Raw genomic sequence first — 72089 nt, 5'->3', positions numbered from 1 at the left:
CATCTGGTTCAGCCCAGGCAGTGGGCACAGAACCATCAGACGGAGGCCGGCGATGAACACTGGTCACCCACAGCAGCTGGGCTGTCCGAGTGTCAGCGTGGGTCTGACAGATCAGTGAGTGAAGGAAGGAGTGAAAACTGGAAACCCTCCTTCCTGGGCTTATTCCCTTTATATCTCCCATGGACAAACAGAGCGGAGCAAGGGGCAACGCTCCCCTCTGCCCAGCAACCTCACAGTGGCTGTCCTGGAAAGCTCCCGCCAGCCCGGCAGTCAGCACCAGGCTGGAAACAGCCCCCCTGGCCTGTCCGTTTCAGCTGTAATCACAGCCCTGCTGCCATTTGTCTTGAGAGGGTTTCCCCTGAAACGCACTCACGCCCCACGTGGACTTAACACAGTTCAGCCGCAGAGTAATTTATTGTTCAGGGAGTAATTATCAGAACTTCTTGTCAACTCCACTCTAGTTTGCTGAGGAGGGAAAAAGATGTATTTTGAACAAAACAAGACAGGGACAGAGCACCTGAGGGAATTAGCTGATGCAGGAGAGAGAGAAGGCACTATGCTGGCCCTAGTGGGGGACGTAATCCTCACCAGATGAGCTCAAACCAACCTGACTCTGAGCAAATACGGCTCCCCACGGTTGGCGCAGTGCACTCTGGGCTGTATCAGCAGTTTTGGATGCTTCCCTTCCCCTGTGTGGGCATAATGTAAGCTGGGGTCTGCATAGCATGCCACTTTTTCTTCATTTTGCTCAGCTCAGCCAATGGTCCTGCTGCAAACATGGATATCCACCACCGTCTCCAGAAAAAGACAGCTCTGATCTCCAGCTCTGACTCCATTCTCCACCTCAGCCCCTCAAATCCCTAAAATAAATAGTTTCCACTCCAGAGCAGGGAGGAGAGGTGTATTACCACCCACCAATAAATAGCAAGTAACCGCACATTGTGTCAGAGGATGACAAGTAACGTATTTGATGTTTGATAATATGTCACATCAGAGACACCACGTGGAACCACGTCAGCTTAGAATGAGATTCTGTAATAAACTCGCGAGATTTCTAATAACCCAGAAGATGCTAGGCCCAGTGAGCTGGATGGAAGTGCAGTTCAATGAGTAAACATCTCAGGGTTCGACCTTCTGCAGTCCAGCTTGATGCTGGAATTGGATTTGATCCACTCAGCAGGAAGAAAAGAAAGATGACTCAGAGACTGAGAGTAGAAAAATTATAACACGTTGGAGCTGCTAAGAACCACGGACATTTTGCATCTAATGTTATCTTCACAGAAATCCACACATAAGCCAGGCATCATCACCCCCAGCTTACGGATCAACATGGGACCCAGAAGGCTGGGGGACGTGCCTCCACTTTAACAGAATATAACAGAATATCTGGGTGGAGTGGATGCTGGGCTGCAGATCCCCAGGGTCTTGCCCCACTGAATCATGTCGGTTCTCAATAAAATGGGGTGCAGGGTCTCTAAAATGGTCAACATAACATTAGCAACTGATCGTTATGACATCTCTGTGCTCAGCTCAGAGTCTCATCTCAGACTTTCTGTGCATTAACTCCCTTAAGCCTCCCAATGAATGCATACGGTGGATTCTACCTGACCCCCATTCTACAGGTGAGCAAACTGAGGTGTTAGGTAGTTAGATAAGTGGAAGCACCGGGCAGACAAGCTGGAGAAGAGGCAGGATGGTCCAGAAGATGGCGATGTGTCCACCGTCAGCATAAAGGGGTTTTACTTCCTTTAAATGAGTGCCAACAAGAAACATGTTAGAACCTGTCAGCCACAGCTGCGCGGTAGCGACAAGGATCTAACTGGACGTGACCCCATGCTCATTGTACTATAGTTAGCATTGTGGTTTAGGCGCCCCTTCACCGTGGGTTTTTTCTGTGTGCATCACAGGTGAGGACGTGCACAAAAGGGGACAAGCATGACTAAGCCCTCCAGGGGCAAGAGCCGTCAACCAAAAGACCACCTCTACGCAAGGGTGTGAGAGAAGGCGGCAAGCAAAGAGCACTGCTCCCTGCCCTGGGATCAGCCCGCCTCCATTCTTGGAGCCGTACTTTCCCTTTGCCGAATAAAACCTTTAACATCTTTCGCTGCACAGCGCTCTGTCTCCTGTCTGAATTCTTTTATTTCGGGTATGACAAGAACTGGGGTCTTTTCCCCTCCGCTTTTGGAGTAGCAGAGGTACCAAGAGGTTGTAAGTGGCAGTAAGTGGCAGGGCTGGACCTTGAAACTAGGCAGGGCCAGGCTCTACCTGTGACGTCCTAGGACCCCAAGCGCAAATCGCGCTCGACCTCCCCTCTGGACGTGCAATTACCCGAGCTTGCTCAATAACTCCCCAGCACCACCCCCCAAAAAGCCCTAGAACCGACCCTCCTGACTGAGCCCTGACGGCCTGAGGACAAATACCCGGGCTGCTGTACTTGTCCACCAGGGCCCGAGGGACAGGACCTCAGACCCACCCCACCTCGGCTCCGAACACATGAGAGCGGGACCTTTGGGGAGGACTCTGCAATCAGGTGGACGGAGAGAGGCCATTCTTTGGAGACAGATCATTCGAGCTTAAGGCTAATATGTTCCATTTACTTGGCTTCTGCCTAGCTGGGGAATCACAGGAGATCCAGCCTAATTTTATTTTTAATGTCTGTGTGATGGGTTAGCTGAGCTGCCCCACCTCGAACCTGCCCAGCATGATATTTTGGCTTCCACCCCTCTATTTTCCCGAGGGAGCCCTGGGTTGAGCTGTGTGCTTGTTATCCAGAATGTATTAACAGCCACCTCTGTCCTCGAGCGTGCCGCCGTTCCTCCGGCGTGGCTGTGAGGAGAGCCGGGAACACAGTATTCCTTCGAGTTAAAAAATAAAAATAAGAAGACAGTGTGTGGGGGTGTGTGGAGAATCAGTTAAGGAAGGGAGAGTGTCACGTGTGTCGTATGAAACAAAACACACTGGCCTCCTGCGAGAGTAAATAAGATGCCTGCAGCGCACAGATCCCACACTGCCTGGCCGAGACGCAGCCATGGAAACCTTCTTCAGCCGCTCACTTTGTGAAAGGAGGTGACGTCTAGGAATACAGATTCTGTTTTGTATCATTTTGTGGTTATCACAGACTCCAAAATAGAATCAAGACCTGCGGTTTCGGGCTATTTCCAGGTGCCGGGGTAGTCTGAGCGCTGGAACTGGAATTTCACGTACTAGGATGCCTGGACGTTCCTGCCGCTTATGGAGATGAGGAAACCGGTTTGCAGGAGCCAGTTCACCAGCATGGGGGTCCTGCTGCCCTAAATCACACAAGGGGTTTATTTAAGTGGATAAAGAGACACTGTCAATGACAGTAGAGTATTTAGTATTGGGATTTCTAGGATGATACCAGGCTAGGTGGAGAGCTATTTGGGAGCTGGGGAGGCTGCCAGGATCATCAAAATCATGCTCCACTGTCTCCTTATTGCCTTTTACTGCTCAGTACAGAAAGTAAAGTAGAAAACACTAAGCTGTTTATTATTATTATTATTATTATTATTATTATTATTATTATTAATAATAATAATTATTGTTGTTACTATGAATGAGAATTTCCCAGCTTACTCTTAAAGGAATTTCTCTTAACTCTCATTTCCATCCAAAATGAATGGATGGAGGGTTACCAGTCCTTCATCCTTCATCTTATCCCTACATTTTCCTGGGTTTCTACTTCCTAGTGCCCTGGGCCACTGGGAGTAGGGGGTGGGGTGGATGCACAAACACAGAATGACACCCAAGAATGATCATGCATGTCCCTGTGACGTGACCATCTCTACCCCACAGATTAACCCCTTAATCCACAGAGCTTAAGAAAGAGCCACGTTTTTCTGGCTTGTCTATGAATCCCTCCCACACTGCCCAGAACACAGTGGCCGAGACCTCCAGCTTAACCTACTCCCAATCCTTGAACTGTTTTCATTGGTGCAAGATTGTGTTTTCTAGGAAGGTTGATGATCACCCACTGGGTCTTTGGAAACAGGCCCTCTTGGGGTAGAGCTCAGGTAGGGACACTTTAAATGAGTCCTCCAAGCAACTTGTGTCTTTGGGATTGGGGACCATTGACAAGAGGGGAGCATTGCACCAAGGGATTAAGACAAGGAAAAGAGAGTAAGACAGTGCCACTGGCAGGAATTGGACCCTATATAGGTTCCAATAAGTGACAGGACAAGCATCAAAGGAATTTGGGGACACCAAGGAGGACATTTAGGCTCTTGCCCACCAAAGTGAGGAATAAAGAAGATTCAAAACCAGAAAATACTGCTTTGTCATCTGGCCACAACCAACAGTCTTGCCTTGTTGGCCAACATGAACAGGAATGTTCTTCCCCCAGCACCCCTGTCCCTGCTGTGGGCCATCATAAACCAGTGCCAGTCCACGAGCCAGGCACCCTAACCCGTCCTCCCCTGGGCCCACCTCAGAAGGGCCCCGTCCCAACCATCCTGTCTTCATTTCTTGAGCTGATGAAGTCAGAGCGGAGCCAAAGCCATCGGCAATGACCACAGGCTCAAGGCAAGAGCTGCCTTAGCGCACATCTTTGTGCGAGCTCGCCTCCGTGTCAACCCTGCTTTCACTTAGTTGTAGGAGCAGCTGAGGGTTCCTGGCCTCTGGTTTCCCCCACAAACCAACTTATAGCACAAGTAATAGCCCCGACCAGCAGCACCAAGACAAGCCCAGAGTCACCAGAGGCGGCTTCAGCCAAGCTCCGTTCTGCTTCTCTGGCTGCGCGACAAAGCCCGCAGGGAAAGCGGCCCAGGCCTGGGACTGCCCAGCCCGGGCAGCTCCCCTGCATCCCAGGTCTTGCAAAATCTTCCTTTTCATCCTGTCTCAAGGCAACGGCAGTAGCCAGCTACACCACAGCTCCCCTGAGCTCTTTGCCAACATTTTACACACATTATTGTTCACCTCAGTCACAACCCTGCAATATACCTATTATTTGATAGCTCAGAAAAGTGGGTTTCAGAGAAATTCAGAATGCTTGATCCCAATTCATACAGCCAATAAGTGTGTTTTTGGTGTTCCAGTCTTTCAACCGGCCATGGTGTTTTTAAAAACAGAGATGTGAATGCATTTATTGTTGAAAAAAACAAAAAACAAACACCAGCTCTGAAGCTTGTATGTTTTTTGCTCAAGATCAATGGTTCAATTATTCAATTAAAAAATTATATCCAAGGTCTAAACAGGCGTCTGCCTGAGTAAGCCAGTGTAAACATCCAGACTGTGGTATTGCAAAGTTTCTACTTGGGGAATATATCTTACTCTACTTTAAAATTTTTCCGGACAAGTGGGATATGAGAATGATAGTGTGAAAACTGATACAGTAACTCCGCCTTCGGTTCACCGTCTGTACCTGGTGAAAGCAAAGAGGACAGAGATCAAACAACAGACTCTTAGAAACATCAGTAAAAATACACAGGGCTCCTGTGTTAGTCGGCTCAGACTGCCAGGACAAAATCCACAGACCGGGGGCCTTGCACCACAGAAATTTATTTCGCACAGGCCGGAGGCGGGAAGCCCAGGATGAAAGTGTCGGCAGGTTTGGTTCCCCCTGAGGGCTCCCTCCTTGGCTTGCGGACGGCCACCTTCTGTCTGTCCTCACGTGGCCTGTCCTCCGTGCAGGCGGACCCCTGCTGCCCCTTGCTCTTCTTGTGAGGACACCAGTCCTAGTGAATGAGGGCCCCACACTTACAACCTCATTTAACCTTGGTTAACTCTTCAAAGGCCTTATTGCAAATACAGTCACATTGGGGGCTAGGGTTTCAACATATGGATGTTGAAGGGGACACCATCCAGTCCATAATAGCTCTTTATCAATTAGAGTGCAGCTCATGGCGGGGGGGAGTTCCAATATGTCTCTCATAGCACTTTCCTGCATAATCCAAGACCCCGTCTCCCGGGCTCAACCCCTTCTTCCCCGATCTTTTGGGTATTGCATGATCACGCCACCTGGAGGAATCTAACTCTCCTGGGCTCCAGGCCCTGGACAGCTGTGCCCTTGTCCTTCAACTGTTTCTCTCTGGTCCGTTCAAATTCTCTGAACCAAGTTCTCGAGCACCTTCTCCCTGGGTTGAAGGTCCCTCGGCATCTGTGCGCTGCCAGCTCCGGAGTTTGGACCCCAGTGGACCCTCGGACATCAGTGAGTGGGGTATTTCTCTATGCTTTTCAGAGTCCCTTTACATCCTCCAGCAGATGCCAGCCTGTCTCTTCCGGTTTCTGGTTAGGTGGGATACTGAGTTCCTGTTCCTGAACTGAATGACCCATCCTTAACACAGCTATTTCTGGAGTAAAGATGTTGATGAACTGGGGGCCCCATGGATGCTCAGTGCTTACTGGCTCAGAGGACCAGCCCACCTCTTCCTTGGATTTCTGCCACTTTCCAAGATCTTCTTGGTACATGGTCATGAACGGCCCATATGTGCTCAGAGAATAGGTTTTCCTAACTTTACATTAAAACACAGAGTGAGATGGAACGAGAGCACGAGTGGGACTTCTGGGGTCCTGACAATGACCCATTTCTCCATCTGGGTGTTTGCTGCACCAGGGTACTCAGTTTGTGAAAACTCACCATGCACTTGTGGTTGATATAGTGTTAGTATGTGGCATGTCGATAGCAAATTCCCTCCTTCCCTCCAAAAACACACAACACTAAAGACAATTTCAAAAATGGAAAAGAAAATCACCCATGATGCCACTGTCCTCACTCTCTTCATGTCTGTGTGCTTCCCCCCAATTCTGTGCACATGCATTTTTATTTTTATGCAGAACTTTTTTCATCCTGCTTTCCCCACTTAACACTATGGAATAAACATTTTCACAATGTAGTTGCTGTAGGTTTAGTTTCAATGGTTTTGTATTTTAGCCATGACGTGGTACATTTAACGTGGGAACTCTGCCACACAGTTCTCCGCGAGGAGAGGCTGCTGGAGAGGGTCTGAGGAGAAAGTCAGGCACCTGGGCAGCCCCCTCCTTGAGTCCAGCTCATAGGAACAAAATGAAGAACTGAGGGGAACACTGGGGAAGCGTGGGTCTTCCAGGGAGAAATGGATTCTTGTACGAAGCAGTATTTAGCATCAGACACACTTGGATATTAAACTTCTCATCACTTAATAGCAAACAAGCCTGGTGAATAACTTCTTCACTCTGAGATGTGATTCCTACTCTGTGAAAGGAGAAGAATGCTAGCTCCCAGGGTTCAGGATTAAACAGGAGAGCACATAGAGAGTCTAGCACATAGTAGGTGCTCAAAAGACCTCAGAGGAATTGTTGAGGAGGTGGGGATCATCAGAATACCCTTCAAACACACTTAACACATGCACTTTGGATCAGACAGACCCAAATTCCAGTGTCCACTCTCCCCTACTGACTGAGGATTCAACCCGGCTCCCCCAGTTACTAGTTAAGGGAATTTAGGCAAGTTATTCCACCTCTCTGCACCTCAGTTTGGCATGATACTTAATAACAGGTGGTTGTGAGAATTGATGTAATTTATCTAAAGTTCTAGGAAGTAGTATCTCTTGCTAACTGGAAAATATTAAATGGTGTTTTGTATATTTAATATGCCCAGACAGGATATTGGAAACCAGATTTCAGCTTTGTTCTGGCTGTGTGACTTTGCAAAAGTTACTTACCATCTCTGAGCCTCAGTTTTCTCACAAGTGAAGTGACAATAATAAGAATTATGGAGCATATTATAGAGTATGTAATAATAATAATCTTAGGTAATTGATGTTTTAAAAATGGACTAAATAGAATATCTCAAATTCTGATACAGTGTTTGGCACATGTTAAGTTTCAATAAATCTTTGTGAATAAAAAAGAAAGAAAGAGACTTGAGAAAATATACCATCACACTGGTGACCAACAAGGAAGCAACTGTATATACAGGGAATGTGTGACTTTTAGGAATTAACAATTCGAGGCTCCCTTCACTGAAGCAGACCATTTAGATTCTCTTTCCTGAGTGTTTATCACCAGCTCTTGAAAGCTCTCAACATGATAAGGGCTCTCTGAGTCTGGCCTTTTGACTCTCCAAGTTGTTTTTCATCATTCAAGGTGGAAGTCCTTTCCTCAGGAAACCAGGTGAGGCAGAAACGTGATTACCCCACTCCAAGCAGAAATCCTTTCATGTGGACAAAAGAGAAGCCAGCTCAGGTACAACACCTCAATTTCGTTTTCAACCCCTCCACCACAAACTGCTTCCAGATCCATCTTCCTACAGCCCAGCTTAAAAATAGCCAATACTTTCTTATTGTGGAGCAAATTATATACAAATAGGTCAAACGCAGTTTTCAGAATCCTCCAGAAACTCTGCTCTGGTCTTATCTCCTGTGAATCTCCAAAGTGACCTTCATGTACTGACCCAGCTCTGCTGCTTACTGAGCCTGGACCGCTTTCCTGTGGTTCTCATCTCTGTGACTTTGACTATACTGTCTTCTCTACCTCATCCAACTCCCTCTGTTAAAATGCTACTCATTCTTCTAGAACTGTCTACCCTGGGAGACCTCACCCGCCCCTATCTGTTTTGCTTTCCTGTTCATAATTGTTTCCTTCACTTAATACTCAACTATAATGGTTATTTTTCTGTTAGTCCTTTTCGCATGTCCACACTCCTATTGAATTACAGTGTCCTTCAGGACCAGGAAGACCCTGCCTCTCCTGATACAGTCCTCCCTCAGTGTCTGGGGGACACTGGTTCCAGGACACCAGCCCTCACTTTGAGAATGCTCAAGTCTCGTATAAAATCGAGTGGGATTTGCATATAACCTACTTGTATCCTCCTGTGTACTTTAAATCATTTCTGGATTACTTATGATACCTATTAAAATGTAAATGCTCTGTCAATAGCTGTAAATAACAATGTAAATGCTATGCAAATTGTTGGCTGGCATGTGGCAAATTCAAGTTTTGCTTTTTGGAGTTTTCTGGAACTTTTTTCCCCAAATATTGTCAGTCCAAGGCTGGTTAAATCTGAGGATGCAGAACCCACGGACACGGAGAGCCAGGTGCACTTTCAGCAAATACCTTCAAATATTTGTTAAATTCAGCTATATCTATCTGAATCCAGAGGCCAGTCCAAAGGGTTTTGTTAAATGGTTTGGATTTTTAAAAGTCCAGTTCAAATATTCATTCAGCAATCATTTTCTGCACACTTATCAGATGGCAAGAGCTATTTTTTTTTAATTGTTCTTGGAAAGTTGCAAGATGACATTAATGAGACAAATGTGGAGACTTGACTGAGTCTAAAGAAGTCAACTGCACAAATGCAGGCTGTAGAGAGCCCACAGTTAATAGGAGTTCACAGAAGGAGGTCTCGGCGAGCCAGTGGGACATGTGTTCCGTTTGGCTGCATCTCATACCACCCAGGGCGATGCTCACTAAATGGTGACCAGATCCAAAGACACGATCACACAAAGACATCAGATGACTCTGTGTGTGTGTGAGAGAGATAGTTTGTCCCCAGTGGACCTGACTCCTTTTTCTTTTACTGATATTAAGAATATTAATGGTGATTAGATTTCTCTTTGGTAGGACTCACATTCATCCAGGAAATCTCAGAATTCTAGGAACTTTTATGGGAATCTTCAGGAAAGGGAGAAGGTAATGGGGTTACTTTCTATTAAGACCTGGATCTGAAAGCTGAATGCTTCTTGATAAAACTAGACCCCCACAAAATCCACAAACCAGAACAAGCCACACAGGGAAAGACTTCCTAACTTAGCTACAGAAAGAAGTACACTTGGATGAGAGCAGCGGTTTATGATGGCTACGAATTTGCCAAAATTACAACTCATTGTGACAACACTTTATAACCAGAGAAACTAAGGAAACACTAACCTTCACAAAAGATGGCCTTTCACACAGGTTGGTAGATTCCATCATCCCAAAGCAATGTGTGTGGAATGGGAGTGTGTGTATATTTCTGGGTTGAATAAATATTTTTTAGAATTTCATTTTAATATAGCTACTGGTTTTTCTTTTTTAGCTATTGCACTTTGTATTTTTAAGTGGGTGTTACGGGGTTTAGATTGTGCGTCTTTATCCTTTCACAGCCGACTTACTGTTAATGTTACACCACTTCACATGAAATAAAAGAATCTTGCAAACTTAGAGGGTGATTGATCTCTGTCCCCCATCCTATATGCTACAGTTGTCATAATTTTGCATTTATGTACATTGTGAATCCCATAATACCATGATATAATTTTTGCTTTCAATTAGTCAAGTGTATTTTTAGATTGAAGATATGTAGTTTGGAGCATATACATTTATGGTTGTTTGGAGGCATATACATTCCTGATTAATTAACCCCTTATCATTATGAAACGTCCCCCTTTAACTCTGGTAATACTTTTGGTTGTTATGTCTGTTATCTGAGATGAATGTAGCTACTCCAGTCTGCTTATGCCATTTACTCAGTACATCTTTTAACATCCAATCACTTTCAATCTATCTATGTCTTTAAGTTTAAAGAATATCTTGCATCCGGGGTGGGGTTTTGCTTTTTTCTCTGTTCTGACAACCTCTCCCTCTTAATTGGAGTGTTTAATCCATTTCCACTTAGCGTAATTTTAGATCTGATGGGATTCAGAACTTCCACTTTACTATTTGTTTGTCCCAACTATTTTTGGTTCTTCTGTTTCTTCTTACCCATTTTTTTGGGGGGGGGGTTAATTGAATACTCATTAGAACTCTTTGTATTTTTACAATCATTGATGTCATTCTTGGCTCCCTGTCCCTCTCGTTGTCTCTTGCTTTCTGAATCTTGCAGTCCTCTTGCTCTAACAACAAGGTGTATCAGGTGCCAGACTTTGGGGATTTACACTTTATATGACGTAGTCGTCTAACATATTCAGCTTCTCAGCCTGAGAAACACCTGAGCACTTGCTGGGTTCTGTGCAGAGACCATAACACAGGATGTTTTCCACCCGTCTCTCTTCTTTAGCAAGTTTAAAGTCTGCTGAGCATCCCTTCCAGGAGATTCCGGTTGTCCCCTACCTCCGGGGGTAACACCCTCCCTCCTGAAGTCAAGTATTTGTTCACCAGCCACCCTTACTCCATCTTCTAGGTCCAGTCACGTCTTGCCTCTGCCTCCTAGGGACCTCTGGAAGAGGTGACCTTTCCCCTTCCTGACTCAGGATCCCTCCCTCTGCTTCTGGCCCCAGCTGAGTCAGCTCCACGGCTTTCTCCTTCACAGGAACTGGGTGTCTCCTCATCCCTGCCCAGAAGCCCTGGTTTATGTCTCTTTACTTTCTTCTTTGGGGGAAATGCCCCCATGGAATTGCACTTTCAAGCCACCATCTTGGATCCTGCCTTCTCTACCCCTTGTCCATTCAGCCCATTCTTTAATTTGTGACTTTCTTTTTTCTTTCCCTGAATTTTTCTCAGTAAGTATCATTTAGTTTTGGGCATTACCAGTTTTGTGTGGGCCACTTAGGGGCCCCTTTCAATTAAGCATAAAAAAAAGGCTCAATCAGTGAAAACAGCAGACCCGCGTGCTGTCCCAAGTGGGCTTCTTCTGCGTTACCCAGAGGGTCTCCTTCACGTTCTTTGCAAGCAGATGAGCGTGTGTGTTTGTCTGAGCAAAAGGGAGACCCCTAGGCAGGGAAGGAGGAGTGAGGGTCAGGTGGGGCACACGAGCCACTTGTGATGCTCGGTCTCCCGCTTGGTGACGGCGGCACATGTATCGGGAAGGCAAAGCGGACGTCTCAACAGCACAGCCACAGAGCGGCCACACGCTGGGGGCTGCAAAATGTAAAGCCAGCTGCGCAGGGCAGAGCCCGCCTCGCCCCTTGGTTCTCGGCCTCGGCATCACGCTAGTCGCCCGAGGAACTTGAGTAGAAGACACAGATGCTGCGCATAACCTCACACCAACTGATTCAGGACAGGAGCTGCGCTCAGACAGACGGTGTTTTTTAAAGCTCTCTGGGTGATTTTAACATGCAGCCAGGGTTGGCGACCAATAAAGTCGTTAGTCTGGGTTCTCAGCTGAGACGGCAGTGCTCCGGAGCCCATCTGCTTTCACATTCCTCCCCTTCTCCTCTTCCTTTTCTCTTGTTTATCCCAACGCTCTCTGGGAACTTCCACTCAAGGAGCACAAGGTAGGGTATCCATAGTCATGGTTCTCAGAACAATCTGCTCCCCCCACAGGGGACATCTGGCAATGTCTGAAGGCATCTTTGGTTGTCACCTCTGGGGAAGCAGTGGATAAAAGTCAGGAATGCTGCTAAACATCCTACAATGAACAGGATAGCATCCACGCCTCCACCCCCACCCCCGCCATAACAAAGAATTATTTCAGGACAAAATGTCAGGAAAGCCGAGGCTGAGAAGCCATGATCTACAGGGAGGGACAATGGGCTACAGAGGCTTTAGGTCAGTGGCTTCCTCCTGCGGACACAGCTAGGGGGCAGAGGAGATCGTGCTCCAACCGTGGCTCCAGGCCAATGCACTAGTCACTTACTGGGACCACTGGACCTCGTCTGCCAAGAGCTTTCTCTTACTCCAGGCTGGCTAGTTGATCTGCTCTTATCAGAATAAACCAGATATGAGAAAGGGCTAAAAGCATGAAAAACTAAAACTCTAGAGAGACCAGGGAAGGAAGAATTAAAAAAGGGGGAGAGAGAGAGTAAATGTTATTTGCAAAGTCCATAAACTTGGCAGTTACACTGTAGCTGTGCAAAACCATTAGCCCATGAAAAATTAATTCTAGTTTTCATTCAGTAAAAACTGACAAAAAAAAAAAAAAAAGACTCAAGTAATTGTGAACGGTGCCATCCCAGCCAGTGCCAACTGGTTGACTATCTGGGAGAAGGTACTGTCAATCACTGAGCCTGCGAAGCAGAAAAACAGTAATTTCAGAGAGCTTGCAAATCACCCCAACAGCAGCCTGTTTTCAGTTCTTTTTTCCATTTAAAAGCATTTGAGAAGCAGCTAGGTGGAAAGCAGTCCTCTGAAAATTTGAAGATAGAAGGTTTATTGGTTCTCTTCAGACCAAAAGAGGGAAAATAAGGTAGCGGACACAAAGAAAATGAAGTGGGCATTTCTCTCACTCCACATCTAATGAATGGAATCATCAGATGAGCCGGCCTCCGTGGAGGCGGCAAAATGAGCCATACATCACTCGTTTGCAGGCTATAAGTACCGGGTGCCAGAGGCAGAGGAAAGGATCCTGATTCCTCAACAAGGAAAAATGCCTGCCTTTTAGAGAAAACGCTGAGGCCTGGTAATATAGGCTGAAATTGTTGCCATGAAGATGGGGCCTCGAATTCTCAATAGCCGTAAAGATCCAGTTCCCACCAGGAGCTGGGAAATGAGTGGAAAAGAAACTCGAGTCCTGTTGTGCAGCAGGACCTTCCGGGTGTGCTCAGTGGTAACAGGAGCCAGTGAATGTTTTACGAGGGGCATAGTCGTTAGGGTGTCACCTTTTGCGTTAGAGTGGGGTCCCCTTCTTATAAAAAAATTTTAAAGCAGAGTCGAAAACTGTGTCATGCTCTCTTTGTCTCCATGATGGAATACAGCCAAAGAAGGACTCCGAGTTAGAAACGTCCAGAGGCCGGGTTGTTTTTTTCTATGTCTGACTGCTTGGTGTCACTTCTAAAGTTTTTTGGTTCTCATTCCATCTTACCAGACTCCCTTTGTTCTTGAGACTACAAAAAAGGTAATTGGCTATCAGTTTAGTGATGAAACATACACGATTCTCCACATTTATAACCCTATGTCTCTGCCTTCACCACACTTCTGCTGGGTGTTCTCTAGGTCAGAGGAAGCAGGACCCAGAGTTCCTGGATTCTTAATCCAAAATTCAAACTGAACATTTCTCTCTCAGCTTCCACCTTAGTCAAGAAGACAAGGAACCTGAGCTGGTCATGAGCACAGGTTACACCAATCCAACAGAAAACCCAGCGTGGGACTAAAAGCCACACTTTCTAGGTGTTTTCTGGAATTGGCTGTCTACTCCTTGGCCTTGGAATAGAATGAAATCTCTGTTCAATGCAAAGATTGAGCCAAGCTTAGGCATATATAGGGTTTTAAATAAATGTTTCTTCTATGAATAATGGAAAAAGTTTTGGGTGAAGTTGATTTTTAAAAAATTTTTGGGGGGAGTGGGGTAACTTATTTATTTCTTAATAGAGGTACTGGGGATTGAACCCAGGATCTTGTGATGCTAAGCACAGCGCTCTCCCGCTGAGCTATATTCTCCCCCTGAAAGAGTGTTGGATGAACAGATGTATGGATGAATGAAAAAATAAGTAAATGGGTGGGCCAATGGATACATGAAAGAAAGGAGAGATGGCTAAGCAGATGAACGGAGGTGGGTAAGTACACAAAGACTGGGCGAGTGTATGATCACACTGTTAAGGGCACACAGTCAAGAGTGCTTCATTCTGTCTGGCAGGAGGCAGTACAAATGCAGAAGACCTCAAGATGAAGTCCTCACATGTTGTCAGAGGAGATCTCTTAGCAGAGAAAAAGCTTTGGAGCTTTTGAAGAAGAGGGACCAGTATGAGAAAAAGCATAGTTAAGGTTTGTAGTCTAAGAGTGATGAGTGGTCCATGGTGGCAATGAAAATGGAGGGTCTGCATAGGACAGGGCGATTCACAGGCAACATCCATCACTCCCTGAGTGAATTCTGTGTTTTTTTACCCTCAGTACAACCATATTGTCATTGTCATACCATCCCAGTGGATTTTTCATTTCCTTCTGTTGGGAGGAAAACGTTTCCCGTATCAACCGATGTTCGAGTGGTCAGGGGTCTGTAAATTAAATGACCACAGACAGATAAGTACAAGAAAAGATTCTTTCACATGCGTGCAGGAGCCTTCTGTAAAGAGTGGCTTCCCAGACAGCCAGGGGTAAGGGTTTATATGCCAGCTTAATGGGGGGCCAAGCAGGGGTGAGGAGGGCACAGCTTCAGTGGGAAAAGATGGAAGATCCTGACGAGGCTCATTTACATAACTGTCTAGGCTATCACGGTGTCCAAGGCCAGTCGTCCACACAACTGGAGACTGCCTCAGAAGGGGCTTTATGCAAGCTGAATTCTTAGGAAGCTCTGATTTAATACATAAGGGAAGTTCAGATAAGGTTTCTTTCTTCATTTGCTACAACCCAAACATTTTCGGCTTAAAGTCATTATGCCACTCTGTCGGTCCCTTCAAAGACTCCCACATCCTCCGTCTGGCTTTCCACCATTCTAAATCGTGCTGAGGACTCTGGACTTGGCCCAGGGGTGAGGGGAGCTCTGAAGGGTTTTAAAGCAGCATGACTTGTTAAAAACTGGATTTTGAAAAGAACCCCAGTCAGGGAAACCCAGTGTGAGCCATACCAGGATGAATGGCTCCAGAGAGCAAGTCACTCATCCAACAGACTCTCAACGTTCCCCAGGAAGGGCCAAGGGATGTGGTACAGCAGGCAGTGCTGGGGACACAGGGCAGGACCTGGCCCATGGGGTGGCCTCTGTGATGCCTCGGTAGGGGCTGCATGGTGCCCAATGTGGGGCTGGACCCCACCGGACTTGGGATTCTGTCCTGGCCCCATCACTTCCTGGCTGTGCAAGTGACTTACTGTCTTTGCATCTCAGTGAGCCTCAGTCTTCTCAAGCAATTAATGGGAATTATATCTATTTTACAAGGTTATTGTGAAAATTAAAATGAGAAAACGATTGTAAAGCGCAGTGCTAACTGGTGCCTGCCGAGGCCCTGGGACCCCCGTTCCTGGGCTCTCAGACGTCCACCTGCAAGCCCTCAAAAAAGAGGAAGCACTCCCTTTCCTGCCGTGTTTGCCTCAGCACAGCTGGCAGCCCTGGGGAGGGACCAGCCTCACCACAGCTCAGGCCGACTTGTCTCGGCGCCCGTCTCCTCCTTATCAGGGTCATAAATCCCACTGCCTTGCTTGTGTCAGCCCACGTCTCCAGCTCACTGGAGTCGTAAATCCACTATCCTCCCATATACCAAGTCCCCACTATCTTCCTCGGCTTATCCCGTCTGAGAAATGCCGTTCCTCCCTTCCTCCATATTTCTTAAGTAACCAAGGACAAGATACATACCCTCTCCCTCCCCCTAGATTATAGAATTGTAAGAAAAGCGTGTGAGAACTGGAACCCTCTTCAGCCCAGAGCTTCCCACTAATACGACTTTACTATTCAACACTCCACATCAGCAGGACTTCACTTTTCCAGGAAATTCTTGCCCAGGAAGATCAGTTTGTGAGTTACCCTATTGTTGTTTCAGGAACTTCCTGAAAGTCCGTAAATCCCAACAATGGACTTCTCAGCTGGCTCTCACCAAGGTAGGAACCCTTTACTCGGAGAAACAGTGGTTCATCTGTGGGGCTTACAGAACATTCATTTCCTCTCCCAGGCTGCTTCAGACCTCTTGCCTTGTTGTGTCCACCATGCTGGAACTGTGACATCACAAATTTGGCCCAACTCCAATCAGCCTCTCCCTTGTCTGAAAGACCCCCTTTTCTGCTTTTAAGGACAGGCAGCATCCTCTGAGGGCCTACTTTTGTTAGTCACATACTCATGCCACCACTTGGTAGACCACCCTGAGCATGTCCAGGGACAGATGATGGATAAAGAAGCTGGGATATACATATGTATATAGAGACACACACACATATATACAATGGAATACTACTCGGCCATAAAAAAGAATGAAATAATGCCATTTGCAGCAACATGGATGGACCTAGAGATGGTCATATTAAGTGAAGCAAGTCAGACAAAGAAAGACAAATATCACATGATGTCACTGATATGTGGAATCTAAAAAAAATGATACAAATGAACTTATTTACAAAACAGAAACAGACTCACAAACATGAAAACAAACTCATGGTTATGAAAGGGGAAGGTGGGATGGAATAAATTAGGAGTTTGGGATTAACAGATATAAACTACTATATATAAAATAGATAAGCAACAAGGTCCTACTGTACAGCACAGGGAACTATATTCAATAGCTTATAACAACCTACAATGAAAAAGTATATCTCTGAATCACTTTGCCATACACCAGCAACTAACAGACATTGGAAATCAACTATATTTCAATAAAAAAAGAAGCCCTGCAGAGCCTGGGGTCCCCATGGGGTGAAGTACCTCTCTACGCACAGAGCACTGGGGAGAACTGGAGGCTCAGACAATTGAGCCCTAAGGTTTGTTATCAGAAATGCGTTTTGCCACATGACTCTACTTCCACTCACTTCTGCTTGGGACCCAAGGGATATTGAGGAGAAAATGGTTAATGGGTTCCTTGAAATGCCCCTATAGTAGACAGAAGACCCATGCTTAGCAGACATCCGACTACAGATGATCCCAGGGATCCCCAAAGCCAGATCAGGTTTGTTTTTTTTTTTTTTTTTTTTTTTTTTGCACTGCACCCTTGTTAGAAGTCACCAAATAAGAGGAGACTGGGGTGGCAACATTTATTTTTTCAACTTTCCAAGTCTCAGGAAATGTTTTTAAAGAAGGGAAAACAGACTACAGATCGCTCCTGCCATTCTGCCAGAAGCCTCGGGGAAGTTAAGTGGAGAACATCTGTCAAGACCTGGGGACAATATTCCAAAAACATCTGTCACCAGCAAGCAGCAAAAATCCCCAAACAACCAGAACATCTTTCCATATTTGTCCCTCTTTCCCGGCACCCAACAGCTTCTTCTAGTATGTCGCCGGCACGCGCAGTTCATCATGACGGTGCACCGAAGGCCCAGCACACTGACGCTGCGTGACATCCATTTAGGGGACGTCTCATCCAGCAGGTGTGCGCGTTTGTCTATGCGGATGACGCGGCTGTGAGCGGCCTGGAGACGGTGTCGGCCCGTCCCTCAGAGTCTGACAGCCTCCTTGGCTGCAGGCTTGCTCTCAGCTGGGAAGGAGAATGTCAGCAATGCTTCCATTTTCAGCTAAAAAACAAAACAAAGTTCTGACTCAGAAGGAGTGACGTGGCCTTCCCCATGCCTTGACCGTGACCCGCTCTGCCCAGTGTGAGAGCTGGCATCTTTTCTGATTCAAATATTTGGAAACATGAATCAAGGGTTTAGGACAGTTGGGGACTAGGACCACCAGGCATCCAACGCGGGGCAGGGGATTCTGAGTCCCCCAGAGGCAGCAGGCCCTCCTGCTTCTCAGCATCCCGGGGCAGGTCCCTCCCAGCTGCCCTCCAGGCCCCTTCTTCCCTCCATCTCAGACGCAACAGCTATTGGGCACCTGCTTTGGGTCAGAAAGGGACTTTGATTTCCCTCAGAGCTGGGCTTCCAGCTTGAGAGACAAGAACCTTCGTAATAGTCATGATACAAAGGCCAAAACAAGTGATTCAGAAATAATAGCAGATGCAGGGTTCAGAGGCGAGGAAGGTCAGGAAGGGCTGATAGGATTAGGAGAGACTTTCTGAAAGACATCAGACTGCGGAAAAGCTTTGTAGAGACCAAAAGCAGTGGGGAGGCCATCCTGGGAGGGGGCCCGGCGGGAGCCCAGACAGCAATGAGCAGATGGGGTCTGAAGAAGACTTGGAGAAACATCAAGGTTATCCTGAGCCGGAGAGAGACAGGATGAGACCCAGCAGGAAGAGGAATGCTGTGGAAACAGGCCAACACCCACCGGAGGAAGTTCATCCTTCCTGAAACAGGCCCCCCTGAATTTCTCTCCAGCTGAACCTCTCATGGGACTTTCTACCCCAAAGCTGTTACTGGCTTACTTCCTCCTAAGACCCAGAAAAAGGATAGGGGATCTAATTATGATTGACTTAAACCCTTGATCTTACCGAAGGGAAGAAGAGCACTCAGAATACCCTTTACACACACTCTGACCGCAACAGAATTACCCTAATGGCACACATTTGCTCCAAGGCACTCAGATGCAAAAAAAAGTCACAATTCTTTATTTTCCCTAAATCAAATGACAAACAGTGAAATGGAATAGAAGGTACAGAAGCAGACCTCCCCATGTGCATTCACTTGATTTATGACAGAGGTGAAGTACAGAGGCATAAGAAAAAGGTGATCCTTTCTATAATTGGTGCTAGGTCAATTGAATAGTCATACTTTTAAAAAATGAATCTTAGGCCCTCAGACTCTACATAGACACACACACACACAAAAACCCATTTCAGGTGGTTGTGTACCCAGAAAGTCACATAAGAGATTACTCATCTGATCTCAGAGTAGCAAAGATTTCATAAAGTAACACAAAAACACACTGACCATCAAGGAAAAGTTTGGGAAATTGGAAGAGATTAAAATGAAAACCTTTTGTCTGTGGAAGGTCAACATTAAGAGAGTGAATAAGAACTCACAGAGAGGGAGGTAATATTTCCAGTGCATATACCTGATAAAGAAGTTGTATCCAGACTGTGTGAAGAACTCCTGCAACTCAGTAAGCACCAGACAGGCGAACCGACAGAACAATAGGAAAAAGATGTGAACAGGCGAACTCATTCATTAAGAGGAGCACCAAATGGCCAATGAACATATGAAGCGCCATTCAAAACTCATTCGTGATGGGGAAATGCTAACTGAAAGTAGAAAATACTATCACATACCCACCAGAATGGCCAACACAGAAGGGGTGTGATGCCAAGAATGTAGAACGGTCGGGACTCCCACACAGCGCTGGGAGGTGAGTGAACTCATTCCAGCCACCTCTGGAAACTGTTTGACGGTGTCAATGAACAATCTATAAGTGCAACAGAGAAGAATTTTATCTGAGCCAAACTGAGGACTGCAGCTCAGGACACACAGCTTCAGTAAGCACTTGAATTGCATCCCCCCAGACTTAAAAATGGGGGAGGCTTATACAGGCAAAAAAACACACAGTTACATAAGTTGTTTGTCACGAGTTAGGATTAGAGCTGGCAAGAAGTGAGGAGGCTGGTTAAGCAAGGATTTGTTGGGGTCCAAAGTGTTTGCAGTTACAAGGGGAGACTTTGAGACCATAAGGTTGCAGCTGGCAGCTGGGAGCGGACAGTGTTTTGAGAACGGCGGGTGGAGTCCTTGAGTCTGATGCAGTTCAGAAAATTCAAGTTCTCAGTAATACAGGAATGTGTCTGAAACCATGTCCCCAGTGGCCACCCAGCTCCATTCTGAATGCCTGAACCACAGTTACTCCATTTTGAGTCTTAAATGCATTCTTTTCTTTAATGGTTAAAGCAGATGTACAATGCACATTCAATAGACCACAAACAGGTTGCTTTATTTAGCCTAAAGCTCAAGTTAAATCAGGTAGAAGCTGGAATGACTTCCCCATACCTTATTGTGGGAAAATTTCTTCCATGAACGGGATTTACTGAAGTTGGCCACACACAAACTCCACGACGCGACAATTCCAGTACTCCTAGCGTGCTCCAAAGAGAAAGGAAAATATGTTCACACAAAGGTTTATGTTCGCATTTTTATCACAGCTTTATCTATAATAGCCAAAAAATGGAAACAATCAAACGTCTATCAACCAGAGAAAAAAAATAAGCTAATTGTGATACGTTTATACAATGGAATGCTATTCTGCAATAAGAAAAACTAACACTGATCTATATGGAAAGAAATATGCACACAATACTGTAGGTGACACTGTGATGGCAGAGAGAATCCTGGAAATAATCTAAATGTTTAATTTTTTTAAAAAAGAAATGCTTAAATAAATATGTTACCTCCATTCAACAGAATATCACACAACAGTTAAAAGAAATAAAATGAAATTGGGTGTGTTAATGAGGAAAGAAGGCCAAGATAAAGGAATCGGAAAGTTCAAGGACAGAGCAACATGTATAGAATTTTCCATGTGTTAAAAGTGTGTAGTACATTTGTGGAAACGTTCTGGAAACAGGTAAATGGTTAACTCTGGGGAAGGGCCTGGGGCTGGAGTAAGGTGACACCTGGCTACCGAGGCCACCCTCGCCAGGGGTGGAAGGCCAACTCATATTTCACTGCACACACTTTGCACTGCTTGAATTTCTTTAACACGAGCATATTATTTTCTTAGTTTAAAAGATTTAATTAAATAAGATGTAAAATGTTCTATAATTACTTTTTTTTAAAAAAAAAAAAAGGATACAGTGGTGATTCCCATCAAATTTAATAATTTGCATCAGAAGATGTGGTGGGCGGAAAAATGGCCCTCAAAGATAGGCAGCTTCTAATCCTGGCCCTTGTGGATGTACCTTCAGGAGTAGAAGTGACTAAATTAAGGATCATGAGATGGGGGTATGATCTGGACTAGCTGAGTGTGCTCTAAAGGTAATCACACGTTTCCTTAAAAGAGAAAAGCAGAGGGAGATTGGGCAGAAGCAGGATTGGTGATGCACCTGGAAGATAAAGGAAGGAGCCCTGAGGCCACAAGCAGAGGAACTGTAAGTGGCCACTAGAAGCTGAAAAAGGCAAAGAAGCAGACTCTTCCCCCGGGAACTCCCAGGTGGAGTGCAGTCCTGCCAACACCTCGATTGCAGCCCTCTGAAACCCATTTCAGACGTCTGGCCTCTAGACCCAACAGAGAATACACACTGCTATATATAAAATAGATGAACAACAAGTTTCTTTTGTAGAGCACAGGGAACTATATTCAATATCTTGGAGTAACCCATTATGAAATATATATATATATATATTATATATATACATATATACAAATGAATAAAACATTATACTGTACACCAGAAATTGACACAACATTGTAAGCTGGCTAGATGTCAATAAAAAATTAAACAATTAATAAAAATAAATTTAAAAATAAGAGAATACATTTGCATCACTTTAAGCTACCACATTTGTGGGACTAACAACATTTATAGGAAATTAATACATAAGATTTCCAAACATGGGAAAGAAAAAGTCCACTCTTGGCTAAGACACGACTATATCGCAGACAGAGCCTTGCCATGTGGAGAACCCGAGCATCTAATGTAAACTAAAATCACGGACCAGGCTTGCCCACGTTTCCACCATGGGGATTTTATTTGTATGGCCCATTACCTCCACCACTGACATTTACTGGACTCTGGGTAGGAAGTTTTGGAATTTTGAGATTGAATTTTTCAGCTGAATACAATTTCTCTGCTCAGGAGACAATCCAACACAGGCTCATAAATCAACACACACACCCTGGCTGTAACACCAGATCAGACCTCCACCAACATCTGTGATGCAGTCGATTGTTAGTAAATGCGGGTCTTAATGAGGCTGTTTTTTAATATCAACTAAAATCACCTCTGGGCTCGCACTGAGATCTCCTCGGTTTATTACCTTTCCACTATGACTTAATGAGAAATAAGTGGCAAAATTTTCACATATGTGTGAATTAAGCAAGTGTGCATTTCTAAAATAGAATAGATCAATTGGAGGAGTGCTAATAATTGCCCAGTGATGACAGTTATCCTAAATGATCTTTTACCCTAATGCAAATTTATCCAGAGATGCAATACCTACATTTATTCAAAATATGTTCTCAAGTGCAGCGAGTGGGGTATGTAAATGCTCTAGGATTTCCCCCCCAATTTAGCTTGTAGATTCCAAGTACCGTGTTTTTTTCTCTCTTTTTTTAAAGTTGAATCTAGGAAAGGAAGAGGCTTAAAAAGCCAGACTTTCTAGCTTTCTAGTGGTGAATTTTTACCATTTTCTTGGTAATTAATTTTTAAGTCATGTCTCTCTCTCTCCTGAGTTTTTAATATTTGAAAATTTCTCCCTAAAGAATGAGGACCTGTGAGTTTCCATGACATCCCCTTTTGGAAAGGCTCAGATTTTTATAAAAGGGAAGTATAGAAGTATGTGCCAGGTGGAGAAGGAGAGAAGGGAGAAATTTGCCAAGAAATTCACTCTGCCAGTAATTCACTTCTTACATTCAGCACGAGGATCAGAACATGCACATGTCAACGATGCTTATGCACAAGTTTTCATTTTAACGTGGCTTCTGCCAGGGAACAAAGCTCCTTCTCTGGTATCCTTTCATCTTCTCAGGTCTTTGTTCTTGCCTCCAGCTCAAGACATCAAGACTCACAAAAAAATAAATAAATAAAACAAAAACAAGACCAAGAACAAACAAACAAGACTCACCCTAAATCCTCAGACAGGACCGCATCACATAATCTGCATTTTCAAGTACCAGTCTCTGACTGCAGACAGGACAGAACTAGATAGATAGATAGATAGATAGATAGATAGATAGATAGATAGATAGATAGATAGATGAAGGAAAGGAAGAAAACAAACAACAACAAACTTGTATCCTTGGCCTCAGGAAGACTGCCTGCTTAATATGCTCCAATGAGCACTTGCTGACTCTACTTTCTACAATAGAACAGTTCCCTAAACTAGGGGGTTATACAAAAAGGAAGGGAGAAGGAAGAGGAGGAGGAACAGAATTGCGGAGGAAGCTGTGTTTGAGATGAAACAGCTGCTGTTAATGTTGGCTCCCACCCCCTGGTCCAATTCAGCTGGGCATATCGCTAGGGGGAAGTCCATGTACCCGAGGGGGGGGTTGCCCCAACACCCCTGAACTGTTGACGCATGACACCTGGAGGTGGTACAGGCCATCAGAACAATCATGACCCTCTGATCTCACTCTTGCTGGTCACCCCCACCCCTCCCACCCACCCACATCCACACACACAGGTCTCTCCAACCACAGTCTCAAAGAAATCATGTCAGTGCCTCTTCCAAGACTACATTTTTTAAAAAATCCCATTTTCCCCCAAAGATTTCCTTCTTCTTTCCTTTTCCCAGCCCTAGCTGCTTTGTGTATGCAAGTGTGTCTAATAGTGGCAATCACGACAGTCATTTATCCAGCAGTCGGGATGTGCTAGTTTCCACGCTGGAACCTCATCTCTTTCCTTTCCACCACCCAGCGTGGGACTCACACTAGGCGCCTATCTGCGTCCGAGACAGCTGAGATGCACGGGATTCAATTTGCCCAAAGTCAGGTGGTTTGCAGTTGAAAGACTAGCACCTTCCTCTCCGGAAAAAGCGAGCCTTCAGCACTCCCGCCTCCCGGGAGGTAGGCGGTGGCACAGAATAGCTTTTGTGAAAGACAGAGTCGTGCTGCCAATTTATTTTTTAAATTTTTGTAAGTTCACTTCTGAAGTCACACCAAACTCCCCACCAGTTATGAAGCTACAGTCAGTTTCAAGATAGGAAGGAAGGAAAGAAGGAAGGGAGGGAGGGGGGGAAGTTTAGGGGATTTGTTGTGTTAAGCCCAGGGAAATTCTATCAATTCCTTGAGTTTCTACCTACCTTCCCCTAAAATGGGTCACTAATTCTGATGATTATTCCTCCAGATAAACAGAGTCAAACGCGAATGGACCATCCTGTTGCGGGTTTTCCCATTGACTTTACGCCTCAAGAGCAGGGGCTGTCAGGCTGACTGAGGAGCTATTTTTTATGGCTTATTGAGCCCGGGGCAAATGGGCTTCAGCGAAGGAGAGCAGTAAATCAAGCCCGTGGCCGGCCTCCAGCCACACGCGATAGCAGCCTGGATGTTAACGTAATTGGTGGAAGACTCCAGAAAGAGCAGAGAGCCTCTGTCTGACTCAGCCCCCGATCTCTGAGGGCCAGAGCCAAAAAGATGAAATAAGTCTCTGAGATGAGAAGTTCATGATTTTCCACCTTTTTTTTTTTTTCCATATTCACAGAATGAGAACAAAAGGCTGCTTTGAAGAAATTGTGTTTTATTGGGTTTAGGAGGTGGGTTTATGAAATGAATAACCCTGCAATAGTGAGCAAAATGATGAGATACAAGCCCTAGAGAAACCCCAACGGGCCAAGTGAAAGCTGTGAATCCAAGACAGAAAAGGGAGGGTCTGTCGTGTAGATCTGAGTAATCTATTCATGTTTGCGCCCTTGCTCCCGCCACGTGGAAAGTTATTAAGGGGACTGTTGAGCCAGCAGGAGGAGAAGGCAATGCTAACAATGGTTTCTCAAGGCCAGCTTTGGAAGACAACTAGAAGGTGAGAATTTTTTTTTTAAAAGTGAGAATATAATGAAATCACTAACACAAACACTGCGCTTCAGGAATTATTTTCACGTGCAGTACAAATTCATCTGATCTAATATTTATGATCTCTGAAGCAGCAGCTGACGGACACCACCTGAGGCGTGCTTCTCCCAGGATTCAGGCACAAGGGGTCTGTGGAGGTGTGTTGCCACAGACGCCCATCATTGGGTGGGTGGAGTCAGGGAGCTGCAGAAGCCAAGCAAAGATGCAATTTCAGGTAGCGTCCCAGACTCCATCTGACTCCAAGAGGGGCTCTGAAGCGCACATTGTCCCTTAGGGCTTGTCCACCGATTAGCAGAGGAAGCTGGCTTTTGTACTAGGAGCCATCCTTGTGGGAAGCGGGGGCGACATAAACATCCAAACACTTCTATCTCTGTTTAAGAGCAAGGGAAAACAGGGCCCCGGGGCCATCATCTGAAGGTCACAGGTTAACCTTAGCTGTGGAATGCCAAGTCTCTGATCATGGGCTCACAGAGCAGGAAGAGGGTCCTCCCTCCTAAAGAACTCCTGCTCATCCTTCAAAACCCTGTCCAGGTGTCAGTGACACATTCCCTGATAACTGGTAACCCAAGTCGGGAACCTATTCTTTTGTGCTCTTCCTTTACCTGGAAGGAATATCCTTCTAGAGTAAGACTCATCATTACAATTTTAAAGACTTTTTCTCCATAAGCCCTCAGGGATCCCTGGTAGTAGGTCTGATCCTAGGGAACAGATATTAATGAACCTGTCTGTGACCCTAATTATCGCCAGGGGGGCAATGGGGAAGAGGCAGCCAACTAGCTGTGACTCACTAATGTAGCGCTAAGTGACTTCTAGCTGTAGAAAAAATTGTTTGTCAAGGCAATCTTCTGGAGATGCAGAAAAGAACCCTAGGAATGAGTGCCTAAGAAAACTTGATTTCAGATAACAAAGACCGTTCTTCAGAGAATAACACATTAAGCATCAAGAATCTTGTAAAGAGAGCTTCTCAAAAACCTGGGCTTTTCTTATTTTCATAGATGATTACGGAGCGATCGTATCCATTGTGGGGATGCTTCAGGAATGAAGGGGTTTCCTACAGAATGTGAAATACTGAAGATTAAAGCAAAGTCACGGTCAAGAAGATGCTCTTATTTTCACCCCACATTTAGGTGTTCATTCTACTGATGTTCAAAGTGGAAACACATTTAGCAAATAGTTCAGGTCTTTGAAGAAGTTCTCTTTTCAATTTCATCAGAAAGTTCACAGATGTATTTTACAAGGCACAGAGGGAAAAGGAGATCAATTCTACTGCTGAGAGAGAATCCGGGTCAATTTTATAGATTCACATCCATGTGAAATCCACGTAGACACAAAATTTAGAAGACATCGGTTAAAAGAAAAATCACAAGAAGTATCAAAGTAAGTAAAATTGCTATATGTTCACAGCTCCATAAATGGAAAATATCCTTCCTGGGACTTTACCAAAATCAGCTTCTTTAACGTCTTATAGAAACTTCCACGGGCTTCCTGTAGTATTTCAAAAAAATCTTACACAACAGCGTTCCTCAGGAAAGAAAGTGAAGACTGGTGGCCAAAATTTCCATTTTCGCTCATTAAGATTTCAATCGATTTTACCTGAATAAGCTGTTTCATTCAATTCACAATGATTAACCTTAGCCCAGTCACTGAAAACCTTGAGGTCCTGGGATGCGGGATTTAACTGTCTTCATAATGTACTTGGAAGGCCACTGGGGAAGCCGAACAGAAAACGATTTTCTACACGGTGAGGACAAAGAGCCTGGACCTTGGGTACCTCCGTCTCCAACTGACCTTTGCGTTTTCTCTGCAGCCTAAGAGTGTGTTTCTCGCTGTTTTCTTTCTCTGCCAATATTTATGTAGATGTTAACTATACCCTTACCTCTAAATATTGCAAACATTTTAATTTAGGGACAAATCTTGCTTTTCTCTAGGGCTTTAATGTGGAAACAAAATTCTTATTTTATTTTACTTTATTTTATTTTTTAACTTTTTTTTATTGAGTTATAGTCAGTTTACAATGTTGTGTCAAATTCCACTGCAGAGCACAATTTTTCAGTTGTACATGAACAGATGTATATTCATTGTCACATTTTTTTTTCTACTGTAAGATCTTGCATGTATTTCCCTGTGCTATACAGTATAATCTTGTTTCTCTATTCTACCTTTTGAAATTCCAGTCTGTCCCTGCCCCCTTGGCAACCACAAGTTTGTATTTTATGTCTATGAGTCTGTTAAACTGTTTTGTATTTATGCTTGGTTTTTTGTTTAGATTCCACATATGAGCGATCTCATATGGTATTTTTCTTTCTCTTTCTGGCTTACTTCACTTAGAATGACATTCTCCAGGAGCATCCATGTTGCTGCAAATGGCGTTATGTTGTCAGTTTTTATGGCTGAATAGCATTCCATTGTATAAATATACCACAGCCTAAATGTCAATGAATAGGTGACTGGATAAAGAAAAAAAAAAAAGGAAATAAAATTCTGATATGTTTTATCCTCTATTTATATCAAGGATGAGACTTGCTATAAAATTTCATGGAGTGCTCCAAAAAAACTCAGTCATCAAGATAACTAATTTCTTAATGCAATCTTTTCAAAAATAAAAACAAATGTGAAAAAATAATTCATGATGAATAAAATATTATAATTTTGATGACTCCATCTCACTGCCTCACCCTACTCCCTACCTGAATAGGGGCTCTGGCGTGGTCATAACTGGTCATTGGTGCTTCTGGGAACACAGTAGGGTGTGGTTCCTGGTTCCCACAAGCACGTGAGTAGGCCAGGTGACTGCCTCTGATCAATAGGTTCTGAACAGAAGTGACAAGTGTCACGTCTGGGCAGGAGCATGTGACTGCCAGTTCAAGATCCTCCTGAGTGCTTTTTTCTCTCACTCACAGTAAATGGAAATTTTCCAGAGCAGCAACACTATGTTGCAGGTCCCTGAATGACTATGTTGAGCCGAACCTCCCTATAAACCCACAATGGACATGGAGCATGAGTGAGGAATCAGCCTTTGTGATTTCACTATTCTGGTGGTGGTGGGGGGGATGTTTGTCACAGCAGCTAACTAAGCCTCTCCTGACAGATACAGATTATCAGCAAGGTTCTCGCTCTGGGACTCCTCAGTTTTTCAGGTGAAGGAAGCAAAGCTGTCCTTAACACTCAGTCTTATGCCTGAAACTCCTTCTTGCCTTGAAGAGCAAACTGCTTCTTCTCTTCTTCCCAACTCACCTGTAGATTTTATTCTTAAGACTGAGGGCTTTGAAGATGGACAGACACAGATTTGAAAAGTTTGTTTCACCTCTTACAAGCACCCCAGGATTTAAGACAGCTGATGATCATAAACGTTCATTGCCAAACCTATAAAATAAGGTTAGAAATACTTCCCATACAGGCAGTTACAGAATTAAATGAGATAACAAATGAATTCACTTGGAACACAGCAGAGAATTAATAGATTTTGATCTAATTGTACTCAAACCATCCTGAAATGCTTGCTAAAATGCAGATCTCCACATCACCCCCAACACTGGAAATCCAAGACCCAGGGGTCTGCATTTTAGCGGACCTCCTGGGTTTTACAGAAGACACTTTCCTCAAGAAGCCCTGGGTTCTTGCAGAATGTGTAAATTTACTTACTTTGCTAAGAACAGCCCTGGGAGGAGAATCACTCTCAAGTCAGTCTGCAACAACCTAGAAGAGTAGAAGGGAAAAAACAGTGTGGCTCTGAAAAAATAGTTCTGCCAGGCTATTAACCTTTACCAATCCTAACGCAGTTACGGTAAAGGTGGATTTAAAATTTCCAATATTAGAAGAGTGTGTGGTTTAGTTGGGTACAAACTCCCATTTTTATTAAGAAACCTATAAAACATGCCTATACAACAAATAGGTTGGTACTCAACTATTTGGAGCATCACACTGGTACAAAATTACCTCTTTTCCGTGTTGAATTTGGGAGAGTGACAATTCCAGTGAATCAGAGGAGCAAGGGGGCATCCCAGAACCTGTGGACTTCCCTTGTTAAGCTTCACTGGGGTCCTAATATGGGTAATCAAACTTTTGCCTGCCTTCAAACAGATGCACCTTGACTATATAAAAAGGAGAGGAACGACCCCTACTGGGATTCACCGTCATAATCAGCACACCGCGGGGCGTGGGGGCAGCTACCTGGAAGAGGGGGGATGGGAGTAAGCGTTAGTTGGAGATCGAAGATACGGGGCCAGAAAGACCAACGTGCCAGAGACGTGCTGCTGAAAGGCCAGAAGAAGCCTTTACTTTTGTGTCATCAGGTTGGAGTCATCACGTTTCCGGGACTGCAGGGGGGGGGGTCCTCTCCATGACCTCAGATATTCTACTTGCAGAGACTTTCCTGACAAGCTGGAACTCAAGAGTACTGAGCTCAGGGACATTTTGGACATTTTCTAAGGTTTAAGCCTTAAGAAGAACTACCTGTTCAAAGACAAAAGAGGACCCGGATCTGTGCGCACTCCCTCGGGGCCCCACCCCGTGGGTCCTCGTAAGTACTCATATGGGAAGCCACGGTCATCCCTTCAATTCTCCATCCTCAGAGCGTCGACTTACCAGGGCACCTAATCATCTGCTGAGATCCTACCAGGAGTCCCCAAAGGACCCCACACCTTGCTTCTCAGCCCATGGAATGTGGATCATACTGTTCTGCGTTTTGTATCCACCTGAACATTTGCTGTAATGCTATTCGCTTACTGTAAGAGCGACACTGTGTGACTGGGGACCTATTGAGATGCACAAAGATGAAAATGTCCTCTCAGGAGGGTCTGTCGAGGAACACGCTTATATTGTTTACGTTGTAGTGTGGGGACCGGGGTGGCATGTGAACGTGTTTTCTGTGCAGCTCAAGGGCATCGAGGCATTTCCAGGGTTCAGGGGTGGCCCACTGCGGTCCTTGTTCATGAGGGACTGAAAAGCTCCAGAAAAAGAACTGGAGCTCATGGAAGAAAGGGCCAGGGTGCCGAGGCTGGATCAGGGGTCAGAATGAAAAGTGAGCATGATTTTATGTGAAAAAGGCCTCCGTAAGTCTAATGTCCCTTAACCCAGGTCCCTGTGGACTCATGCCTGCATCCTGGTCGGAAGACTGCAATAAAAAGCAAGTGAAATATAGATGAGCTGTTTCATCGGAATCTCCCTGTGACAATGGGAGCGTAAGGCAGCAGCACTTAAGGGTTTTTGCCCAGTGAAGGATGTCACAAACAAGGAAAAGAGACAGATGGCCACTCAGAGAAGATAGTTTAACTGTATAAAACAACAAAGATCTTTAAATTAAAAATAAAGATAGTAGATGGTTTGAAAAAGGCTGGGGAGGGGGTGCCGGGGGCACCAATAACCAACAAGGTACAGGCAGAGGTGCTGAAAGCTGCAGTGGAAAGGAAAACAAAACAGTGATGGCAAATCAGCATCAGAATGACAAAGATGGAAGGGGAGCCCCTCCCCAGTGTTGGAGATACGGGGAGATGGGAACACTTGTGTGTTGCTGCCGGGCGTAGGCAGCTCCTGGGGAACCAGTGAAACCCAGGGCAGCCGTGTGTAGGACTCCATGAAGCTAAGTCTGTGGATCAGAATCCACTCCTATCTGTCCATCCAGAGAAATGGTCACATCCATCCCAAGGACCATGAACAAGGATGTCCGCCGAGGTCTCGCCTGTGGCCACGTGGAAGAAGAGACAATCAAAGCATTCTCATCTGGGAAGTGCCCAGGAAAATGTGGTGGCACACACAGCAGAGTGTGCACAGGGCAGAACGAGACAGCAGACCAGGTGAATGGACAAGTTCATAGGAAACATTTTCCAAGTCAGCACACACACACACACACACACACAAAGCAACACCACACATTCTGTGCAGACACCATCTAAATCTGGGCCGCTAGAAGCAGAGCCCGAGACAAGAGCCCGACGTCTATGGTGCTTGGTGGGTGGTGGGAATAGCTCAGTGCTAGAGTGTATGCTTAGCATGGACAAGGTCCTGGGTTCAATCCCCAGTACCTCCATTAAAAAAAAATAAAGAAAAACAAAACTAAAAACAGATGTCTATGATGCTTTGAGGAGGGGCTTTCAGGAGAAGGAGGGTGAGAAAGCAGAAGAGGGCAGAGATTCAGATAAAGAAGAGTGAGAGGATGAGGCATCCACCCACAAACACATCAAAATACATCCACGTGTGGAACAATTCTCACTGAAATCTAACTGGAGACTGACACAAAGACTTCTGTACAACAAGGCTGCAAGCAAGATACACACAAAATCAAGTATGGAAAGAGGAAAAGCAATTAGATTGGGACCTGTGCCCCTGGGAGGGGACGTAGAGGAAAAGGGAGATTACGCTGGAGTGGAGATCCAACCTGGGGAGTGAGCAGTTTGAGCCAAGAGTGGACAAGCCCTCTTGGTTGGTTGGAGCACTGCTGGGACTAATATAATGGCTCTGGGAAACCTGGGACTCTGCTCACAAGGAAGACTTGCCCCCAAGGCAGGGCAAGAAAGGGCAGAAAGGTCTGCTCTAGAGGCTGCCAGGTTTCCTGCAACCACCTCCCCATGCACCCAGCCTTGGCGAGAGAATGCTCCAGCCCCACTCATTCCACATCATGCTGCAGCACTGAATCTGGGAAAAGACCTGACTATGGGATGCAGAAGTGACCCAGTCCCACAGCGGAGCTTGCATAGGATGGTGTTGGCCACTTATTTAAGCAGCACCTCAAAAGCCACCCAGATCTCCGATGGTGTCTGCTCCACCAGAGCTCAGCCCCATGATATATGCTGAAAGGCCACATCGGCTCCACCTGTCCTGCAGAACGATTCCACAACAGGATGGGGGTGGCAGAGGCTGGGGGTTGATTGGCTGTGAGGAACAAAGGGGACTTGCACCCAAGGCTGTGTCTGAACAGAGCTGTGGATGCCTGCACGGGCGATGCACTGGACCTCCGTGGCTGATAGGAGCCAAGAGCCCACGTGGGCCTCACTTGCTTCAGCACTCCCCACTTCTGGGGCAAGTGTCATAGTGTACAGAAAGGGAAAAACGAATGCTTAAAGGAGACAGGGCCATCTCAGGCCCAACCCTTGCCACTTCTATTTAACATAGTATTGAATGTCCTCACCACAGCAATCAGACAAGAAAAAGAAATAAAAGGAATCCAAACTGGAAAGGAAAAAGTAAAGGTGTCACTGATTGCAGATTACTTTATTTTTTATTTATTTACTTTTTTATTGAAGTATAGTTGGTTTACAATGTTATGTTAGTTTCTAGTGTACAGCAAAGTAATTCAGTATTCTGGAACTTAAGCCCATTGCAGTCACATCATTTGTAAATATTTTCTCCCATTCTGTAGGTTGTCTTTTTGTTTTGTTTATATTTTCCTTTGCAGCACTATTTTCAATAGCCAAAATATGGAAGCAAATGAAGTGTCCATTAGCAGATGACTGGATAAAGAACATGTGGGGTGTGTGTGTGTGTGTGTGTGTGTGTGTGTGTGTGTGTGTGTACACATACAATGGAATGCTACTCAGCCATAAAAAAGAATGAAATTCTGCCATTTGTGATAATATGGATGGACCTAGAGAATAGTATGCTTAGTGAAATAAGAAGTTAGACAGAAAAACAAATATTGTATGTTATCGCTTATGTGTGGAATCTAAAAAAATGAATGTATACAGCAAAACAGAAACAGACTCATAGATATCAAAAATAGGCCAGTGATCACAAGTGATGAGAGGGAAGTTGGGAGGGACATTTTACGGGTATGGGATTAAGAAATACAAACTACTATGTACAAAATAGATAAGCAAAAAGGATATATTGTCTAGCAAAGGGAATTATAGTCATTATCTTATAATAACTTTAATGGAGTATAAACTGTAAAAATACTGAATCACTATGCTGTACACCTGAAACTAATATAATATTGTAAATCAACTATACTTCAATTTTTAAAAAAAAAAACAACAATAATAAAACTATCTGGATCCCAAAGGAAGGCTAATAAGCAGAGTACAGCACACCTCACAGACAGTGCAAGTTTGGTTCCAGACCAGAGCAACAACGCTGGTGCTGCAATAAAGCAAGTCACACACACACTCACAAAAAAGCAAGACGGGGCAGGGAAGGAAGCTCCGCCAGGGAGTGGGCTTAAGGAAAGTCTAGAAAAACGCCCTGGAGCTGTGGGGTATGAGGCACATCCCGGCGTGGACCCCAGCTTGAGGCAAGCGGCTGGCCTTCTGTACCCGCTAGCAGACAGTCTTGGGCTGGGGTCCCTCCACACTGGGGGCGTGTGAACTCCCATCCAGGAGGCTTCCTGCTGTAAAAGCGAGTGTCACCATCCGGAGACAGGACAGCTGGGGCTGTCAGCAGCCAGCACGCAACAGTGGAGGTCAGGCACAGCACCTGGGAAGGGGTCCAGGTGGGGCACTTTGGCATCTAGTGCAGATGTAAACACCTCTGGAGGCAGGAAAGGGGAGAGGGGGCTGGTGGAAAAGGAACGGCTCAGACAGTGATGAGAACTCGCCGGAAACAGGAATGTGATGAACTCAACCCCGGAACCGAAAGCCTCTCTTTGTGACTGTGAGAGGGGACGGCGCACGGGAGGGGTCAGCGCTTGCCGCGCTCCTCAAATAAACCGGGAAGGATGGCCACCCTGCCACCTGCCGGCAGATGGCGCTGCACAAACAACGTGTAGGCTGCAGAGGGGTGGCTGCTCTGGGCCCAGGTTTGTCTGCCAACAAAAAGAATCAGCGGAATTCAGATCCCCCGTCGGCGAAGTGGAATCTCTGGAGCCACAGAAACAAATGGTCACAGAGGTGAGAAGAACACGAAAGCAGAGGAGGCACAAAACTTCCCTCCATGTAACCGACACGGAAGAGGCAGAGCCGGATGAAACCCTGGGCTCTGCTGGGCGGGAGGGCAAGGTTGGAAGCAGCAAACCCCCAGTTGGCCAGAACCCCAAACGAGGGGGCGAGGGCTCTCCTACAGAAGCAGATTGCTGCACAGAAGAAGGAAGAATTCAAACAGAAATGATGATCTGTGTGTGTGTCGGGTGGGGCGGCCTCGGCCTTTGTGTCGGGAGCCGCTGCTGGCTGGCTGGCTGGCTGGCTCTGCCTCGCTCAGGCAAAGCAGAAGCACTCAACAAGCTGTGACGGCGTGTGTATCACACACACGTAGGTGCACACTCAGACATACATGCACACAAAAGAATGCCCCCCTCTTTTCTGAGCCAAGCTTTGTCTCTTCTGCCCAAGAGAATGGCTTTGGGGAGCCCTCTGTCCCATGAAGACCTCCAGGTCGATAGTCCCGGGGCTTCTGCCCACAGCTGTTCACTCCTGTGAGCCAAGGTGCAGACCAAGGGGCTGACCAACCCTCAGGAACACTCCAGATTGGCTTCTTCAACCCTCAACCCATCACACAACCTTTTTCCATTCTTTGCCGAGCCTCAGAAATCCCAAGTGCAAATTAATTTCTGCAAACCTCTCCTAGCACGCTTGCCCTCTCAAGCCATCAGTCTCGACCAAATGTGATGAGATCCTAGGCCGGCGAGTCTCAGTGTGTGGTCCCTGACCAGCAAGCAGTGCAAGCACCTGGGAGCCTGTTAGAAATGCCGGTTCTCAGGCTCCACCCCAGACATACTGTCAGAATCTCTGGAGTTAGGCCCAGGATGCTGTGTTTAAATGAGCTCTTGAGCTGGTCCCTAGCGCCAGCGTGTGAGAGACCCTGCCCCGTCTGTGCCTTGTCCAGCCCAGGATGGGCCTCCAGAGAAGGAAGTCTCCGCCCCACAGGAGTCAGGATCCAGTGCCTTGGGTCCTCCTCCCTGGAAGCCGAGCCTGAAACAGGGAGTGAGCGGAGCCTGGAGGAAGGGGCGCTACACTTTGCAGAAGGATGAGAGGAGGAGGACCAGGGAGAGACGCAAACAGGGGCGTGGGCTCCGGCAAAGCCTTCATCCTGACCCCACCGAGAACTGGGAGCACAAATAGTGCCCAGAGCCAGGCCCGCCCGAGGCCGGGAGAGCCGCTTTTGTCCGCGTGTCGTCGGCAGCTGTGGGCTGCCCTCCCCACCAGGGATGTGGCCAGGCCTCCTGGCGGGCAGCAGCTTCTGTTCCCTGGGCAGGGGGCAGTTCTCAGAGAAGAGAGCGTTTCTGAGCCACCGGCAGCCCGGACTCAGAGCAGCGGGGGAACCAGTGTGGCAAAGGGTACCTAGGGCGGGTCACTTCTCTCTAGCCCCCCCAGTTCCCTGAATGTCACAAACCTTCAGGATGTCTGGCCCCAGGCCCGAGGCAAGGGCAGTGGGTCCTGGGTGGACTCCTTTTCCAGGGCTGCTGTAACAAAGGAGCAAAAATTGGGTGTTTTCAACAACAGAAACTTTCTCCCGAGTCTGGAAGCTAGAAGCTCCAGATCAAGGTGGTGGCAGGGCCGTGCTCCCACCCAAGGCTCTCGGGACGAATCCTTCCTCGCCTCTTCCTAGATTCTGGTCCCAGCAGCCCTCAGTGCTGCCTGGTTAGGAGACCCATCACTCTAGTCTCTGCCACCATCAACGTGTGTCCTTCTCCTTGTGTGCCTGTGTCCTCTTCTCTTCCTATAACGACACCAGTCACTGAATGTGGGGGTGGGGGCACCCTAATCTGGTATCACTCATCTCCATCTTTGACTACTTACATCTGCAAGGACTCTATTTCCGAACAAGGTCGTTTTCACAGGCATCAAAGGCTAGGACTTCAACATAGCTTTTGAGGGGAACAGAATTCAGCTCACAACCCTGAGGCTGAGCTAGCATGCCGCAGGGGCCACCACGCCCCCAGCCAACCTCCAGGGAATTCATTGTCCCTCCCTTGAGCAGGAAGTTGCCAACAGTGCTAAAGCCAACTTTGGAAGATGGAAAGACCAGTCATCACTATGGGCCAACTGACCTAAAGAAAAAGAACATTCAAACAGCCTGGAAAGTTCCTTTTCCTGGCCTGTTTCTCAGTCGAGTGGGTGGAGTTTGGCCCTTGAAAGAGTGTCAAAGGGCCAGCCAGGGCAGCAACCAATGACTGTCCCACAGGGGGAGCCAGTCCGGGCACCTTTTGTGCCTGGAGGAACAGCCATGATGCTCGTGGCGCCAGATCCCGCTGTGAAATAGTCCCCAGGCGCTTTTCCTTTCCAGGAGTTCTGCCTTTTCGTTTTCTTTGGGCCCTGCAAGCCTTCCTCCACCGTCACCAGGCTGTGAGGCTGCAGGGCAGAGCTGGCCCCAAAACGGCAGCCCTTCCAAGTCACCAGACTCTGCCCTGGGAAGCTCCAGGGCGAACCCCTGGGAATCCAGGGCAGAGGCGTGGTCTTGGAAACCCCGCGTGTCCTTTGTAAGATCCAGACAGGCGAGGGAGGAAAAGCTTTCGTTATTGTTCCGAGGAACATCCAGAGCCCAGCCTGGGGAGACCCAGAGCAGAGAGCTCGTCCCCAGAATATGGGCAGATAGACAGCCCTTCCTGGGCGGGGGTGGCGGAGCTCCGGAGGGGACAGCAAGCCTGGGAGGGGAGGGCGTGGCTCTGAGGCCCCTCTTGAACCAAGCTCCCTCCTCCCCTATAGGGTCCCAGCCCAAGAGCAGGGCAGACTTGTCTGAGCATCTAGTGGGGAGCTGACTCCTCAAGTGTCCTGAGCCACATGGACTGGTCCTGGGAGTACAGAAAAGGGAGCCCCCAAAGTTGGCCTAGGGAGCCGAGAAGAGCTAAGAATTGAGAGGCAGGATGCATGGTGTGGAGAAGACTGTGCCCTGCCATACGGGACCCCGTGGGCCGCCGAGCTGGGGACTAGATGCAGGGCCAGGCTGAGTTTCCAGAAGCTGAGCGAAGACCTGGGTGACAACAGCACCAGCAGTGTTGACAGCCCAGCTCTCTGGGTCAGTCACAGAGATCCCCACAGAGGCTGCCAGACCAGACCTTTTGTGTCATGGCCACACTTGCTAGAACATAGATACCCCCCCCCCCAGGGAAAGGAGAGGGGTAAAGGGATTAGAAAGCCTGAATTAACCATGTATTTCCCCTAAAAAGATACTGAATTTTCAAGCAGGACTGACAGATTTGCCTGGAATCGGCAAGATTAAGTTCTCTGCCATGAGCAGAAATGAGGGCTTGTGAGTAAATTAAGCTCAATTATAAAACGATAAAGAAAGTTTCACGTCTGCACACGGGAGTATTATGGTTATGCAATTTGTACCCACCATACAAGAACTGTAATTGCAATTCAAGGCAACATGTGATATATGTCACATCAATTGTGCAAGCAAAGTGTTCTACGATTTCAAAGAAAGGAGAAAGCGTACCTGCTGGAGTTTTAGAACCTGTCTCTGTTTGTAACTCAGCCTCTTCATCTTACAGACCGCCTGGCACCTTTCCTCAAACCCAACTTTCCATCGCTGTATTAGTTATGACTCTTTCTGCTGCAAGTGACAAAAACCCTAACTCAAATCAGCTTAAGAAAAGGAAAAGGAATTTATTTGCTCACAAGACTGAAGAATCCAGAGGGAGCTCTTGCCTCAGGTATAGTTTGATCCAGGCTCAAGTCAAGTAATTTCACCGGGATAAAGTGCTATCTCTGGATTTCTTGGTGCTGCTTCCTTGATATTGGGTCCATGCTCAGACCCTGTGTGTTCGCAAGATACCTGCCACAGTTTCAGCCGCGTCATCCTTCCACACATTCTGCCAACAGGAAAAGCAAGTCTGCTTCCCTGATAACAGCAAAAACCTAGGAATTGAATACCCTTAGCCACGATGGGTGGGATTGGTGCCATGTGACCATCAGGAAGCCAATCACTCTGTTCAGAAGAATGAAATGTGCTGATTGGCTTACACATGGAACAAGATGGCCTCAGAAATGCATCATCAGAGAATCGGGACAAAGGTTCCCACAGGGCAAGGAGAGAATGCTGGGGGCAAAAACAATAAATGTCCATCACACCTCACAGTCCAAACTTGGCCTGGGTATGGGTCTCCTAGGGCTGCAGTAACCCAGTACCATAGTCTGGGCGACTTAAACAACAAACTTACTGTCTCACAGCTCCAGAGACCGGAAGTCTGAGATTAAGTTGCCAGTAGAGTTGGTTGCTTCTGAGGTTGCGCCTGGTGGCTTGCTGTCAATCTTTGCTGTCCCTTGGCTTGTAGAAGCATCACCCTGATCTCTGCCTTCATCTTCGCATGACGTTCTCCCTGTGTGTGTGTGTCTCTTTTTATAAGGACACTGGCTATAATTTATTAGCGTCCATTCTAATGACCTCATTTTCACTTAATTACCTCTGTAAAGACCCTATTTCCAAAAAAGACCACATTCTCAGATACTGAGCTTAGGACTTCAACATGTCATTTTGGCCAGGAAGGGAGCACAGTTCACCCCATAGCAGCCTGGTTTTGTATCAGATATTTTAAGGGCACTTAAAATCTAGTTGCTACTTTCTAACTTTCACATCTTATGGAAGCATCTTAGCAAAGACTGTTATTTCCTTTTGGAACACTTCTGCTGTCATTACTACTCATCTCTCCATCAGCAAAAACTCATACGTTCTCCAATATTAACACAATATGATTATTAAATATTTCTTGCTTACTTATATATTCTTGTATAAGATATTACATAACATTTTCCGCTATCCATAAGAACTAGGAATGGCCAAATACAGTTCCATACCTGAGCAACGAAGAAGCAAACATTACCTCTGTCAGAGATAAGCTAATATTAATCATTATTGTCAAAATAAAAAAAAAGAAATGTCCTGTTGTTCAAGCAAAATTGTCAGGCAACTTAAGTATAATCAAATACTTGAAGGAAATTCTAGTATATTAGAAAACTGTATCAACAAGGGAAGTCTCGCTGGGGAGGGTATAGCTCAGTGGTAGAGCTCCTGCTTAGTATGCACTGGGTCCTGGGTTCAAACCCCATAACCGCCATTAAAAAAAATAATAATTGTGAATAAATAAGTAGCCCTAATGATCTCCCCTTACAAATAAGAAAATAAAATTAAATTTAAAAAGAACAAGAGAAGACTTAGAGTGCTCGTTGGCTTGGAGGAAATAAATATGAAGCAAAGTTTACAAGTTATTTTTTTCAAGATTCTTAAAGTTACACTTCTCTGTGGTCAGCAAAAATAGTGATTTATTTCATAAATGGAAAAAGAAAGCCGTAATCTGTCACTAGCTCACTGCTGTAATTGGATCCTTAGCTGGTGCACAGTCCAAAAATGGAGGTTGAAGTCCTGTCTATTAACTGTTACATTTTGGACTTGTGTATGATTTCTTGTTCATTAAACTGATAAATCCCTTGGTTAAAGGCTGCATTTGCGAATCGTTGATTGGCCCTAAGTTTACTTGGACTGTGGGGGGGGGGGGGAGGTGGGGACCAGGGTTCTAATCTATAGACCCAAAACTATTTATTTATAACTTTCAGTCTTAATTTTCCGAGTCACACCATGGGCATGTCCATATTTACCTCATTAAAAGAGTGAATTCCAATTTTCAAAGTATTAACAAATGGTCTTTCTCCCCATCAAAGCATCAAATGCTTTCCAAGGAAGAAGAAAGACTATAATATTTGCAGATCATCTAGAATACTAGATTGTTAGAATTCAAATTCAGAATGTTTTTCTCTATTGTCTTTTTGCTGGTCAAATAGAGAAAGACAAGCCATATTCAATGTGATTGTTAATTTTCTTGTCTGTGATAGCAGTACTGTGGTTACGTAAGTGATTGCCCTTATTTTAAGGAGATGTGTGCTGTAGTATTTAGGGATGAAATGTCAAGATATTGGCAACTAACTTTCAAATGATTCAGCAAACACCATCTATATACACACACACATATATACATATATAATATTTGCAATTGTTGAGCTTAGAGTTTAGATCCTATTGTGCTATTCTCCCCATTCTTCTCACTTTCTGTATATTTGAAAAATTTTATAATAAAATGTTGTGAATGAAATGGGATGGTGAAGATGGGAAATGTTTTCTTCCTTTGGTAAATTTAACACTTAACGCTTACCCTCAGCGGGGAAGGTGTAGTTCAGTGGCAGAGTGCTATGCTTAGCAAGCATGAGGTCCTGGGGTCAATCCCCAGTATCTCCATTAAAAATAAAGAAATAAATCTAATTACCTCCCTCCACAAAAAAAAGAAAAATATTTTTTTTAAACATTTACCCTGCGCCTACACATCCAAGGTTCAAACTCATCACTCCTCCACTCACCACCCCAAAAGAACACAGTAAGGCTCAAAGCCCTTTAAAATAGTGTTAGGAAGTGAAAACATTTCCATTTATATTTTCAAATTCTTGCCTACTTAATGGAGTGTTTTAAGGTTAAATGAGCTTATTTGAGTAAGATGCTTAGGACAATACTTGGCATAAAGTAAGTGCTCAATATACTACTGTAACTGTTACCTAAAAATACAGCGCCTGCTCATTGCCTGGTGCTAGCACGGAAGTGTCACAGGTGCCGCTCCACTAGGAAATGACAGGCGTTGGTAGGAAGAAAAGACCGCTGCCGCCTACGGTGAATAGAGGAGGTGAGACAGAGAAGGGGGACTGGGGCTTCCACTGGCAGGAAGGTTAGAATTCAGAGATGTGGAAGGGATACGCATGGCCTCTCACTGTCTTGTACACACGCTCTCTCTCTCAATAATTCGAGAAAGAAAGGAAGTCTTCTAATAAAATGTGAGTCTTTAATTGACTCCACCCTGACCCCAACCTGAAGTGGCATGAAGCCCAATTACTGCGGCAAACACTTGTCATAGTTCAGCAAGGATACCTTGAGCCAGAAAAATGGCTCCTTCCAAACGTTAGTTGACTTATGTCATTAAAAACATCTACCTTTCTATATCCGCGAGCTTCTTTCAAAACAGGAAGAAACTCACAGATGTAGAAAACAACCTTGCGGTTTCCAAAGGGGAAGTGGGAGGTGGGGGTAGGGATAAATCGGGAGTTTGAGGTCAGCAGATACAGAGTACCACATACAGAATAGACAGACAACAGGGTCCTACTGTACAGCACAGGGAACTAAATTCCGTATATTATAATAAACCATCATGAAAAACAGTATGAAGGAGAATATATACATGTATAACTGAATCACTTTGCTGTTCTCGAGAAACTAACACAACATTGTAAATCAAATATACAGCAATAAAAAAAGACTAATCATATTTAAGAAGTCAAAGTAATAGATAAAATATAATAAAATAATAGGTTTTTTTCTTAAGTCTACCTTTCTTTATATATGAAACTTCAAATTTTTTTGCAAACCTTTAAGAAGTTAAAAGTTGTGATGTAAGCCATATCATGTCGGTCAGCTAAGACTAGAACAAACACAGTTGGACTACGTTTTTACAACGAATGGCGTGGTACATTGCAATACAGAAAGTCATTCCCCCTACATTACCTCCTCCGAGCCTCCGACGTTCTTCGGGGCAGTCGGGATGTGAACCCAGCTTGTCTCATCCTGCACCCCACACTTTTTTGTGGGGGATTTTGAAGGGAAAGTTAGCGTGTGCATTTCTGGAGTTTCACTCTCTAAACTTAACTATTTGAACATCTGGCGTATGATTACAACCCAGCCAGGAGATGGATTCCATCTGTGAGCTATATTAGCTGAATAACTTTGCATGAAACTTTTAACATTTCCGAACCTCAATTTTCTCATCCTTATTTACCACCCAGATTATTATGTTGATCAAAGAAGGTATGTGAAGGCAGTTTGTGAATTTTAATGCTCTCTATGATGTTATTGATACTGTTCTCAATGACCAATTCTCTAAAGAACTTACAGAGAAAAGCTTAATAAAGAGCAATGAATAGTTTCACTCTCCAACTTGGCATAGCCTCAGACCACCACTTACTGAGTGCTAACGGTGGCCCAGGCTGTGTGCCCAGCTTTCTCATGTATTATCTCGAGTTAACCTTCAGAACAATTCTCCAAGGTGGCTGTTATTTCTATTCCCATTTCACAGATAAGGTACGTAAATAGCCTGCCCAGGACCATGCATCCCGGATGTGGGAGTCAGGCTTTGCACTCAAGTGTGTGAATCCAGAGCCAGCCCTCTCCCCTGCTGTGCTTCCTGCAGGGCACATAGTCCTTGGCTGTGGACATGGGTTTGTAAGACTGTGAATAATTTTCCTAAATTACATCTGGCAGAGTTGTTTCCAACCACCTCAGGGGCACAGGCAGCCATCACTGATTGCTGTGCACCACTGGGGTTGTGTGGTTACTTGTTACACAGCATCACTGTCGTTGCAGATATCTGCTATACCAGGGCATTCCGACACGCAGCCAATGAGAAGCGTCACTGCCTGGCTCATCTGAGGTGTCATAAGCACAGCTCTTTCTGCTCCAAACACACAACCCCACACGTACCCACCCTTCAGGTTCTTGGTCTAAAGATCATGCCATCTGGAAATACCTTCCCCGATGCCCTTCCTCCCCCCGGTTCTCTCCACTTTCCCCCAGAGCAGCTTTAATGCTCCTCTCCTATACTCCCAGGACACCAGATACTTTCCCCAATAAGCACGTCTCCCAACTCATGTGTAGCAGATGGAGAAAAGCTTTATCCTTAGGAGGTGGTAGGAGTATTGGGAGTCTGGCTTAATCAAAAAAGAATTAAGTCAAGGGGCTGGATAATAAAGAAAGACAAAAAGAAGGGAAGTTTAGGGAGATTAGTTAGAAATGACCCAACTCCATCTTTGTAACTCTGCAGAAGAAGCATTTAGGAAAGAATGATGCCGAGGGGAGAGAACCTGTCTGTAACAATCACTAGTAACTACTCCTGATAGAGCACTTTACAGTTTACACCAGGGCTTCCAGGCACAAATTGCTCAATGAATATTTCAACATGATGAGAACTACCTTATTACTTGTGCCCTTCTTGAGTAACTGGGGAAAAGTTCTACATGCAGAGAAGTGTTCTGTGATTGTATGCAAGCTAGATTTATTCACCTAGGGCAGAGCCACATATAGGTCAGATCATTTGGAATGATAGAATGTAGAATTATTTATACAAGAAATTGTCTATTAAAGTATCACCAATTCAGGCCTACTGAAAAAGTTTATTATTGCAAAAAATATTTCCTGGGATACCTTGCTTTTATTTCTTCCTGAGACCCATTTGCAATTACCCTATGAGTTATGAGCAAAAATGTGGTTTCTAGAGTGTTTGATGATTGCGTCTTGAATTTGAAAGTTATCCTTCCGTATTGAAGATATCAACATAAACTTTGAAGACAATGTTTGCTAAACAAGAGAATTATCAGTTGAGTTCCAGTCTAAATGATTACAAATTTTAAATTGGTGAAGTCTAAGTGAATGACACATATTTGCTACCAGAGATCTTGACTTTCCATAAATTACGATTTAGATTATCAACATGAAACATATAGATGGGAAATTATATTCAGTATATATTTTTATTTCTGCTGGTGGAAGAATATCAAATGTGATTCAAATATTGGGTCATATCTCCCCCAAAAACTTTGTACCTATGTTCATCAAAAAAATGTTGTAGAATGTTTAGATGAAGACTATTAGTAATAGCCCCAAACTGGAAACCGCCCAGATGCCCAACAACTGTAGAATGGATAAATACAGCTATTCTAGAATATTTGTCTATTCTATTAGTTGCCTACTCTATTATAATATTTTATATACAATAATATTGTAGGAAGATAATAAAAATCCACGTGGTGGAATATTATGCAGCATTGAGAATGAACATCCTACAACTGCATTCTACAACATGGATGAGGCTCCCAAACACACTCCTGCGGAAGAGGAGCTAGAAACACAAGAGATTTCATACAGAAGAAGCATAAAAATAGGCAAAGCCCATTTATGCCATTAGAAGTCAGCCCAGTGATTAACTTTTGAGGGAGTGATTACCTCTGAGGGAGTGAGCGGGAACATGAGGGGTTTCTGGGGGGTTGGAAGCTTTTTGTTTCTTGCTCAAAACCTGAATACATGGCTGTGTTCCATTCTTGAACATTCATTGGGTGGAATTTTACTGTACTATGATATACGGCAAGAAAAGTTTTTCTTTTTTTCAATTGAGGTGAAAAAAATAACACCCAGCTCAGAAGAGTATAGAACTTACCACAGAAGGTGTTTACGGTCCACTATCGTTAAAGTTGCATTAGAACTCTGTCTGATAAAGAACAAATTCAAAATAAAACCCTGCAAACAAACGTTAGGACAGGACAGCTGGAGGGGCCAATGTGCTTTAAAACACTGCAGAATGATAACAGAGGCTGCTTGTTTGGCTTTGCCAGCCATTACAGAGGTAAAAATGCAGACACATTTGAAGGAGCTGCGTGGGGAGGGGGCACAACGGAAATCACTCTGAACATGATGATGACCTGGAGGTCCAGGGACAAATTCTGCATTTGCAAGTTGTACAACCCCAGGCAAATCATCATTTATTAATTCCCTCATCTGTCAAACGAGGCTAAGAATAGCTATCATACAAGCTTGTTTTAAGGGTCATGAGAGGAAATGTAGGAATATGTTTGTTGACTGCAAGGGACTACACCCATGGAGGTTCTCAGCCTTGAGTGGTATTTTTTTCAGCATCTTATACAAACTAGCCACAAAAATCATGTCACTCCTGGCCACAGTGAGGCTGCAGTCTGAATACAGGGATGTGTTTTTATACTTCAAGGCAAAATGATTCATCCAGAGCAACTGGGTACCAGAAATCAGAATGCTGTTTCACTATTCATTTATTAAACTTTCATCTGAAACACAAGATGGAAGAATTCAAAGCAGCACCATTTTCATTCAGAATTATCCTTCATAAGCCTTCAAAGAAATAAAAGATGGCTTCATTATCTAGTGTTATAAGACCAATTTTATCACTTTCTGATCAGCTATTGCTTGCACTTTTCACTTTTATGAGCTTTTCCTTCCAATGCACGTGGCATAGAACTCTAATTTGGTCTAATTTGGGATCCACAAATATAAACTTCATATAGCATTTCACTTATCTCTGAAATAAAGTTATCGCTCTCATTCTAAATTCCTTCCTTCAAAACATTATTGTTTGTTGAATTATTGATCTTACTTAGAAAATTAGAATATTAGCTTTCAAGTCCTTTACATTAAAATGCCATTTGTTAATTTGCATTAAATAGCTGGCATTACGGGCCCACTGAGAATTAACTTTGCTTCTAGCTGTTACTAATTATTAACATATTTTATCCTTGGCCTTCAAGTATTTGTTTTGATACCCTACTTTCCTAGCTGTTCCAAGCCATAAGTCATCAGGGAGGAAGCAATTAAGCTACCAGATTGCCCTAATGACATTCATCCTGGGAGACCATTCATATTATGAACTAGAGTTTGTGTTTTAGCAACTGGTAAAGCTCAATCTGTTTAAATGCAGAGAATTAAAATACAGAGACTTTCTGATTTTATGTGTGGGTATCCAGAGTCTTCCACTTGACTTTGGATTTCTGGCAGTGGAGAGAACTGGGGATGTCCATTTCTTCCTCAAATACAGAGAAATCCTGGGCAAATATTACAAACTGTTTAAAAGGTACATAGTCAAGTTCAAATGTAGGGGAAATTCTCTGGTGCTGGCAGAAACTAACAGGGAGCTCACGCAGAGAGATGATGCCGTAAGATGCACGTTTGGACAAGGGCCCTACCAGCCGGGGGCCAGGGCTTTAATGCCCAACATGGGGAGAGGTGTTGCGGTTTAGACCCTGGGGAGCTGGAGGTAACTAGATCTGCTAGGCCTACACAAACCCAGCACCTTTGGAAGCCTTCTGCCGCCATCAAAAAGTCACTGTTATTATCAGAAGTGGAGCCGGATGAATTATCTATGGCTGTGTAGCAAATCACTCCAAAGCCTCTCAGCTTAAAACAACAACCATTCGTTATCTCACAGCTTCTGTAGGTCAGGCAACTGGATGTGGCTTTGCCGAGCCCTCTGACTCAGGGTCCCTCCTCAGGCTGAAATCAGGGTAACATCTGGGGGGTGGGTTTGCTTCCAAGCTCACTCGTGTGGCTGTTGGCAGGATTCCGTTCCTCAGGAGCCACTGGCCTGAAGGCTTCAGTTCACTGTTGGCCTCCCTCAGATCTGCCCCACTGGGTCACCCTCTAGGGCAGCTCGTGATATGGCAACAAGCTTCCATCACAAGAAGCAAGTGAGACAGTGAGAGACGGTAGGAAAGACGGAAGCCAGAGTCTTACTGTAACCAATCTCAGATAGCATCCCACCATTTTTGCTACATTCTATTTGTTTATTAGGGCCAGCTCATGCTCAAGGGGTGGGAATTCTACAAGGGCATGAATACCAGGAGACAGGGACGCTTGGGAGCCACCTTAGAAGCCGTTTAACGCATGGTTGTCGGTCTGGGCCATATGTTCTTGCTCAGGAGTGGGGCTATCAGAACCTAGAACTTTGGAGGAGGGAACTTGCAGACCTAAGACCCAGAGCTCTAAGGAAGGAGTGCAGCCCAGCTGGTACTGGTGTTTCTGGGGGTGAGGCTGACCCAGGTGGTGTAAGAAGCTAGAAATTAAGAGGCACTGCCATCATTAGGATGATGAACTGTTGCCAAAGCGATGCTTCAGGAATAGTAAGCAAACAGGAAGTCTCTTCACTCTCCTTCTGCCTCCCATTCTCAATCTGAGCCCCCTATTGGCAAAAGCTGAGAGAAAGCCAGATGGCAAAAGAGAACGGTGGTTTGCCGAATCCCAGCCCTGGCATCAGAAACTAGTGTGTAGAAAGAAGGTGGTCAAAGCGGAGAATCCAGGGCTGAATAACCAGCAGAAACAGCAAAAAAAAAAAAACTATCTTCCTACTGGCCCGAGAAAGGGGCAATGAGACTGATCTCTGCCTGGGGATCTGGGTGAAAAACAATATTAAAGTCTCCAGTGAGAAATCAAAACAGTAATTTTGTACAAAGCATAGATGTGGACTCTGAACTTACACGATGCAAAGAATACAGGGATCTCAACAAATAACAACAAAATATCCCAAACAAGTGAACCCCTGTGGTTCCTGGTGGAAGCAGGTGCAAAAACCCTCTTTAGGGACCCTTCTCTAACTCGGGGCGCAAGGGCCTCCCGCAGAATGAAAGAAATCACTAAACATGAGCTCGTTATCAAAAATTAAAAACAGAAGAGGAAACGGTTTACCATACTGGGATTCAACGATCACAACCACAGAAGGAAAGAAAGAAGACAGAAGTAGCACACTCAGAGGCTTGAGAGCTTAGCAGAGTCATGAAGAGACTGTAAAGGACACCTGCTAAAAAGAGTAACAGAAGGATCAAGGAAAATGATCCTAATGAAAGAGCGAGACGGCACGGGGGAGGGGGAGATGGAGGGCCTTCTAGCAGATAAATTGGACGTGTGGAGGAGAAAAGTAGGTCCATTAAGATTAAAAACCCAGTGATTAGGTTAAATAGCAGATTAGACAAAACTGATGTGAGAATTAGCCAGCTGAAAGCACTAGATCTAAACAAATTATCCAAAATGTAGCACAGAGAGAGGCAGTGAGGCATTTTTTTCAAGGGAGTTTCTAGTTAGACGTGGCACCTTGAATATAAACATCTGTCATCCTCTTTCCTGAAAATTTCCCATAAGTGATAGTGGTAAGAAGAAAAGGAAAGGAAAGGAAAGGAAAGGAAAGGAAAGGAAAGGAAAGGAAAGGAAAGGAAAGGAAAGGAAAGGAAAGGAAAGGAAAGGAAAGGAAAGGAAAGGAAAGGAAAGGAAAGGAAAGGAAAGGAAAGGAGGCAGAAACCCAAAAGGACGGATGGAATGGGAGAGGGGGTGCAGTGATAAAATACTAGTAATTAATGTTTAACCCAGAGAAAGCTAAGCTAACAGTGACAAAACCCGAAAGCAGACTGATTCCCACTGCAAAGACCTGGTACCTCTGAGAGCAGGGGTGCGTGTAGAACTCCACACAGAACTGGCTGAAAGACTGCGTCAGGAAAGGTTGGAACCAGTTCCTCGCTCTTTCCCTAGCAGAGAACTCTGTGCGTACATTGAAAATAGGTGGGCTCCAGACTTGGCAAATCCCAGCTCAGACTTGAGCAAGAGCCAGGCTAAAATCTGAGAGAGTCAGTGAAATTCTGCAAACTGCAAAATGAGCCCTGGCCCCTTCCTGCATTTGAGTTTGAGAAGGTCAGTGGTCAAAGTCTACCCCTCAGATTCCATCTGAATTTGAAAAATGGGTCCTAACAGAAGAACCTCAGAAAAAAAAGGAGTGGCGAAGACAAAGCAGAATACAATTGTTCACAGCAAATCAGAATTAAAAAAAAAAATTCAAATAGAATAAGTATCTCCCAAATAATCAAATTTAGACTGGAACTAAACTTGGAAGTTTGCAGATAAGGTCACATTGAGGCCCCAGGGGAGCTGCAGACACAGGATCCTGGGGGAGGATGTGCAGGAGGAGGTAGAAATAGGAGACAGGACCAGGCTGCTCTCCAGTCCCTGTTTAAGGTTCCCAGCTCATTACCCTCCACCCTCTCATCCCTGCTAAGTTACTTCTACGCAGAGCTTTGGCAGGGAATATACCCCACGGTTTTCATTGTGCCCTCGTGGACATTGTAAATAACCTGTTTCAATGAAAAAAATCAGGATTGCAAATCCAGAGACCTAGTCCTAGACCCACTTCTCCTATCGACCTGCTCGATGACCCATGACAAGGCATTAACCTCTAGGGACAAGTGCTCCTCCCTTGTGAAGTGACTGTATTGAACTAGCTGAACTTCCAGATCACTTTTTGCCTTGAACTTGAACAAACCAGTCCAGATCAAGAGAAAACAGTTAAATCCCTGTAGTTTAACAGAGACCTTTAGAATCTCTAGCTTTTCTTCTCTCCCCCTTTTTGTCCGGGCAGCATCTTTATTTCCCTCTCCCCTATTAAAGCAGGATGGGGTCTGACTCCATCATTTGCACCTTGCCTGGAAGCCTTTTATAGCAACCTATTGCCCGCCATTATAGTTATTTAGCCGGTCTCTGAGTTGACAGCAGTCCAGGTGAATGGAGTTTCAGCCAAGGCCAAGGGAAGAGGTTTGCTGTGCATAAGGGCGTCCTCTCAGCTCTTGCTATGGCTTCTCCTGTGGACAGCCTGGCTGGAGAGTCATTTCAGAAAGTCTGTAGTTTGGCTCAAAAGAGGAAATGTAGGGGACTGCCTCCTCTCCTCCTCCCCTGCGCTTCCCATCTCTTAATCCCATTCCTTCCCAGAGAGAAGCCCAGGAGAACAGGATAAGGGCACAGAGTTATGGGGACCTGGACATGTGAAGAATCTTCTTGCCACTGGAGCCTCAGTCTGCCAAGTACATCCCCCGGGGTTCACACGTTTGGGAAGCTCTGCACACATCTCTCTGCACATCCAGGAGCTAAGCGTGTGTAGACTATTCTATTGCAGACAAGTAAACCTGGCTGCTAGCTAAATCTGACCTACTGTACTTAAGAGTTAGCCAGGCTTCATGACGATTAGGAACAAACAGCAAGGAGTCCACTGGCTTGGCTGGGGCAGTCTGGGGGCTCTTCGCTTTGCTGGCCCCCGGCCCCTCCAGCGGACAGTCTTGATGCTCCTTGTACTGCTGGATTCCAGCATCTCGCTCACCCGCACTCCTGCACCCCCGGCACTCTCGGGAGTTTACCTGTGTGCAGCAGCACTCTCCTTCTCTTGGAAATCTGCGTCCTCTGCTCCATGAGATTTCCTGGGTTCTGTCCCAGACCCCCAGCCTCACCCTGCACACGCCCAGGGCCCCAGAACTCTGCCTCCACGCCCTTCCTGCCCATTGTCTTACCTGTGGCATCCCCCACCGCCACCACAGTTAAGGTCTCCACCACCAGCACAGTGAGTGTGGGCTTTGACCAGTAGAGAGATGAAAAGGAAATAATGAAGCTCAGGGGCGAGAAGGGAAGTCTCCAACTGTTTAGAGACGCAGAGTGTTTATCTTCTCTGCTCCTCCCACACCACTTTATTTGACACCTCTCATTTTTCTTCTGAACGCAGTGGCTGAAAGTAAACCGAGAAAAGATGTCAAATAAAAACACGTGAACAAGTACCAAAGACATGAAACTGAGACTCTGACTCCAGAATCTGATGATTCTTTTGAAAATTGTTCCTAACAGATGTTCCTTTTAGATCTAGAGGCTCAGCCACACAGTGACGCTTAAAGCACCTCTCATAGCATGTGAAATGTTCATCCACACGGGTAGGCGAGAGGCAGATAAAAGTCACAGCCCAGATCGAGGTAGACTGATCTGCAGGGAAACCAGAAAGCCAGAAAAAAGAGAAAGGAGCTGCAATTTCAGGAAGGAGTTTTCTTCACTGAAGAGGCAAGTAATCAAATCTAGATTCTCTTGGTCTGTATCATTCTGAGATTTGCAACAACCAGTAAGTCCACAGATGATCAGGTGTGATCAACAAAAGATTTAAAATAACCAGTAAATGAGTCTTCCTCCAAACATGGGTTTCTTCCTTCTGCTAGAAATAGAATTTTCAGTGTATCCACTCTTATAGCAGGAGAGAAGTGAAAAAAAAAAAAACCCCAAAAAACAGAGGAAGAAAAAGCGAATATCCAAGAAACGCAGCCACACTCTGTGATGCTTTAAAATGAAACAAAAATATTGACTCTGTGTACTCCTCAAGTGGAGGAACAGCCACACACAATTTGCCAAATAAGGAGGAGTTCTGGTTTCTGCACTTTGGGAAGCAGGAGTGGAGGGGAAGTGTCACTTTAGATAACTGCAATTTAGGTAAAGCAACAGCTTAATAAAGTGTCAGCGGCTCCTTCACAGTTTAAAAACAGATGGTCTTTGCTGCTTGGGAAGAAAGAATTTTTAGGCGTGCTGCGATCTGGGGAGTCTGTCATCGCCCTTTGCTGAATCGTTAAAGACACTGAAAAGCATAAATAATGACAAAATTTCCATTTCACTTCAGAAACTTGGAAGCTGCACGTCTCATGGGGTCAACAGGACAAAAACCGTCATCATTTTCAAATTATATTACAGACATTTATATATATGCAAACGAATTGGATTTTAGCCGAAGTATTTTTTATAATCTTTTTATCTTTTAAAAAAACCATAATCACAAGCTTTTATTGTCTTCAGCATAAAAGCAAAGATGCAGCTTAGAACGGGATCACTTGGCCCTTTCTCTTCTTAGCTCTTCCCAGTTCAAAATGCTCGCACTTCTTACTAGCCAGCATTCTCTTAGATCTGCAGCTGGGCTCACCTTATTCAAGTCTCAGCACCATCTTCTTTGTAATTTTAGCCTTTTTTATGGAAAATCAACTTAGTCTGCCCGCGGTAGCTACTCTACTTCCCATCATGATGCTGCTTTCCTGGGCAGACAGAGAATCCTTGCCCATCCTGATCTGTGTGGTCGGTGCTGGCCACATTTCTGCAGGAAGTCCAACGGGTTTTAGGAATGTTCACTATGTTTGCATGACCACTATTGGCATGGAAAAGAAAGCTTTTTATCTTTTTGTGATCCAGGATGCTAACAAAGTGGCAAATATTCCAAGGTCAGACCTGTGAATCCTGTGTGTGTCTGTGTGTGTGTGTTTCACCTTTGCAATGTATAGAGTTCCTTCCTGACACAGATCCATTCGGCATCTCCTTCCAGGATGTCTAGAATTTTCCCAGTTTTAGCACTGGAAAGTTCCAGTTTCCTGGGAAATTCCTTCATTCTAGGCAAACTAGAATGGTTAGTTACCCAAGTCATAGGAGCCTTCGCCTCAGTGCTTTCAGATGCTACAATAAATTGTTATGAAGTCTTTTTCCAACTTTACTGAGATATAACTGACATACAACATTGTGTAAGTTTAAGGAATACAGTGTGTTGATTTGATACGTTCATATACTGCAATGTGGTGACCCCCACAGTGGGAGCTAATGCCTCCATCATGGCATTTCTTTTTTCCCCCTGTGATGAGAATGTCTAAGACCCACTCTCTTAGTAACTTTCAGGTATTGCCAGTGGCACAGCATTGCTATCTGTAACCACAGCTGTGCATGAGAGCCCCAGAACTCACTCATCTTCTAAGCGGAAGTCTGCACTTTTTGACCAGCATCCCCTCCATTTCTCCCATTCCCCAGCTCCTGGTAACCACCATTCCATTCTGTTTCTATGAGTTTGGCTTTTTTAGATTCCACATATAAGTGACATCATACAGTATTTGTCTTTCTCGGTCTAATTTATTTCATTAACACCATGTCCTCTAGGACCATCCATATTACCCTCAAAAAATTAAAAATAGAGCTGCCATATGAGTCGGAAATCCTGCTGCTGGGTATGTATCCGAAAGAAATGAAAACAGGATGCTTGCAGTATCTGCACTGCCGTGTTTATCGTTCTCCATAATCATAGCAAAGAGCATTTTTTTGTTGATGGAAGGCCCTGGCACCTTAAGGAAGCTATGAGAACCCATGATCCCCTGGTCCTAACATGAGAAACTTGACGTCTGCCTTACTTTCTATTTGGAACTGGAAACCAAATCACTGGAGATGGAATATAGTTCATAAAACCTGCCCTGCAAACAAATGTAAGATTTAACGAGACTTCCAAGGTTCTTTCATTCCAGGACCTGCAGGATATCTAAGAGGAGTGAGTAAAACGTTCCCTCTTAAAGGTGGAAACAGCCCTGGCCAGTTTGGGAGACCTAGATTCTTAACACGGTGCTGCACTGACTGGCTGTGGCAACTCCAGCAAGTCCCTTCACCTACGTGGTTGACTAACTAACTGGTTGACCAGCCAACTGGCAGGTTGGGCAGGGGTTCTTGGCCCAGATGTTTGACTCTCAATATTATTCCTTCCCAGCTGCCTACTATTAACCCCATCCTTCTCAAATAATCTCCATACGCTTGTGTGTCCTGGAGATTGGGCAACTTGAGGCAATAATCTTAGACCTTCAATAGGACATTTTTCTTCAGGCTACTGTTAAGTTTCCATAGAGGAGATAAAGTTAGTGAACAAGTTTTCTAGAACATTTGCTCCTCTAATAATCAGGATTAATGTCTGTCCCCAAATTCTGAAACCAATCAGAATTTCTACCACATGGAAGCAAATTACAAAAATGACACCACAACTTTGTGTTTAATTACTAGTGAAAAGAGAACAAGATGGCATCATTTACCAAACCAACAGAAAGGACAGCTTTAAGAGATAGAAGATCTATGCTGGGGTTTTAACCTGTCCCGCTTAAATAGAGAGCTCGCACATGTTTTTATCATAATGCTGTACACTTTTTCCCATTAAAATTTGATTCTCATTTTTGGGGGTCATTAACCCCAACATGGCATTTTACTCAAAAAGTAAGCTCTTATCACACCAACATAGAAATAAGGAGATAACAGGACAGGATTGTCTCCACCACACTCATCAGCAAAGCTGCAGATCCCAACAAAGCTTTGTCCCAGACCGAAGCCAGAACAAATTTGTCACTCTCACTTTTTCTCTTTGACCTTGGAAGGTACTGTCAACAAGCCCAATGCTTTATCTGTTCACACCTTTTGTGTGAAAGGAGGAGTAGGTCAGTAAAAATTAATTAAAAGAGTCACTTAAGCAGGAAAGAGAAATTTACTGAGCAATTTCCCACTTCTTGGTGAAAACCTCATCTCGGGCAACAGTGTCCCCTGAGCAAGGGGCTTTATTTGTGATTTACCAGTGGGGTATTTCTTAGCTTCTGCATCCCATCTGCATCCATTTTCACAATGACTGAACAAATGCAATTAGCTTGCACTGAGCCAAGTAATGATTTTCTTAAAGGATTGGGAACACTTTCCTAGACTCTAATACGCACGGACGTCTGCTGTGGCTTCCTCAAGCTAGCCTCCCATTAGTAGCAACCACATGTCTTTTTCTAGTTCACCAAGGCAGAAGTTTTGCTGCAAGAAAACAATACCAGGGGATGAAGAGCTAGTTGAGAGTGTGGATGGGCAGATGCAGGGCTTCACTGCCCTTTCTAGAGGGTGAACTCTATCAGGAAAGACAGGACACTAACACTCATGGCACACCTACTGAATGCTGGCCATTGCACTAACACTTTTACACACACTAATGCCAGCAGTCTAGAACATCAGTTCCATTGGATCAGAGACCTCATCTACCTTGCTCACCAATGCATCCCCAGTGCACATGAGAGGCACTCAAAAGATATTTTGAGGAGGCAACAACCTGAAGACCCCTAGGAGTCATCTCCATGCCATGCTTGGGTTTGATAGAATCCAAGGTGTCTTCTCGCTGTCAGTGGTCCTGGAAACCAGCTGGCTTCTCAGGGGTCATCATACTTGGGATCTTCCAAAAGCTCAAAGGGAGTAACTGCAAGACTTTCAGAGTGCAGGGGACTTGGGAACACTTTCACGGATACCTTTGATTCTGCACTGGTCAATGCAGAGGCCACAGATAGTGCATGAAAGACCATATTTGATAAGAATTTGGATGAGGCAATCTAATCTTGAAAGGGGCACGCCACTGTCACTGATTAAATTAGCTACCAGCGTTCTCTAAAGTTCCTGGTCTTCCAGAATTCTTCAGTGATATTTCTTCAGTATTTGCCTTCAGTAATAAATAATTGAGAGCCTGCTATGCGTGTGTTAGACACTCTACTGGGACGGCAGGGATTCCAAGCTGAAACAGACATGAATGCATTCAACCAACTGGCCGGCATTAAGACTCTTGCATGCCAGCAACTGGTAACTACATTTCCTCAAATCTAAGATACATCAAATGTAAGAAACATCTTGACTTCAGAGATGGTGTAATGGGGAAAATGGTATTTTCCCTGCATTTAGTTCTGCTCTGTTGTTTCTTCTATCACTACTATATTGCCACTGACACACACATACAAAGGTAATAAGAAATCTGAAAGTGGGTGATGGTTTGGGGTAGAACTGGGGCTCTTCTCATTGGAAGAGATGTTGTAGTAAATAGACTAGCCACTGAACCCAATATCCCAAGCCTCAATGTCCTTCCATTAGCACAATCTACTATACTACTTTCCTTTGAATACACACTTTGCAAACACACAAAATTTAATCTAAGTGGGAATTGACAGTAAAAATACATTTTTAGTGACAAATAAAGTGATATGAGAATGGAAAAAAACTAGATTCTTATGCTTGTATGCTTTTTGGTAGATCCATAGTTAAATTCAACTACTACCAATAAAAAAGAATTCTGATTTTTTCATAATTGGTGCAAACTATGTGGCAGGCTAAATTCTGCGTGTTTCCAGTATTTTATTCTGGGTGGAAATTTTCAACTAGTTCATGTAACAGGTATCTTGAGTCTTATTTCAGAAACTGACCCCAATATTGCTTATGTTTTTGTAGCCCAGAGGAACTTGTCCAAACAACTTACTTTTTAAAAAAATAAATTAACAGTAATTTTCCTTACAGTCATTTCTATCTTCTTGATTCCTTTGTTGTGTGTAGGGGGCGGTGGAGGCAAGTTCACCATTAGTAAGTAGATTTTTCCATACAAATAAACTAAGACTTCCTCATCATAATAATTTCTAATACTGAATCTTGGAGATTTTTTCGCATACAGAAACTTAATCAGCAAAGTCATCATAGTTCCCTGGAAGTTTTCCCTTGTGTAAATCACATGAAAGACACTTAAACAGAAAAGCAAAAGGCATAAATATGAAGCTCCTGAATCATCAGCCTCCCAAAGAGGAAGGGTGGATGCTAGGTTTCATAGCACCTGGCATGTAATAGGCTTTTAAGGAACATTTATTCTTTGAATGGATGGATGGATAGATTACATCACTCTGTAAGAAGAAGCTGTGATAAGTAAAGGGTAGCAGTTCCAGGACTATAGAACATTAAAGAATAGCTACAGAAAACCAGTGTGGGGATCCACTGGCTTCCCAGAATGCATTATCTGAGACCAAGTTAGCTAAGATGGAGGTCATTCCTTATTTCCAGAACAGGACATGGATGTGTCCTAATCTGTAGCCTAAAGAGGTAGTGTGTGTTCACATGGCGCAGGGAGGCAAACTCCAGCAGAATGTGGACGGGCTTTCTAAACTGGGATATTTTAAGAGCCACAGAGACCAGTTACGACTCTATCAACCTCCCATTGTGGCCTCTGCAAGACCCAAATAAAGTTCATATGAGTTATTTAGAAGATCAGGTGTCTTCATGAATCATTTCTTGCAGACTGCACAGTCCATAGATTGCAACTGAGGTCGATCCTCAATCCTTGTGTTCTCTGTCTGTATCCAAAACTGGTTCTCCTAAATGTAATGCTTTCCTGAGTCTCTAGCAGGAAGGTCAGGGGTTTGACTGATGGGCTCTTGAGTCCTGAAAATAACTGATATGGTGGCCAAAGGTAAACAGAACGGTCACTTGACTCAACAATTGCCAATGAGCCTTGTCGTGTCTCCCAGTCAAAGCAAAGACACATATTGAATATTTCTGCCAACTGCCACAGAACCGACCCCCAGAACCTGACCTGGGGTGGGGGGTGGGGGCAGCCCAGGAACCACCCTGACCGATGCTAAGCCATGACCAAACTGCTGAGCTGGGTTTTACTTGGCTTCAGGTGTCACTGGCAGCATTGCCAGTTGAGCAGGGATCGCTGCTGTGTCTTTATTCCTGGCAATGAGGCGACAAATAGCAAGTGCACAGCTGGGTCTTCTGATCACAGACCGGGTTTGCAAGGCTTAGGGTTGGAGAGGGAAGGAGTCATCCTTTAATGCACTAACTGAACAGTCAAGCTGGAAGACAAAAATCTATAAAATCGAAGAGGGAACCCCACATTTTGTCTGCTTCCAGTTCTCAGATGGGCTTCTTTAAAAGGAAATAACAGTGTTCTCTTAGGTGAGTAAATAAAATAAGACCCCCCCCCAAAAAAAGTAAAAATCATTGGATTTAAATAAATACAAACCTGTCTTCTCTTTAGAGCTTGTCTGTAAACTTCTTGGGAGTATGGACCTTGTCTTCCACCTCTTTTATTTCCTGCAATAGAATTTACGGTGCCATGCAGACAGCAGGGAGTAAATAAATGTTTTTGGAATGAGTGAAAGAAAACAGACCCAACACAGCTTAACTCTCCATCAAGCAGAAATGTGTAGGCATAAAGGAGGCATAAAAAAGGCACATAGAATAAAAATGTTGCAATTAATACATTTGGAAGGAAATACCCCTAGTAGATTGAGCGAGGACCTCAGAGCAATGGCACCTGGGGGTAAATCTTGACTTCGCTCTGTATGACCATCAGGACATTATCCCATTTCTTGAGCCTGAATTACTGCCTTGGAGCGTTGTCATGATCTGGTGAAAATATCAATCATGTTATATCATTCCTCTGTCCCAAAACCTCCCTCCAGTGCCTTCCCATCTCCTGCCAGGTAAAAGCCAATGTTTTTACGAGAACATTCTCTCCACTCTGGCCTCAACCTCTACTTCTGAGAAGAAAAGAGCTGAGATAGGGCCTATGTATTTTGTTGATTTCCTTCATTTATGTTCTGTTTTCTTCCTAGACCGTAAGCTCAGTGAGGGCTGAGAATTCATGGACTTTATCCACAACCCTTTGAACGGTGCCTGGCACTTAATAAACATTTGAGTAAAAAGATGAGTTCCTGGCACAGTATCTGGCACATAGGAGCAGTCTACTAGACGGAGATTTTCACCATCACAGTCGACCCTCCACGGTGTTGAGTCTGCACACAGGGAGGTTCAACGTTATTCTTTGCACTGGGCAGTTTTATATAAGAAACTAGAGCATCCTGGGATTTTGGTACCCTCGGGGGCTCCTGGAACCAACCCCTCCGAGGATACGGAGGAACGACTGTATTCTTACTATCCAAGATCATCAAGAAAAGCTAAGCTATGTATTGTGTGCTTTGCATTAGACACAAAAATCAGTCTTTTTCAGAACAAAACTGTAAACGTATATAGTGAAATATTTTATGTAATATTTTTAAGACCAAAAAAAGTGATAAAATGAGTAAGAGACACAGGCTCTGGAGTAAAGAGCAGGTACAAGAAGAGCCTTAAAAGGTAGAAAGATGCTCGGCTCTGCACTGTGGGAAGTGTTAACGCACAGGGAAGTGGAGCAAGGGAGACAGAAGGAGGAGCTTCAGAGAAAGGAGAGCGAGAGAGACGGTTAAGTACACATTTCTGCAGTGCTGTCTCCAGCTTTACAACTCAGATGCCAGACTGAGTACTTGAAAAGCTCTGTTTTTCTTCCCTTGCATGTATTTTTCCCAGTACCTGCCAGCAAGTTGTGGTAACTGCATTGATTCCATTCAGTGTTTCCTAAGAGGCATACTTTCTTAAAGATTCAGATTTCAAACATTTTTTCAAAGTTGCTAGTACAAAAAAAAAAAAAAATCTTCACTTCATGATTACATATCTGGAAAACTCAAAAGAATCAAAGGAAAAGCTACTAGGATAATAAAATAATTTAATAAGGTAGCAAATGTTTTTCAATTAACAAAGAAAAATAAATACCCATTATATACAATAAACAAAAAACTAGTAAGATATAAAAGAAGATTGCATTTATGATTGTGAAAAAGAGAAGAAAACACTTAGGCATAAATCTTACAACGGAGTGTCTGAAACCCATACGAAGAAAATTGTTAAAACACTCCTGAAAGACACAAAAATAGGCTTGAATAAATGGGAAGGTGTTCCATGTTCTTGGGTTGGAAGACCCAGGATCAAAATCAGAATCACTTCTCAATCAGCCAGTGTATAAATTTAATGCAAGCTACATTTTAAAATCTGTTTTTCTGTCTGGGCCAGAGAGGTTGATTGTAGAGTTCATTTGGAATAACAAACAAGCAAGCATAACATCCTGAAAAATAACAGGAATGGGGGAGAGGGGAGGGTGGCTGGCAGATACTAAAACACACTATAAATCATCTTTAATTTAGAAGCTCAATGAGCTATCCATTGCATCACAGAGCCTAAAGCGTCTTTAATTTAAAAGGATTTGTATTGGTTCATGAACAGACAAGCATGGAACAGTATAAAAAATCCAGAAATAAATTCACATGAATATGAAAAATTTTGTGTACAGTGAAGACTACATCTTAAGCCAGTAGGGAAAAGATGAACTTTTTTATAGGTGGCAATGGGATAACTGCATAGCTATCATGGAAAAAGTAAAATGGAATCTTCACTGATGGAGTACATCAGCAAATGATACGTGTTTAAATGTTAAAAAAAAATAAGATGCTAGAAGAAAATATGGGTTAATTCCCCTTTACCCTCAGAGTGAGTAAAACTTTCCTAATTGTGACTTGAAATCTAAACGCAAAAAGTGAAAAGATTAATTTGATTACAAGAAAAACACTTTTATGGCAAAAAAAAAAATCGTAAGCAAAGTAAAAAGACGAATGACACTAAGGGAAAAATGTCATACATCAGACAGGCAATGAACCTAATTTGGAAAGAGTTTCTAAAAATAAGAAAAAAGCCAACAACTCTACCAGAAATTAATCTGGAAATGTGAATAGATGGTTTATGGGAAAATAAATGGACTGACTTTTAAACAAATGAAAAGATTACTTATAATAAGGGAAATGCAAATTAAGATTGTTCCAAGATACCATTGGTCTGAAACACATCAAATATAGTTAAATCCATATGTTCATAATTAAACATACAGGCAAGAAATTAAAAGTCTTCATTGTTCTCTCTGGAAGATGCCTGCAAACCAACTCATGATTGTGAAAATCAGTGAGGAAAAAGGAAGAATCAAGCATCTATCCTACCTTCCCTACATGGACTGTCCTTCAGTATAATCCAAGAGGTGGTAAAAGGAACTTTCTCTTAACTGAACTGTTCCAGCCAATGCATGAAGAATTATGGAGTTTAAATTTCACCTTTTTGCAACCCCTAATGAATTAATGGATTGGTAAAAATCCAAAATTTGACACCATGTGTTTCTCTTTTACCCTGTCTAGCCATCCCACTTCTGGATCTAATCCAAGGACTGGCCCCTTGAATACAGGTTTTCAAATCTTTGATTGACTGACAAAGACTTGAAACCCTGTACTCAAAAGTCTACTTATTGCAGCATTATTTGTGAGAATGCACAAAACTTGGGATAACCCAAATGTCCATCAGGTAGCTGAAGGGTAAATTAACTGGGGTACATCTCCAAAATACTAGGGTACTATGCAGCTATTAAAAAAAATGAATGAAGATTTCCATTATGAAGTGATCTCTAGGATTTATGACCAAATGGAAAAATCAAGGTGGATAATAGTAATTATGGTAGGCTAAGAAAAAAAGGGATGTGAATACATATAGAAATTTGATTAAAAATTTTTTAATGATAGAAGAGGGTTTTTTTAATGTTAGTGGTTGCCTATAGAAAGAAAAAGGAATAGAATAGAGGAGATAGTATTCTTTGAATACATCTTATTATGTAGATTTAATTTTAGAACCTAGTTATAAAACAAAATTAACTTTTAAAAAATCCCTGAAAATCAAAATTAAAATGAACAGAGTGAACTTAAATGGTATCCAGTTGATAGCATAACCACACAAAGGAACTCTTTATAAAGTTGTTAAAACACATTTCCGACTGTACCTCTCCATTGACAACTCCTAAGGCAAAAACAGCTTCGAAGAAATCCTCAATTGTTTTCAGTAAATATATTGCTGCTGTAAATGTTGATAATGTGACATGAGACTTAATATACATTTTTCTTACCAAAAAAGCTTTCTCCTTTCCCCTCACTTCTGCCTTCTCCCCAGGTTTTCCACTTTCCTGCGTGGCACAGTGTCTTTGTGCAGACGGGGGCTTTTCCAGAACAACTCTGTGCTAAGATCTTGGTGTTTTACAATCTTTAGCCCTCTTTGAGAAGAAGAAGGTGCCAGAAGAAACCAGTGGTTATGAGTGCTTGCTTTTCAGGCGTGGAAGCTGGTGGTGCCCTGCCCTGGTCTCTTTCCCAGCTGGTAGGTGCACCCAGCTCCCAGCTGCTGAAAAATGCTGGCTGGTGTTATGGGTTGAATTGTGCCACCCCCAAAATTCCTATGGTGTAGTTCTAACCCCCAGCACCTCATGTTTCTGACTATTAGAGATAGGGTCCATCCAGAGGTAATCAAGTTAAAATGAAGTCATGGAGGGTGGAGGGCGGCTAACCCAGTATGACGGATGTTCTTATAGAAAGATCCTCCTCCTGTTTGGACAGAGGTGTGCATGGAGGGAAGACAGATGAGGGGACTCGGGGAGAAGAGGGCGTCTGCAAGCCAAGGAGAGAGGCCTGGAGCAGACTTTCCCTCACAGCCCTCAGTCGGAACCAACCCTGCCGGCATCGTGATTTTGGTCTTCTGGCCTCCAGAGCGTGATACAATAAATGTCTATTGTTTAAGCCCCGGTGTGTGGGAGTTTGTCACGGCAGCCTGAGAGGACTAATACGGCTGGTAACTCACCACTGGCCCCTCTCATAAGGCATTCTTCTTGCCCTAGTAGAAGTTGTCCTGTCCCTACCCCATGACCAGTGATCAGTGACCACGTGTGATAAAAAAGTCCAGCCCACTTGCCTCTAAAGGGACCAGCTGTGTGGTACAGTTCATGCTCTGGAGCTCCCCGTGGAATCAGGCTGGTCTCCAAGGGAGCCACATTCTTACTTGCTCCCCACAAACACACACACACCCCACCCGTCCTCTCCTGATCCTTCCACCCCTGCCTCAATAAACCCCTTGCATAATGTCTCTGTCCCAGGCTCTGCTTCTGGGGAGCCTGATGTGAGACACTTAGCACCTGACGTAAGACACTTAGTATCTGGGTGGGTGGAGGTCCTTCCGGTACCCACCACCCCTTCTCGGCAGAGGCAGGTCCTAGCCCATCTCCATGTCTCCAGGTTGACATCCATCCTCCCTGAAACCTCTGACAGCTGGGACACTGGGGCACCCCAGAAATCCAACACCATCAGGGAGGCTCCAGGGACATGAAGTCCCCGCCTCTCCACTGAGCTGCAACTCAGAGCCCCAGGAACACCAGCACATTTTACTCCCCAGCGAGCGAACAAAGCTCCGTGACGCTCCTCCCCGACTTACAGGGCTCCTCGATGCATTTTAATGTGCCCCCGTGTTGGGGATGCCTGCGGATCATTACAGAGCCTCTTCACAGTCCTTGTCAGCAAGCCTCACGAGTGTAACAAAGGAGAGGGAAAAGGAAGAAAAGGAAAAGAGGGGAAATATTACTGCTTTGAGAGTCACTAGGGGAAAAACGTACCCACTAGATTTCACATTGCTAGCGGCTTCAGTCTCAGTTTTCTCTTGCAGTAATAAGAAGCAAGTATTTTTTCCCCTTATTTTGCAGGCATTTTGGAGGAGAAGTAATATTTTTGTTTTTCTTATTTTCTTTTAATCTCTGACTAGGTTCCTCACTCTAATGACAGCCCAAAAAGCAAATGGGAAGGGAGAGATGATGTAAATCACCTTTCCTTTTAGCGTATTTCAGCGGGTCCACACGTAACGGTTTCCATGTGTGTTCATAGCAGATGGTTTTAAGGATGGAGATTTGCACTCGGAAGCCTGCTCCCTGCTGAACGCTCCTGCTCTCACACACTCTATAAAGTACCTCAAAAGCAAGTTAACTCCAGAGTAAAAAGACTTCAGAATCCACCCCCATCCGGCCAGCTTTCCGACGCAAAGCTTCAGTGGAGTTGTCTCCAGAGATCCAATGTTTTTCTTTAAGAAAATATTCCAGAATGTTCAGGCTAAATTCCATCCTCAGTAGCCTCTATTTTAAAATACAGCTGCACAAGCCGGTGAAGTAGTGAAGTCTTTCTCCCGCTCAGGGTCTCTGCCACCCAGAGTTTCACGTTCTCCTCTGGGTCGTCCCAGAACTGACACAATTTGGATTCCTCTTTCCTGTTTCTAATTTTTTAATGGGTATTGTCTTCAATTTTTTTGGTCTACTTTTGACCCTGTTTTTCAACATGGCCTGTTATTTTATCCCATTCATCTTTTTTTGGGGGGGGGAGGGGTTTGATGAGAGGAGGGACATAATTAGGTTTATTTATTTTTAGAGGAGGTCCTGGGGGTTGAGCCCAGGATACTAGGCATGCGCTCTACCACTCGAGCTATACCCTCCCCCCTCATTTATCTTTATACTACTTGTCTACCCATCCTAGATTGAAGATGACAAGATGGACAAGACATAGAAGTTGTGCTTGAGAATTTCACGATCACGCGGGATGATGGTCAGGAATACACCCAAGTAGAACACGGGGCAGAAAATGAGGCCTGTCGCGAGGATTTTACAAAGCGGTGCAGGGGAGGGACAGCGTGATCCCACTGAGTTGTGGGCTTGGGAGAGCACGTGGCTTTATGAAGGAGCTGGCGTGCAGGCTGGGTTTGAGAACTGGACGTGACTTGAACAGTTAGAGGTGGGAGGAGCATGGCATGGGAACGCAGAAACGTTTCCCATGAAGAGAACAACCTGTGTGTTTCGAGGCACAGAGGCAGGAAGTCCCAGGCCACGTTCACTGCCTGGAAACCAGCCCAGTGTGAGCCAAACACAGAGGGCAGACAGATAAACAGTGAAGACAAAAAGGCAGGTTAGCTTCAGACTATGAGGCCTCGGGGAGGAAGTCTGCCTTCGTTAAGAAACTAGAAGCTGTTCCAAATGGCGAAACAGCCTTCTTTCTTATGGGTGAGTTGTACTGCATTCCATATATATACGCTGCGTCTTCTTTATCCATTCCTCTGTTGATGCGCCCTTAGGATGCTTCCATATTGTGGCATTTTAAAGAACGTTGCTATTAATAGCAGGGTGTATGTATCTTTTTGAATTAATTCTTATTTGGGGTTGGCTTTTTTCCTTTGATAACTAAGTTTAAAAAGCTAAAGCTTTAAACGTTCTTAGAAACAATGAACAGTACATAGATGTAAATCTTAAAAATAGATGCAGTTTATTGTGTATATGTATTTACATGCAATATACTGTATATGTGCAGTCAAATTGTAACAATTCCACCCAATAAAACTGAAAACTGAAAAAGAAAATAAAATTAAAACTAACAAAAGAAACTAGAAGCCATTAAAAAGTTTTTGAATAAATGAGTGACTTGATCATCGGTGGTCTGTATTCATTTCCTAGGGATTCCATAGGAAGCACCACACACTAGGCAGCTAAAACAACGGGAGTTTATTGTCTCACCCTTCCGGAGGCTGGAAGTCCAAGATCAGGGTGGCGGCAGGGTTGGTTTCTTCTGTGTCCTCCTTCCTGGCCCCTCTCTGGCTTCAGACGGCCGTCTTCTCTTAGGTTTCTTCACAAGGTCTTCCCTGCTTGCACATGTCTGTGCCCCAATCTCCTCTGGTCCTTACAAGGACAGCAGTCATATTGGATTATGGCCCACCCTAATGGCTTCATTTTAACTTAACCACCTCTTTAAAGGCCTTATCTCCAAATACAATCACATTCAGAGATGCTCCGTGTTAGGACTTCGATGTAGGATTGGGGGCGGGGGTCAGAGTTTAGCCCATAATGTAGTCTATGCGATAAATACCCTCAGGGAGGATGGAGACAAACAGAGCAAGAAGGCAGTGGAGACTGGGAGGCCCCTGGAGGCCAGCACTATGGGTCCAGTGAGAAACAAAGAATGGATAGAGGAGGATGGCCTGAGGAAGTTGTGTGAAGATGGGCACTTAGGACTTGGCACTGACGGATGTTGGTGAAGTGGGAAAGGAAGGAGCCACAGATAACACCATGAAGCACCACGAAACTCCACGAGCCGGCTTGAAACTTGCGTGGACCTTTGCATATAATAGCTCATCAATAAATAGGCCGGGAAGAATGGAGCAGCGGGAGAGAAGATTTGAGCAGGGACTAGTGTTGGAGGCATTTTGTAACAGTGCTTTTATCTTGTGTGGCTTTTTAAAAAAAATTCTGTGCCAATTCAAAATAATCAAAATAATAAGTAATAGTGGAACTTCAAAGGACTTTCCCTTCTGGGCTGGCTTTTTATATCATTGGACTGTCTCCCTGAGCCCTGGGCATGTGCGTTGAGGACAACATCCAAGGAAACAACCCAGGGGAGAAATCCCAGTGGTCAAAGGTGAGGGCAGCTGCTAGAAAGAGAAGATGAAATGTACCAGAACGACAACAAAACAGCTGTTTAGAGAGAGCAATTTGATGTAAGAAGGATGCACCTTGGACACTTCCAAGGAGATCTGGCTACTCAAGTTCCAGTCCTCTTCTCCCAAAGGGGAGATGACTGACTGAGATGACGTCTATAAAGTGCTGACCACTCCACCTGGTGCAGAGCAACTGCCCAGCACGTGTTGGCTGTTCTCTCGCACTGACAGCATCCTGTCTGTTACATGTCCCATTTTGAAGAGCCTCATCCATGAGTCACGTGGACCAGAGGGGTGCAGCTGTCCTTGGCTGATGCCCAGCAGGCCTTGCCTCCTCGCCTGCCATCAGAATCCCAACGGTGCTGAGGGATTGGAAGGTCTTGTTCTTCTGTGGACCAGGCTATCTCAAGTTCCAGGGAGAATCGTGATTGGTCTAAGCCAGTAACTGCCACTTTACTCCCCTTGTGGGTGACTGACTTAGGTTTGGAAAAAGGACGCAGTAATGACCAAGTGCACCGGGAGGAGGAATCTGTGGGAAATATCTGGGAAATTATTTCCTGCTCTCACAGAAGGGTGGTGATGCTGTCATCTCTGTGGCATGCTGATAGTCATAGGATCCCTCTTTGAAAGCCAGCTTAAAAGGAGAAGCCAAGCCAAGCCACCAAGGGTAGCAGAGAGGGAAGGTGGAATAAACTGAGTCATAGATGATTTTGTTGAGCTGCTGTTTTAACCAGTCCTGGTACTGGGCTATTTCAAGACTTCTTTTTAAGGGTAAGAAATGACCTTAACCTTGTTAGCTGTCTGTTATTGCAGCCAAAACTACCCTAACTAGCATAACTCTCTTTGGTCCCTGTGGGAAAAGATCGGCACCTCTTCCTCTGGTGCGTCTCTGTCTTCTTCACCCAGACGAGGGGTGGAGTTAGGACGTCCTGTGCAGGGCTCTGTACACCAGCACTCCCCACCCCAGAGCAAGTTACACATTCCTGAAACAGCCTTCTCTTAGAAGAACCTGGGAAAACAAGTGCGATTTCCTGGGAGCCAAAGCTCACACATCTCATGCCAGCTCCCTCCCAAGCTGGCCCTTCTGTCTGGAGCGACTCACGTGGCTTTTCCCTGGACTCTTTCCAATGCTTTCGGCATCCTGGTGCTCGTGTTTCTAAACCTCAAAGCAAAATTCCAACTGTGGGCTCGTCAGCTCTCTCCAGACTATTTCTTTTGTGTTCGCCAGACTTCTTTTCCGATGTGAGTCACAATGCTTTGCCCACGTTATCTGCTGATAAAGAGACAAGTCAGCCTCCCCGCCCCACCACCCTGGGCCGTCTGCCAGTCTTCCCAGATCTGGTCTCCCCGCTGGACCTGAAACAGGAGCAACCACGACAGTGCCTCACATTGCACCACAGAGTTCTCCATAGTTTACAAAGCATTTCAACAGGCCATCTAATTCAGTCCTCGCAACGATGTGTGAGATAAATAGAGCAGACAAAACGACTCCTATTTTACAGAAGAAACACATTTAGACAGGATGACTTGCTGGGCCAAGGTCAAAGGGCAGGTATCTGGCACTAGCAGAAATCAAACCCCGAATTAGACAGTTGCTCTCCATCTAATTTGATTCTGTTCCACATGTTTTCACTCTGTCTTCCCTTTGTGCTCAGCGTTTGGGGCCTTGCCTGGGACAACTGTGAGGATGAGGACTGATGTTCCTGCCTCTGCTTAAAAGAAATGGGGGGCGGGTGTATCTCAGTGCTAGAGCACATGCTTAGCATGCATGAGGTCCTGGATTCAATCCCCAGTCCCTCCATTAAAATAACTAACTAAATAAATAAACCTAATTACTGCCCCCCAAGAAAAACAGAAACAAAACAAAACAAAAAAGACCCCACAAACAAAATAATAAAATTTTTTTTTAAAAAAGAAATAAATAAAGGGAGGTCAAATTAATGCCAAACAGCAGTGCCTGGAACCAAGTTGCCTCTCATTTTGTAATTTTTGTGTAAATTTAGTGTGGCTCCGGGAATTTAATATACCCGCCCTTTCTCCCACTAGGAGGAAGCCCTTTGGTTTTTGTTTTTTTTTTTCTTGAACTCTGTATTGGGAAGTGAAAGCAGGGGGTGGAGGTTGTTCACTGTCTGTGAAGCTGACTGATACACATGCTTAGCACGAGAGCAGAGGCAAACCAGGGCTGGAGAGGAGGGTCCCGCAGGAAGGGGTCTCAATGTGAAGAACAGAGCTCTCAATGGTGGAGCCAAGACTTATCTGATGAGCTGAACTTAAAAAGCTAAAAATATTAGCCATGCTTGCAGACGCTTACTGTGTTCCAGGTGTATCAGTTATTGACAAGTAACAAACCAAACTGGGGTCCACTTGCCCACATGCAGTAACGCCAACCTACTGACCCCAGGTTGTGATGAAGGAAAGTGCAGCATTCACTGCAGGTGCCAAGCAAGGCGTCCGGGCAGCTAGTGCTCAAAAGACCCAAACTCCCCAGTGGCTTCCAGAGTAAGGTTTCTAAAGACAAGGTGAGGGAGGGGGTTGTGGGGTGTGTGATCAGCTCGTGGGTTCTTCTGATTGGTTGGTGATGAGGTCAGTGGGAGGCAGTATCATCAAACTTCTGGTTCCAACCAGTCTGGGCCTACCAGCGCACAGTTCACTTATCCCACCTGGTGGGGGTCTCAGTGTCTGCAAAACAGCTCAAAGGATGTGGCTCAGAATATTATCTCTAGCTCTTATGGAGGAACTAAAGGTCCCTGACGTTGCTTAATGGCTGAACTGTTATTATTTTGTCTTGCTTGACTATCTTTTCTTTTCTGCATTTTCTCACTTCTCTAATCAAATTTATTCTTTGAAACTTGAGGAGGCCTAGGAGGCTAAAGTTTTTCTACAGACAGGAAGCAAGTGGAGGACATGGCAGGGTGGGGAGTGTCCATCCCAGGAAGGCCCCATTGGGTCCTGCAGTTACAAAAATGCCCCCAAATCTTGTGCCTTAAAACTACAATCATATGTCATTGCTGATTTAGCCGGGCTGAGCTTGGGTGTCCTTGGTTGGCCACACTCGTATGCCTTCAATTAGCAGGCAGGGTGCCTCTGATGGGCTGGTCTAGGATGGCCTTGGGCTGGGACAACTTGGCTGTACCACATATAGCCTTTCATCCTCAAAGACGCTAGCCTAGCCACGTTCTCATAGCAAAACAGAGACACGTGAGAGGGATCAGAAGTGCGTGGGGCTTCTAGAGGCCCGGGCGCAGCCCTGCCACCTGGCCTCACCCACGCATTCTTTACATCAGCGAGGGCCACAAGGCTCTGTGTCACCTCTGGATAAGCAGAACTGCAAAGTCACACGGCAAGAGACTTGGAAGAGGGAGGGGTGAAGAACGGAGGTCCTTACATGGGTTGAATTTTGAGGGCTGAGAGAAATCTGTTTGTAAGATTGCCTTAGTCCTACAACTAATTACAGGTCGGTCCTAAGACCCGTGAATGCACACTGGGCAGCATCACTAGAAAAGCGCCCGCTGAGACGTCTGTGGTGATGACCCGGTCAAGGGGGTATTTCTGCATGAGCGAGGGTAGCAATCCCTACACTTGAAAAAATGAAGAATAGACCAAGGACAATGGCTCCAGTCAAGGTCAGGGCTATTGGCACCTTGGGGCGCAATGCTATCTGGGGGGTCTGGAACGGTCATCATATCCGGATGCAGCTCACGCTCGCCCGGGGGGGGGGGGGCTTTACACACATTGTTGTGTGTCATCCTTACACCTACAAGTGCACCTCAGAACATTCTGAGATTTGTCATTGAGTTTTATTCAGGACACTTTTGAGAACCCCGATGCAGAGGGCAGACGGCAGTTTCATCTGAGCTGTTCTGCTCGAGAACGCCTCTTCTACTGAAGCAAAGGAGAACAGGCTCTCTCTTCCACATGTTCTGTTACACAAAGGGAGCATCATTATTTCCAACCAGCCCCCTCAGAGCTACAGAGTATTTTGAAGCTTGACATTCTTCTATTTGAAACTAAAACGAACTGTTGGGGAAAATCCAACATCTGAACTATGTTATTCTGAATATATTTCTGTAATTACCTGAATACCAATAGTCACAATTTTTATGGACTAGTGACAAGCCAGCTTGATCTCACACCTACCAACAGTAAACAAGTGGGACAAACAGACACCTCTCCGTGAATCCAGTGATGTCAGTGCCGTTGTTCCATTATAAAGAGTTTTTTTTTTTTTAATAAAAATGTAATCTTTAGAACAACTGTTGCTCCAGGAATCAGCCTGGAGACCCTGCTAAAAATCGAAAAAATACAGAATTCATAAACTTGTAAAATTCCAGCGTAGTCCCCTCCCCCAGGCAGGCAGCACTGACAGCCGTGCTCAGACTAACACGCGATTCCAGTTAAGAAAAGGGATATAACTGAGGCTTTGTTTGGTCAAGGCTGGGCTTCCACTCGCCGGGAGCAGTGTGAGCCGGAAAAGGAAGCCAAGGACGACCGCGGAGCAGGTGCGCCGTCAACACTGCCGCTGTTTATTCCTCTTTGCTTCATTCATCGGTTACCAGACGCTTTGAGCACCTGCTTTGGAAGGCATCACCTTGGAAGTAAAAATCTCCCTCTAACCCTGAGATGGTTCTGAGAGGTTATGGTCGGGGTGGCAAGGTGGGGGTGGGTGGCAGGGACAAAAGGGGGGTCCCAGCAGCCATGGGTTTCATGATCACATCACTAATGTCCACACTTTGTGGCCTTCCACGGCCCCACCACTTACCTGGGACATTTTTGCGTCTCTGCTTAGACAGGCCCTGAGGTTCTTCTATGGCTCCTCCCAGGGGCCGTGGGTGATCCCCTGTCACCTTCCAAGGGTTCTCGTGCACCCACCCCCCCCCCCCCACCTCCCAGCAGAGCCCACAATGGCCTCTGAGGTCAAGGAAGCATCCAGGACCAGCCTGAGCCAGCTTGGTTGAGCGTGAAGTCCACGCCCTGCCTTGGGCAAATCTCTGCTTGCTGGGTTCCAGTTTCCCCCCTGGGAAAGAGCAAGGGGCTGGATGGACAGATGGAGGGATGGACCCCCCTCCTCCAGCCTTGCCTGTGGAGTCTGAGCAGGCAGCCTTCTCCTGGGTCCAGCAACATTAGGGCGTGCAGTGCAAGGAGACCTAAGGTCCCTGCAGAAGTGGATTCCCCTGCTGGCCTGGGAAAGCAGCTTGCTATGGTTACATCTGAAATACAGAACTGGTGGAGGAGAGAGCCACAGAAACTGGCAGAGCCACTGAAGAGCTGCTTCTGGCCCTTGAGAGATGGACTACAGATATGGCTGAAGGTCTGGGACTTCCGCCTGCCTCTGATTCTGCCTCTGACACTTGCTGGCTGTGAGATTTTGGACAAGTTACTTCATGTCTTAGAACCTCAGTCTCCCCACCCATGAAATAGGAATAGGAGTGACCTATCCCAGTGGATCCTCGTGAGGTTTAAGGTATCTCTGATGCACAAGGATCGTAGACAAATGCAGACAAATCATAAGAGCCTGTAAGGGCTGCTGCAGCTCAGCTCCAAGATGCAAAGAGGAGGCTGGGGCTCCGGCCAGCTTCTCTCACTCTGCTTGGTGACTCATGTCTCCACCCCAAATAGCCTATGCAGCAGCAACAGAGGTCAGACAAAAGCCAAGAGCTGCATGAAGGTTCAGGTGCCTGAGGTCAATCTGAGTTTTCAGTGGTGGGAAGAAGAGGAGGCCCAGCAGAAGGAGCCTAGAGAAGCGGAGGTTCTGACACATGGCCAGTCCAGGCGCCCCTCCGCTGCCCGGGGGACAGGCGACATCAGATCTCGTCCTCCCTCATTCCAGGCCAGCCTCCCAGCCAGCACGTCTTCTCCTGTTTAGAGGTCCCTGAATGTTCAGTTTAATGGGCAGGAAGGAGCAGAGGACAGAAGGGGGAGGATGTGACAGGGGCTTCCCCCAGTCTCATATTCTAGAGAATCATTCTTCAAGGACATGTCTGGCTCTGAGCAGCCCATCTGCATGGCTAACGAATGCCCAACCTGTTCTGACAGGCTCAGGTAGGAGGGAAAGGGGGTGAGAAGGAAAGAGACACTGTGCAGGAGGTCAGGGGCTGCCCACTCACACACACAGAGGCTCACACACGTGTGCACGTGTGTGATGGGGAGGAACAAACCGGACTCCGTACTGGATCTGTTTCTTTACTTTCCGCTTTGTATTCTAGTGCCTGTTTATCTCTAAAAAGATGTTGCCTTTAAGCCTAAATTATACATAATAACCCATCTCTGGGAACCCTGCCTCCCAGGTAAGGAGCATTAAGCTAAAATACATTTGTTTAGCTCGTAGGAAACATCCTGACCAGGTCCACGTGTGAATGACGGAAGGGAAAAATTAACACATCCCTCCGGGGGCTCACTGGAACCAGGAAATGTTTGACTTTACTCCCTCCCCTTTTAGTGTAAAAGAAGCCTGAACTCTAACTCAGGCAAAGTAGTCCTTTGGAACACTAGTCCACCATCTTCTTGGTCTGCTGGTTTTCCAAATAAAGTCACTATTCCTTGCCCTGGCAACTTGTCTCTCGATTTATTGGCCTGTCCTGTGGTGAGCAGTATGAGCTTGGACTTTGTTAACACGTGTGCACACACACGCACACACACGCACACACACACACAGAGGTGTGCACACGAACAACGTCCGCTGGGCGGTGGCATGGGCAGCGGCAGGAGGCATGTCCAGCCTACTCATCTGTTGGTGACGCCCCAAACCAGGTTCCCTCTACGGTGACTCTTTGTCCCGCATGTGTAACGTGTCTTCTAGGACTTGAGCCCCTGAGATTTGACAGCCACAGAAACGGGAGAGCTGTAAGCACTCAACAGAAGGCCCCAGGGAGCAGAGGGAGGCCATGCTCCGTAGGGCTTGCCAATGTCTGTGGTGTAAGTACTCCGTGGAGACCAGTTTCAAGCTCCGTCGTCACGTCACTAGAAGCGTGGTCGGGAAGAGACGTCTAGGATCAGCTGCGGCGAGCTCAGGCGCTCACGTGCCAGGGAATCACAGGTCTTGTGAACACAG

At 45.1% G+C, this 72089-nt stretch overlaps 1 long non-coding RNA gene and 1 pseudogene across 1 annotated transcript; both read right to left on the bottom strand.

Annotated features, from left to right (window-relative positions):
- Positions 1–17479: 17479 nt before the first annotated feature.
- Positions 17480–41517, bottom strand: LOC135321042 (uncharacterized). Its single transcript, XR_010380454.1, has 5 exons — positions 41402–41517; positions 28643–28696; positions 20269–20361; positions 19563–19696; positions 17480–17928 (listed from the first exon to the last, which is right to left on the bottom strand). It is a non-coding gene; the product is annotated as an uncharacterized LOC135321042 (long non-coding RNA).
- Positions 41518–51114: 9597 nt separating this feature from the next.
- Positions 51115–51674, bottom strand: LOC105090644 (large ribosomal subunit protein eL42-like; annotated as a pseudogene).
- Positions 51675–72089: the final 20415 nt, after the last annotated feature.

The sequence above is a fragment of the Camelus dromedarius genome, chromosome 3, assembly GCF_036321535.1.
Source record: "Camelus dromedarius isolate mCamDro1 chromosome 3, mCamDro1.pat, whole genome shotgun sequence".
NCBI classification, from domain to species: domain Eukaryota; kingdom Metazoa; phylum Chordata; class Mammalia; order Artiodactyla; family Camelidae; genus Camelus; species Camelus dromedarius.
This window is presented reverse-complemented; position numbering and strand designations above follow the sequence as displayed.